Here is a 72089-nt window from a genome sequence, read left to right on the forward strand (position 1 = left end):
AAGCTTAATGATCTTATCATTCATCTTACCTAATATTCGCGGAAATTATCCAGGTAGCAAGGAAAGCATGTTATATTATATACGTGAACTGAATAATACTAGTTGGCAAGTTAGAGATGGTCCTGACTGTCATCAGTGCACCAACGTTTTGCCTAGCGAACCGAACCGAAGCTCATAGGCTAACAAGACATCCACATGAATTGTTAACGTTAGCCTATGTAAACCACACAATACGGCATGTTTCTGATAGGCCTAGGAAGAGGAAGCATATTAACAGAGAGGTTTTATTTTGAATTGTCAAAAGTAGTTAATAAACTTAATTTATCAGCATCAATTCGGTTAATAATATGGTTAAGGTAGAGTCAGATGTCCCTTAGGTTTTTCCCCTTAGTTAGACTACTAAGGTCGTTTGTGCAACAGTTTAAGGGATTTCTTACAAGAAAAGGACAAACCCTTAAATACTAAGGGAAAATGTTAAGGAAACCTTAAGGAGAAAACTTAAGGGTGTTTGTGCAACCGTTTTTATTTTAAGGGACCCTTAAATCAGATTTTAAAGGGAAAAACTTAACTTAAGGTGCTTTGTGCAACCGGCCACTGATCACTATGAAAGTGGGGGAAGGAGCGGTGGCATAACATAGTTGTGCTAGGACCCAGCACAAGCACCACCCTACCCCCACACAACCACCCCCTACCCCCCCTTAGTACTGAAGTCGACACACTTCCACCAAATGAAAGAAATGATTGGAAATGAATTTACTGGAGCACATTGTGTTGCCTTTAATTCAAACACCAGTGCTTTCATGTTTAACTCTTCTTTAGCACCCATAGATGAAATACCCCTCATCTCAGTCTGTTTCTCTTTGTGTTCTCAGGTCTTGTTTATCCTTAATGCTCATCTTTTAACACACCACACCCATAATACCCATCATAGGCCCGACAGTTCAGCAGGACTACAGCATGCATAAGGAATGAGTGACTACAGTGAAGGGAACAGCTAAATTTCCACTGAGTAAAAATGGCATGCTAATGGCTCATCGATTTAGTAACACAATAACATCAAGTTCTAACAAGGTTTTGTCAGAAGATTACAAAATCAATCGCAAGATAACAATATATGCTTCAAATGTTTATTAAGAGTTAACACCTAGGCAATTGCATGACCACACCCATTACAGTTATTAAGGTATTTTTGTACACAGATCACCATATTTATACCACGCTGAAAAAAGAATGTCCAGTTTCCTATAGATGAATTGAGTCCCACACTCAGCTTGTCTTCTTGGGGATTTTCATTTATTTCAGTCTAGGATCAGGCTTAAAGGAGCTATGTGTTAGGGTACGATCAGCCAGGAGGGATGCACTTTGGCGCTTGTAAAAAGTGAGGTGCACTCTGTTTTCATAAAAATGTGAATGACGTTGGCCGCTTTTCCACTTTGAGTTGAAACTCAGACCGCCTTTGTAAAAACACGAGGCAGGAGCAGGCGCACAAAACGTGAGGCGCATTGCTCACTGCCAAAAGAAAACAATAGAAAAAAGACGGCACTCAGTGCATCGTCCTGTCTGCTCGCCACCTTATTCTGTAGGATTTCAGTTGTCTTTAACACAGGTAAATGCCATTCTTCCGTTGACTTGCATTGCATTCAGTACAGCGGCACATGTACTGTGGTACAACGTGATATTATAAGAAAATCAGTTCAAAGGTAGCTAGATTAACAATTGTTAATTGTGGGTAATGGACCAGAATCCCACTTCACGCTTTATCAAAACCTCCAAAAAGATATCAGAAAGAGAGAGAGAGAGAGAGAGATGGAATAATCCACACACTCAAGTATCACATCACTTCTAAACAAAGAGGCTCTTACACGGATTTCTAAGCCACATGCCTAATCTTCATAGCGATGAATTTCAGTGAATAATGGTACCCTTTAAAGGCGTGCCAATTCACAGAAATAGCGTAATGATCTGTAGGGCCCCACAAGTAAGCACCATTGGGATTGGAAACATGGCAAGTATCATACCAGTACCCTCCAAGATATTCGCTAGCACAGTTATTCTCATAATTGTCTTGGTCCATGTCAAATGTACTAAATTTCTTCCCATTGTGGAGAGTCAAAGAGTCTCCTGTAAAATGAAATTAGCTATGTTATCTATGCGTACAAAACAAAACAAGAGAACATTGTAACATATTCATTTTACATCAATATATAACACTTGTAGACTGGAATGCCTACTTATATCAAATATTGTAGTCGGAAGAATGTGTATGTGAATCCCTGATCAATTTGATTGATTAGGCTGAACCAATGATTTCAAAGTTAATGCAAAGTCTACACCCCTCACCATGCTAGCATTGGAAACGTACCCCAATCGTGAGTCCCCATTCACTTTTGCATTAAGTGAATTAGTCTGGTTCTAAAGCAACACCAAAGAACTTTTCCTCTGTCACACGCACCATTTGTTTATCCAGCACCGCCTTTGCAAATAACAATGTCCACAGACAAGGTAGAACATGTTGCATGATTTTATGAAAGTATGATGTACTGCGACATCAGATGCAAGTCAAATTTTAGTTTCTTATGCAGTGGTCCCCAAACTTTTTCAGCCGAGGGCCAGCCGGCTCTAAGAGAGGGCCAGAGACTCAGAGTATATCAGTAACCATAAATAGCTTAGTGCTGTGAACAACAGCAGTCTACCTTAGTTGAATATTCCATTACATTTAAACTAGACTATTGCAATTTAATACCATTGTTAGCTGTGTTTATATTTCCATCATGCCATATCAGTGTAAAATGTAGCTCAAATGAAATAATACTAATAAAAAGACTTTAGCATTCCCAAAAGTATTAACAGGGAGTCCCAAAAGTATATTTTGAACTAAAAGTTCTCAAACTATGAGAGTTTTATGAAGTGGTGGCAGAAACATCTGAAATGACCACCATTCTAACTTTCACTCACCTGATGAGAACTTTGTGAACTCTGTGAACATTTAAACGAGTGAATAAAAAATATAAATAATTATACCAGAAAGTTCCAGAAATAAGACTTGAATAGAAGTTAGTTAGTTATTAACAATTAATTGATAAACTTTTAGAATACTTTGAGCACTGATGCAGTCAGCATAGGCTTTTTACATTGTTTGCAGGTAGACCTAGCCTGGCTAGCGCCACCACTTCTCAATGAGACGTGGTCTGGGAACCAAACGTTCATTTTCTCGTATTTGAAAAAAATGCCCAGATCCGTTTATTGGGTGCCACGGATGTCTATCAAATGCGTCTGTGCATAGCTCATCATCGTCTTGCTCATCATCTCAGGCGAAAATTTGCTCCATGGTCTCCAGGCTGCCTTAGCAGCGTGAATCAAATCGCGCGCAAGGCAGCATGGGAACACCCAGGTTAAGGTAGACCTACATTTCATTCTGTTTTCAATGGCAAATGTGAAACAGCGCCACAACAACCACCAGTGGACAAAAAGAGTATTACATGTGTACTGTTAAGACTTAATGAATGGGGGAAATTACGGAGGTTATAGTTTGACGATGTCGTACTCCCGTGCGGGCCGGATGCTATATACCACGGACATGTTTTGGAGGGCCACCCAAAATGAGGTGGCGAGCCGTATCCGGCCCGCGGCCCGTAGTTTGGGGACCACTGTTCTTATGTCTCATTCCATCGAGCTACAGACCCGCTACCCGATCCGGCAAACTTACATAGTACGGTTATAGTCGATAGAGGGCTGCGAAGCAAATGCAGAAAGTGCCGTTCACCCTGTTATGAGTTGATGAACCACTGAAACGATTTTGGAAACATTATTTTAAGGTACAAAAAACTCTTTGGTATTGCTTTAACCAGGATAATATTTAAGGTCTCATTTCCCAAACTCACCAGCGCCTCCATTGGTGAAGCCACTCACAGTCAGCTTGTATCCCTCTTCCTCTGATGCGACAGAGAAGGAGGAGTACCTGGCAAAAACCCTGTTGCCCTCAAAGTCTTCCATGTCCACTCTCAGCTCGTGTGTCTTATTTCTGGTGAGTTGGTGAAGTGACTGTAATCCTGCAAGAAAAAAAAATGTAACACTTTACTTGACAGTATCGAGATAAGAGTGACATGACACTGTCATGAACACATGACACTGTCATGACACAAACCCTAATCCTAACCTTTAACCATAACCCTGACTCACTGAAGCACACAGACAGCTCAACAACACCCAGTTTTATACACCCATAGCACAGTCCACCCAACCCGCAGCACAGTCTGAAATCCGCCGGTTAGTCACCTCACTTTATCAACAACACTTCATTAACCATAAACAAAGTATATTTTTACAAGGACCGACCACCCCGACCACGACAATTTTATCTCCTCCCCAAAATTCACAAACCCCCACACACTTGGACAGTTCCCTCTCAGGTTCCTCCTGGTCGTCCCATTGTGTCAGATTGCAACAGCACCACATACAACATTTCCATCTATATTGACTCCTATCTTAACCCCCTTTCCAACAGACACCCTTCCTACCTCAAGGATACATACCACTTCCTCACTAGGCTTCGACCCATGGCAGTCCCACACCACACTCACCTCTTCACTTTAGACGTAGATAGCCTTTACACCAATATCAACACCCCCGCCGGATTACAAGCAGTTCAAAACACTTTCCAAAAATACCCAGACCCTCACAGACCGGACACCATCCTCCTGCAACTTTTAGAAATCTGTCTCACTCATAATGATTTTAACTTTGACAAGAAACTTTACCTACAAGTACACGGGACTGCCATGGGTCAACGCTTTGCACCTTCCTACGCCAACATCTACATGAGTGAGTGGGGCAGCAGGCCCTAGCCAAGTGCCCCTTCAACCCACTTTTTTACTTTTCGGTATCTGGATGACATCATTGGAGCTTGGCCACACCCCCTACAGGATTTCAACACTTTTTTAGACACCTTAAACTCACATCACCCATCCATCTCACTTAAGGCCACTATTGACCCTCACCAAATTAATTTTCTAGACACCACCATCTTTTTCACCCCTATTTCACCTACACATAAAACTTTTAGCTCCAAAGTTTATTTTAAACACGGACACTCACTCACTTTTGCACAAGCACAGCAATCACCCAAAACACACATTTAGATCCATAGTTAAATCACAAATAATCCGCTTTCATCGCATCTGCTCCTTTCCCACAGACCTTCACTGTGCCATACAACAACTCTTTCAAGCCCTCCGTAAGAGGCACTATTCTAAACGTTTCCTCCGCCACATTAAGCACTTGACTTTGGCCGGCCTTGCTCCCACTCACTCATACACCCCAAACACTTGCCCATCACCCACTCCCACACCAGACCTTCCTCTTAACCCCAACCCGGACCCCAACCCAGACCCAGATCCTAATCCTAACCCTTTTCCTAACCTTAACCCTGACTCTAACCCCTACCCCTTTCCTAACCTTCACCCCAACCCTTTTCCTAACCTTAACCCCAACCCTTTTCCTAACCTTAACCCCAACCCCAACCCTTTGCCTAACCCTAACCCCAACCCTTTTCCTAACCCTAACCCTCTTCCTAACCCCAACCCTGACCCACCCCATCTCCTGCCCCTTATTGGCACCTACTCACACGGCATACAACACCATCACCACACACTGAAACAACACTATACTGATTTCCAAACAACACACCCCACCTTCCAACACCACACACTCATCTCCGCATATAGACGCAATAAAAATCTCAAAGACCTCCTCATACGCACCACCTTCACCCGTCACTTACAACCACCACCCCCTAAAGAAAACTTACACTTCACCCCTCACCTATTCATCACCAATATTCATAGTCACTGTTCTGCACCCACCAATCCACTAAACTTAGACACTCCCAATTTAGTATATGTTATCACCTGCACTCACTGTCACATGTTGTACATCGGGGAAACTGGACATACACTTCGCATACGCCTCAAACAACATCTGCACAACATACATAAAAATACACTCAACACTTATCTCGTCACACATTTCCAGACGCACAACATCACACATTTGAGGGTCTGTGGCCTTGAAGGGAACCCAGGCTGGACAATTTTACAGAGGAAAAGAGCAGAGAGATTGTGGATTTTAAAACTTCAAACACTACACCCACAAGGTCTTAATGAAAAATTGAATTAAAGTTTTAAACCACTCTGTGTCTTTTTTACAAGCTCCTCTCTCTTTTTTTATTTTTTTTTTATTTTATTTCCTTTTAACTTTTATTTTATTCTGTTTTATTTATTTTATTTGACTTTTAGATGGGATTAGTGGGGCGGGACAACTGGCCAGTGCATAATGGTCCAAACAACCACTCACCAAAGCAAATTTTAATTCTAATTTTCTAACCCTTACCCTTCTCTATATTCTAATCCTAACCCTAACTCCCCCCTCCCCCTAAACAGGACTTGGGAGTTACCAGAAATCCAATACCATTACCTACCCCCATCTATCCCACCACCTTCCACGTTTATTGACCTACATAAACTGACCTTCACTATCCACACACCTGACCTCACTGATGCACTCTCTGACACTGAAGATCAACGACACCCATCCACCACTACTGATACCCCCAAGAACACACAATACCACACCACATATCACCCCACTGACCCTACACCCACTGATACCCCTCCTATGGCAAGCCGATTGAGCATTTATTCTGATATCTTGATATCAGGCATAATTGTCATGTACATGTAAGCCATTTTTGTCAACTAGTTAACTAGTGAGCCATGTTTCTGTGAACTAGTTAACTAGTGAGGGCCAAAATATGCACACTAGTTAACTAGTGGGAGCCAAAAGGCTCACTAGTTAACTAGTGAACACATTTTAGCTTCACTAGTTAACTAGTGAGAGCCAGAAATGTCTACTAGTTAACTAGTAAAGGCCAAAATGCATACCAGTCAGCTAGTTGAAGGCTTTTGGGTCTCACTAGTTAACTAGTGAAAGCCAAAAATGTGCAGGCCAAATTACATAGAAGTTAACAAGTGGGAATTTGACATTCAGTAGTCAGCTAGTAAACATTTTTGTACTAGTTGACTAGTAAAATATAGAAGTCTTTAAACTAGTTAACTAGTGCACATTTCAGTGTCCACTAGTTAACTAGTGACCATGCTGAGCATTACTAATTAACTAGTAAGATATGAAACATATGAACTAGTTAACTAGAGAGAATTTGGGCCTTACTAGTTAACTAGTGAGCATTTTGGCTGTCACTAGTTAACTAGTTCACACAGAAATGGCTCACTAGTTAACTAGTGGACAGAAATGGCTTGCATGTACATGACAATTATGCCTGATATCAAGATATCTGAATAAATGCTTAATCGGCTTGCCATACCCTCCAAGTGACATTTCCTTAGTCCCTTCACTCAACACAACTACATCTGCCCCTCCAGGAGCACACATCCTACACAGGGCAACTCTCTTAACACTACCCTACTGGATCCCCCCCACCTTATCTCCTACCCTTACACCACCCCATAGAAGACCGACCATAAGGGTGGAAGCTCAGTTCATCCACACCCTCAACAGTCAGCCTTCCACCACCCAACACCTAAACAAGGTCACTACGAACACTACCCAGGCTACCCACCTGACTTACATTTTCCCACTTGAGATAACACCATCTCTCTCCCCCCCCAGGTCCCATCCAGGTGGGAGGGACAGACCCAGGACAGTCCAAACCGTCGAGGGTGATGATGAGCAAAGGAAACCAAAGAGCTAACCAGCTTAAAACTCCTACTATGAGCCCTCCACCTTTACCTCTGCGGGGAGAGAACTGTCCGGGGTCTCCACTCCCTCCCACTCACCCCTACACAAACCTTCACCCACAACACATCCTACACAGCCCCTGTCCTCTTCTCCAGACTCCTCTCTCCCCCTTTATTTTCCCACATACCACAAATGGTTTAATAATAGACTCCAGGAGTGGCACATTAGACCCACTAAACCCATACTTTTCATAGACTCCAATCTGGCCTGTATCCCCCCTCATCCATACCCCAACATACAAATAGACAGTTATCCAGGTGCCACAGTCAATCACATGACTTGATTATTAGAAAAAACCTCCCCAAAGGAAGCCGTTGAGCTGTTGGTCCTGTCGGTGGGCACACAACACAATGCCAAGGCCACCACCAATAAACAGTTACATAGAATGTCTAAATTGGCTACTAAGATCTTTCCAAATGCTACCATCTATGTTCCCCTTCTCAATTTCTCCACTTCTCTCCACCCACACTATAAACACAACCTCACGGAGATCAATCACTACATTGCCACTCACCTCCCCCACCTCCAACCACTCCCCGCAGACCAATTTACCACTATTCATGACAACATTCACTGGCCCCCAGAAATTTGTAAACGAATCCTGCACTCTTGGTGTTTGCAGCTAAATTTAAGCCTCCCTAGACCCTAAACCAGGATACACTCTCACACACTTCCAATCTCACTGACTCACTACATACAGGCTCCCTTATCCTTAACCTTTCTAAATCCCTTATTCTCACCCCTGCACAATGCTCGCTTTTAGAAAAAGGTCTTTCCTTCATCCCAACACCAGCCAGGACCAGGAGGGACTCCGGGGGGACGTCCACAGCTATCACAGGCGACTCAAACTACAGGATCATTTTAAGGACAACCCCCATCATGACCCCGTCCCCTTCACTCTCCCCTCCACCTGGAAACCAGCCGGTTCTCAGGTGGATGGAAGACTACAGACCGTCATTAACCAAAACCTCCATTCCCTCTCCACCTATCTTTGTCGCCCTTTTGACTCTAGCCACATTTCTTTAGAAGAAAAAAGAGCAATAACCCAACTTAGCAATAATCCCAATATCATTATTAAACCAGCGGATAAAGGCTCAAAAATGGTCCTTTTAGATCAGAGGTCGTCAAATGGACCGCGGTCCGAGTCCGGACCCTGACGTGATCCTATCCGGACCCGGACCATAAAAATTTAGATTTTCACGGGAGATTTCAAAGCTGCGCTAAATGTTTCGTAGGTTAGGATAACAGCTTTATAGCTTTACAGATTTACAGCTTCAGGAACCATCATCTCGCTTGCTGCTATTCAGCCAGTGAAATCTGTGCATTCTGATAAAGTCGAGTCAGTGAGTAGGCCTAAAGTTTCTATGGTTAAGAGACTCACTGATAGCCTGACAGGGAAAACGAGCGAGGAGAGGAGACAAAACGAGAGACAATCGGATGGATATGTAAGTTAGCAGTAAGTTATTTTCAAATCATGGATTGCTCAAAGAGGAGAAAGCTAGACAGTGAGAACAGAGCTTTATATAAGGGGTCAATACCACGCAAAACTGTCACGTCCATAACGTCAACTAAATACCATAGCATTGTGTTGACATTATGGGTGTGACAGTTTTGCACGGAATTGCACTGGACCGACTCTTATACATATTCTGAGACAGGCGATTTTTAAAAGTGCCAATTTGAAGCACCTAGCGCCAATTTGAAGCTAGGCCTACCCATTCAACAGTGAACTGAGACCACAGAATATTTACGATTTAATTTAGAGGGCAATATGATTGATCCACCACAATCTTAACAGTTAACACGTCCATTCACTGCCCAACAACGTGATGTTCCTTAAAGGTTTCCAGGATTTTGGGTCAACATTAAAAATTAAAAAAATATAATTAAACTTGCTGATTGATGGGTTCAAGGAACCAGCTGTGGAATATCCATCCTTGTCTCAGCTCAAATCTTATTTTAAGTTCACGTTAAGATCTTAAAAATAGCCAAGGCTACTCCGTTTCTCTCCCCAATTACTCTATCTTGCCTTATTTCTCCTCATTTCGAATGCTACTTATTTTAATTTCACATTAAACATTAGGCCTAGGCCTACAACTAGGCTCCATCTATCCATCATCTATCCATCCAAATATATATACTGTATATATCTAGCCTATACACGCATGTTAAACATTATGATGCTCCGGACCTTTGCTTGAGGACATTTTCTGTAACTGGACCTCGCTGAAGTTTAGTTGAATATCCCTGTTTTAGATACTCGACAATACCTCCTGGAAGCCAACAGCACAGGAAAAGGTTCGCAATCTGGTTCTATCACTAAATACAAATCATTTCATATCCAAAAAACAATTTGATTTTCTGATTGGACCAGACCAGCCTAGACCCCGTGCCTTCTATCTCCTCCCCAAGATCCACAAGCCACCTGGGACCTGGATAGTTCCCTTCAGAGTCCCTCCTGGTAGACCAATAGTCTCTGATTGCAGCTCCACAACCTATAACATCTCCTATTTCATAGATCACTTCCTTAACCCCCTCTCCACTAAACACCCTAGCTACATTCAGGACACTTACCATTTCATACTTAAGATCCGGCCCATGGCAGTTCCCAACCATACTTACCTCTTCACCATTGATGTAGAAAGCCTCTATACAAACATTGATACCATCACAGGCATCCAAGCAGTACGCAACAAATTCAACCAATTTTCAGATTCCACATGCCCTTACAGCATCTTGCTTCAACTCCTGGAAATTGGCTTAACACATAATGATTTTGAATTTGATGACCGACTGTTTTTACAAATCCATGGAACTGCCATGGGCCAGAGATTCGCCCCCGCCTATGCCAACATCTTCATGAGCGACTGGGAGCAAGAGGCACTAGCCAAATGCCCCTTGAGGCCACTATTTTTCTATCGCTTCCTGGACGATATTATCGGCGCCTGGACTCATACACTCGACCAAGTTACTGATTTTCTGAACATTCTTAATTCGCACCACACAACAATTATAAGTATAAGTATAAATACTTTTTTGATCCCGTGAGGGAAATTTGGTCTCTGCATTTATCCCAATCCGTGAATTACACTGCACACAGTGAGGTGAAGCACACACTAATCCCAGCGCAGTGAGGTAGTGAGCTGCCTGCAACAACAGCGGCGCTCGGGGAACAGTGAGGGGGTGATACTAATACACTCCTACACAAAACCAGCTACCACCCCAAACATACATTCTGAGATATAATTAAATCACAAATTATTTAATTCAGAAAGTCTGAGGTATAATTAAATCACAAATTATTCGAACAGAGAGTCAAAAGTCATCTGATACCACGGAGGAATATGATGCCGACCAGCTGAACCAACTGTTGAGGGCTTTTTATCCATCTGTGCGGAACAGTGCTGGCAATGGTTATTCTGTTGCGAGCTACTCCGTAGTGGAATAAATCGCTTTTATGCTTAGTCCGAAAGGTATGGTTTGACGTCCAGTTGCACCTTGCACGAAGAGGCAGGGAGGGTAACCGGGATCTGACCAGGGATTTGTTTACCATCAAACGGGACGAAAATGGCAAAGAGTATATCACTCTATCGTTTAATGCCGAAAAAATCACAAAGACCCAAGGGACGCTATGCAACATAACTATCGCGGGTGCATTTTTTCTGAACCGGGAAACCCAAATTGCCCTGTGGCAACTTTTAAGAAATATCTTTCACATTGCCCACCTGATGCAAAGAGGTTCTACCTCCATCCTCTAAGGCAAGAACAATCTGTCCTCGACCAGCAGAAGATCTGGTATTCCAGGGAACCCATGGGGAACAATCCACTTGGATGCATGATGGCCAACATCAGCCAAGCAGCTGCATTGTCCAGACGGTACACAAATCACAGTCTGAGAAGTACTGCCGTGCAGCTGTTTTCAACAGCGGGGATGCCCGCAAGGGAAATAATGACGGTCACCGGGCACAGATGCGAGACCAGTCTGAAAAGCTACTGGGCTCCGACAACCTCTGACAGGGGGAAATGGAGCCAGATCCTTTCAGGTGAGTTGCTACCACAATAGCTGCTACAAGTTGGCCATCATATTTTTTCCAATGTCGACACTGCAGTCAACGTTGCTCAGCCAAATGCCTTCCTGTTACGTCCTGTTATCACGGAGTTACAGATGATAAATGATTTTTTAATGGTCACAAGTTTACTTCATTAGCAGTTTAAGTCAAACCTTTAAATGAAAAACACTCTTTAATAATCAAAAAAATAAACCGCTAATCAAGTAAACTTGTGACCATCAAAAATCGTTTATCGCCTGTAACTCCGTGATAACAGGACGTAACAGGAAGGCATTTGTCTGAGCAACGGAGGTTAATATGCTCTATATTTTGTCCAAATGATGTCTGTCTATCATCGTTGCACTCGGAGAAAACTTCTACGGCTGCAAACGGGATTCACTCGCAGTTAACCAAATATTTCTTTATTAGGGCAGGGCAGGCATATTTCTGGCTATTAAATTATTTCTAAACCAGTCTGCTAAAGTCTGTAGTGAAGTCTGTGTAGGGTTTTCCAGGCTCCATTTCTTTTTACGAGACACCCTGCTCACTTGAGCCATCTACCGGTTGTTTGGGTTGTTGCAGCGTCACACTGGGAAAATACAAATTAAAGTCGCGTGATACCGCGTGATCCCACGCGCGGACCGCGAGTGAAGCTGGCCAAGTCGAAGCACTGCCCACTGTAGCCTTTTTAGGGCTGTGTAAAGTTGACCAAATTACTGTAATATAGGCTGTTAGGCGTGAATAAAGTAGGCTACTTTGTTGCTACAACCCTTCCGACATTAATGGGGACGATGTTGACATTTTCCCGTATTTTGGGTGAGAAACCCGGGGCATCTCCCTTATTTTCAATGTTCAATGTTGACAGCTATGGAACGAAAGAGAACGTAATATGGCGTCAGAAATCACATTCCCTCTAGAACAGTGGACCTCAAACTTTTTCTTCCGAGGGCCAGCTCACTATGCCTGGCTCTAAGAGAGGGCCAGAGACTCTGAGTATATCAGTAACCATAAATAGTTTAGCGCTGTGAACAAAGGCAGTCTACCTTAGTTGAATATTCCATTACATTTAATCTATAGGCTATTGCAATTTAATACCATTGTTATCTGTGTTTATATTGCCATCATGCCATATCAGTGTAAAATGTAGCTCAAACGAAATAATAATAATAGCACTCAAAACTATAAGCAGGGAGTCCCAAAAGTATATTTGGAACTCTGAACTTTGCATAGGCTACACAGCTGAAGTTGTGAACAAGCAATATCCTACAAATAATTTAAAGTTCTCAAACTATGAGTTTTATGAAGTGGTGGCAGAAACATCTGAAATGACCACCATTCTAACTTTCACTCACCTGATTAACTTTATGAACTCTGTATGCACATTTCCAGTTCCAGAAAGTTCCAGAATTATGATTTTAATAGAAGTTAGTTAGTTATAAACAATTAATTGATACATTTTTAGAATACTTTGAGCACTGATGCAGTCAGCAGAGGCCTCTTACATTGTTTGCAGGTAGGCCTACTATACATTTCATTCCGTTTTTCGATGGCAAAGCGAAACAGCACCAAAACAACCACCAGTGGACAAAAAGAGTATTACATGTGTACTGTTAAGACCCGCCATAGAGAATGAATGGGGGAAATTACGGAGGTTATAGTTTGACGATGTCGTACTCCCGTGCGGGCCGGATCCTATATACCACGGACATGTTTTGGGGGGCCACCTAAAATGAGGTGGCGGGCCGTATCCGGCCCGCGGGCCGTAGTTTGGGGACCACTGCTCTAGAATCTTTGCTAGTGCCTATCCCTCTGTCTCCATTGAGTCTCTACGAAAGCCGCAGCGCGAGGCCTTTATCTTGCTACTCTGCAAGAAAGAAGGAAATGAGGGGTAAACGTGGTGTGCAGAGAGGGGTGCCCGAAGTGTGAAGACTGAGACTGAGAGCTACATGGAAAAATATGCACCTAGGCCACTTTGAAATGTTGCTGTTTTCATGATTACAAAATTTGGGTGACCCCCCCTCCTACACTAAAAAAAGTTGGGTGACCCTCCCCTCAACAAAGAATAAAATGACCCTCCCCTATTTTCCTCCGGTGGTCCATTCCATAAATACCAAACGGTCCCCTATCTAAAATAACACATACTTGAAGTACCATTCATGATATGTTCAAATATTGAAGTCGTAGTTTACATAATACGATGTCTTTGTCATGGGGAAGTGTTTTTCCCCATGCATTTATTCTAGGCTACTGTCAGTGACTGCCGCAAGAGAAGCGGGTTCTGTGTTGCGTTCATTTCAGTGACTGACACGAGAGAAGAGGGGTCTGTGTTGTGTTGCATTGCGTTAATTTATTTTCATTGGGCATGCCCTGCCGTGCCATCCACAGCTCTTCAGTTCCGACAAAGCCGAAATTACTCCTTTTAAAACAATGAGTGCAGGCCGCGCGTTTGTATGGTTATATTGCTTGACGGGGGAGATCCCAAGCAGCTTTCAGCCATACTGTAAGGCTACTTTGAGAACATTTCCTAATTCACCCGACACTAATATTCAAAATGTTGAAAACTATTTCGGCATAGCCTATTAACTGACCACCCGATTCACGTTGACTGGGGGGCAGGGGGGGGGGGTCATCAGACATTTGTGCCCAGTTAATCCGGCCCTGCCCCCAACAAATCACACCTTCCCACCAGCTGTGACAGCTTAAAAGAAGTCGAGAGGACTCCTAACTCACAGACCTATTCACAAACCGGTTTTTGTGACTTTTCGCCATGTTTTGAAATCCTATGCGGCTACAGGAGCTTCCAATCGTGAGGAAGCAATTTTGCATTGTAGGCATAACTAACATGCAATAACGCCACCAACAACAACCAAAACTAGGCTACTCATTGTCAACATGTAAATTAAATGTAACATAATTGTGAATCAAATTAAAATGTTCTCTTTTGCAAACGTAGACATAGGCATAGTAACAGATTAATTTAATAATGTTACAAAGATACTACATCAATCTGTATGTTTCATTAGGCTACTAGGCTATTTGTTTGGCCTTACTCTTGATTCATTTAGACGTAATAGAGGTGTTTGGAATCATTCCTGCGTTACAATTATCAGCCAATCACGTGGTCACTTCAGTCAAGCTTGTGCATGAGTAATAACATCATCCATAGCAACGAAGACTCACTCACTCTTAGTCAAAGATTCTAGAGCGCTCTGCTCCAGAATTTTTGCTCTTAGTTTAGGAGTTGTCATTTTTTCTTACTAAGAGTAGGTCTGAAAGGCTTTGTGAATAACTTAAGAGAAACTCCTAGCTAAAATATTTGGGAACACTTTACTTGATGATTCATAGCAGATGATTCATAGCAGATTCATAAACTGCACATAAAGCATTCATGACTATTTCATGAGACATCACTCAACATTCATACCAAACCTTTTATGAATGTGGAAGACAGAACAATGACAACTTGTCAAAATAAAAGTCCAACAATCGTAAAAAGCAGCATTGCCGTTTTTCTCTCCAGCCTTTGTAAATATTTCATGAATATCTTATTAAGTCTACATCGAATGTCACTTTACTATACAAGTTGTGAAGTATTCATAATCACTGAATTTAACACTGGGAAGTAAACTAGCCTACATTCAGCTGACCCATATTTGTGTAACCTGGAACGGTTGGACATTCCCAGTAGCAAAAGATGAGAAATCATCTGCTAAGGTATCATAAAACAAATACATTTTTATGAAACAAAAATGATTTCCTTGACCATGTTCTGTCTTTTTGGCACTGTAGTAGCCCATTGACTCAGATGTGACGTGATCAGGTAAGAGGTTTGGAACAAAAACGGCAATGCTGCTTTGCAATAGTTGGACTTTTATTTTGACACATTTTTGTCGTTCTGTCTTCCACATTCATGAAAGGTTTGGTATGAATGTTGAGTCATGTCTCATGAAACAGTCATGAATGCTTTATGGGCAGTTTATGACAGCTGCTATGAATGTGTTATGAACTCACCCGTCAAGTAAAGTGTTACCAAATATTGTATTGCTATTTAGGAGTAGCCTACTCCTAGTGGTAAGATAAAAGGCTTTGTGAATATGGCCCCTGGTGTCTAACCCATGCATAGCCCATTTACACAAAATAATGGTTGAATATTACTGATGATCATTGTTATTTAAGAACATGCAGTGCGTGTAGGGCACCAAAAACATCTTGCTCGTAAAAAATCATCATACCGCACATTGTGGCGGGTCTGTTATTTAACCTAGGCTACTTACTGTAGGCTGCGCAAACCACATTTTTTATTTTGCCTCTGGTGTGGTACCATCCAGCTTCAAAATGGCAGCAGTCATCCCCACTCTCAAAAAGCCAGGCTCAGACCCTGACGACCCTAACAACTATCGTCCGATCTCCAACCTCCCCTTCATCAGCAAAATCCTGGAAAGAGCAGTGGCTGCCCAGCTTCAACATCACATGTCCCACCATGAGCTCTATGAACCTCTCCAATCTGGCCATCCAACCATAGCACTGAGACCACCCTCATAAAAATCACCAATGACCTCCTGCTTGCTGCCGACAATGGCCTCATCACCATCCTCATCCTCCTTGACCTTTCTGCAGCTTTTGATACAGTTTCCCACACCATCCTCCTCCGTCGCCTCTCTGAGCTCATCGGCCTCAGTGGCACAGTACTGTCCTGGTTCCGGTCCTACCTTACAGACCAGAAACAGTTCATCACCTTTAATGGCTCCAACTCTGATCCAGCACTCGTCAGCCATGGCGTGCCCCAGGGCTCTGTGCTTGGTCCTCTGCTGTTCACCATCTACATGTTACCCCTGGGTCACATTATCCGTAAACATGGACTCAACTTCCACTGCTATGCCGATGACACTCAGCTTTATATCAGTACAAATCCCTCCTCCCATCTCCCACCCATACAACTTGTCAACTGTCTGCAGGAACTCAAATCATGGATGACCACAAACCCTCTCAAACTCAACAGTAATAAGACAGAGCTCATGGTGGTGGCCCCTGCACCACTGCTCAGGAAAATTGGAGACCTGGCCCTGGTTGTGGATGGCTGCTCCATTTCCCCATCTACTGAGGTGCGCAACCTGGGTGTTATTCTGGACTCCACTCTCTCCTTCCGGTCTCACATCAACAATGTCACCAAGTCTGCCTTCTACCACCTCAGAAGCATCTCACGACTCCGGCCTTCACTCACACCTTCAGTAACTGAGACACTCATCCACGCCTTCATCACCTCCCGTTTGGACAACTGCAATGGTGTCCTGTCTGGACTGCCCACCAGATAGATTACATTAGTCCAACAGTACAAGAGTAAGGTCTAGAGACCAGCATAAATAATATAGACAAATAGTAGAGAAAAGTATAATGTAGACAAGGTAGAATAAAAAACTATTTCAGTGCAAGAACAGGTTGAGGTAATAGGGTTATAGCCATTCATTCATTCAGTATTGTATCAGAAGCCTGACCGCAGCCACTGATCATGTGTGCTAATATAGCATGAAAAAACAGTGTATCAGTGAAACAGTAGTGAAAACATTAGGCTGTGTACATTAGTAAAACAGTAGTGGGCAGTCAGTACTCAAAAAACATGGACATGGAGAGGGTGGAGAGGCAGACAGACTAAGCAGAGAAGTCTATCTCTCCTCTTCCCTTTAGTGGGGCATTGAACAGTTCAATGGCCCTAGGAACAAATTACTTCCTCAGCCTTTCAGTTGTGCATGGCAGTGAGTGAAGTCTCCAGCTGATCAAGCTCTTTTGGTTTTTGAAAGTGCTGAAGAGCGGATGACATTCATTGTCCAAGATGTTGATCAGTTTGTTTAGGGTCCTTTTGTCAGATATTGAAGTGATGCACTCCAGTTCAGCTCCCACTACAGAGCCAGACTTCCTTACCAGCCTGTCAAGGCCCTTAGCAGACTCCAGTATGTCCAGAACTCAGCTTCCAGGGTTTTAACCCACACAAAGCCCTGGCAGCATATCACTCCCATTCTCCAACAGCTCCACTGGTTGCCAGTCAAGTCACGCATCGCCTACAAGATCCTCCTGCTCACCTACAAATCTCTCCATGGACTCTCACCACAATACCTCACAGATCGCTCCCTGTGGTCCAATGACAAGGACCTGCTGGCCACCCCCCGCAACAGGTTGCGGACTTTTTGGGGGCAGGGCTTTCTCTGCCAACGCTCCCACACTCTGGAACAGTCTACCACTCCATGTCCGCTCTGCCCAGTCCCTGCCCATGTTCAAAAAGCACCTCAAAACATTTCTTTTCACCAAGTCCTTTGACCCCTAACCCCCATTGTTAAGCGACCTTGGGTACCATGAAAGGCGCTATATAAGTCCAAGTTATTATTATTATTATTATTATTATTATTATTTTGGGCTTTATTATTTTTTGCGTTCAGTGTGGGGTATAAACAAGCTGAGAATTTAGCGGTGTCACGTCTGCCTGTCACAGACGTGGGGAGCTCTTTGAAGCTTCTTATGGAATATTTTTTTTTTTCACTTTTATAAAGGCTTTGTTTGAATGCTGTTGGAACAAATAGTTGTTGATTATAAAGGCCACTTTCTGTTGCAATATTCTGTGTGTTCTGGACTGCAGGTAACTTGTTAAGCCAGTGGTTCTCAAACTTTTTCTTTCATTCCTCACTTTGATCAAGGGGGCATTGACTGATGATAGTGGAGATAACGTGTTATCCCGAGGCCTTTGCAAGTCAGCATCTCCGACGGTAGTCTACCCTATTAAAAATATAAGTTTTCGATGTCCCAAACGGAGAGCCATACGTTATTGTTTTTAACGATCTCTTTGCTACTCACCAAAATGTAGGCATGGGAACATGATTAAGTATCCAACTGTCGTGTGTTAAATTATTGTGATTACGAGCCAGTGGTTTTCAAACATTATGCGTGACTCGGACATCTAACAAAATGCAACAGGCTTATATCGTCCTCGCATTCGCAAAATGAGGACATAGGCTACAGACTGCTCAGATAACAGGTGTAGCTACCTCCAGTTTTGCACGGTTTTAGTCAAGTTATAGGTCATAAGCCTCTATTGTGTAGCCTGTTAAAAACGTCGCTAGATAGTATTAAATCGCCAACAACATTGTTTTCTGCAGTAAGCCTACCCAAGGCTACAGATTAATTCTGAACAGTTATTTCTCTACTGGCTCATTATCACACAAGACACTGTTTTGATTTGCGTAGTTGCGTTACCCCCAACACTGACAAAAAAACGTAGATGTACAGTGGCAGCGCGACGCATAGTGGCTGAAAGTGGTACTAAAGTTTCACGCAGCTTCACGCCTCGTGATGCGCGACTGAAGTGGCCATTTGAAAGCAACGCCCACTGTACTTATCCTGGCCTTAGTCTTATTCCCCATCCTCAGCCCTTAGTCCCTTGAATTTAATTTCTTTTTATTCTTACATTTTTACATTAGCCCCAGCGCCTACCCTTAGCCTAACCCCAACCCCAGCCCCTTAACCTAACCCAAACCCCAACTATAGCCCCCCACCTAACCCCAGCCCCACAGTCTAACCCCAGCTCCATCCCCTTAGCGTAACCCCAACCCCATAGCATAACCCCAGCCCCAGTGCATAATCCCAGCCCCTTAACCAAACCCCAGCCCTATCCCCTTAGCCCAACCCTAGCCCCAGCCCCTTAGGCTAGCCCCAGCCCCAGCCTCTAAGTCTTACCCCAGCCCCTAAGGCTAACCCCAGCCCCTTAGCCTAACCCCTGCTCCCTAGCATAAACTCAGCCCCCTATCCCAACCCCTTAACCTAAACCTAACCCAGCCCCTTAAACCCTAGCCCCTTAGCCTTAGCTCAGCCCTCTAAAGCTCAGCCCCCTAACCTCTGATCCCCAACTCAGCACCCTTAGCCTCAACCTTTCTTAACCCCTGAGCCTAAGCCTAGCCCCAACCCCTAGTTCCCCAGCCCCCTAACTTAAGTCCAACCCTCACCTAATCCTGACCCCAACCCAAGTTCCTACCCCCACCTGGCTTTTTAGCCTCACTTCCAGTTCCCTAGCCCTTAGTTTCTTTTAATTTTATTTTCTATTATGATTATTTTATTACACAAATATTTATTATGTATAATTTTGATTTTAGACAGTTACCTCACTTTCCCCATCCCTAATTGGTGTGGTCAGATCCAATTGGCCAGTTTACCCAGTCACCCACTCCACAAAACTCATGTTCCCCTAATCTAACCTTAACCCTAACCCTAACTTTTTATGACAAAAACTGAATGTCACTTAATATTCATGTCATTGTTTTTATATTATTTATTGGACATTATTGTTTTATTATTGCCTTTCCCCTCATTTTCATTGCTTATTTGTATTAGGCTATTGATTGAATTGATATTATTGTTTATTATAACTATTCTCCTTATTATATTTGACCAACATTCTAATCTGTTCCCTGTTCAATTTTAAATATTATTATGTTGCTTTGTATTTATGTGTCGCTTTGGACAAAGGCGTCTGCTAAATCCATAATCATAACCATAATAACAGAATAACAGACTTGTTTACAACATGTTCATGACAGTGTCATGTCAATCTTATGTCGATACTGTCAAGTAAAGTGTAACCAAAAAAAATATTGATAAAGTAAACTCGGTCAATTGACATCCCAAGGGGTGTAATATAGTAACTGATTTGGCCATTTTCACTTCCAAAACTCCCATAATCTGAAAACTGGCATGGAAAAGTGCTGCCATTTTTTTCCACGGTTTGTTATACAAGGATACAAGGATACAAGGAAGTTTATTGTCACATGCATATAGTTACTGGAAGTAAGAAATGCAGTGAAATTATGTCTGGTGTCAGCCTATTTTTTATTGACTGTCTATGCACAATTTCAACCAAATTTTGCTGCTCTTATTTTTTCATTATTATATGTGCCCTCTTATTTACTTATTTACTTACTTTTTTGTTTACTTGAATGTTATGTTTGTCTGTGGACCTAAATTGGCAAAATATGTCTTGTCTTCACCGTGGGATAGTGAAGAAACGTAATTTCGATCTCTTTGTATGTCTGGAACATGTGAAGAAATTGACAATAAAGCTGACTTTGACTTTGACTTTGACTATTTGTGCAAAGTGGGCTAACCCAACAAGGGGCTAACCCAACTGCCAGGGGTCTTGGTGTGGGGGGATGACAGGGGAGATGGGATAGTGTGCTGTGTATGTGGGGAGAGGGCAGTGTGCAATATGTGTGTTGGAGAAGCTTCCTCATGAGACAATGTGCTGTGTATGGGGGGACAGTGTGCTGTAAGTATGTTGGGGATGTGTGTTGAGAAGCTTCCTGATGAAATAATGTGCTGTGTATGTAGGGGAGGGGGGGCAGTGTACTGCAAGTATGGTGAAGGGACTTACTATTGCAAGCAGAGTACTGTATGTATGATGTATGTGAGTGATTAAGATGTGTGTGTGGGCGGGAGGGGAGTGTAGCAGTGACTGTGTGTGTAGTGTGTGTGTGGGTAGGTGGGGGCAGTGTGCTGTAAGTATGTAGAGGATGTGTGTTGAAGAAGATCCTGAAGACAATGTGCTGTGTATGTAGGGAGGGGGGGGGGGGTCAGTGTGCAGCAAGTAGAGGAGGCTTACTGTAGCAAACAGTGTGCTGTATGTATGTGAGGTGATGACAGTGATGATGTAAGTGTGTGTGTTTTTTGTGTGTGTGTGTTGGGGATGGGGGTGGGGGGGCAGAAAGGCTAGGCAATCAAGGACATGGGTAGATGGAGGAGAAATCAAAAATAATAAATACAAAGTTCTATGGAGATGTGCAAAAGTTGAAGTCAGATATGTGTGTGTGCGTGTGTGTGTGTGTATGTGTGTGTTTTGACGTGTGATGAAAAATAAATAAAAGGTCTGTAGCATAGGGTGAGGGATGTAAAAGTGCTAAAAGTCTTGTAGGTGTGTGTGTATGGGGGGGTCATGAGTGCTGAGGAGTGAATGAGTACAAAGTCAGTATAGTGTGAGTTCAGAGTTGGGAAATGTTTGAGAGTGCTGAGGAGTGAATGTGTGCAAAGTCAGTATAGTGTGAGTTCAGAGTTCGGATGGCCTGGGGATGAAAACTTCTCCTGAGTCTCTCAGTTCTGGCTTTGTGACTACATAGGCGTCTTCTTGATTTCAGCGGTAGGGATAATCCATTGTTAGGATGAGAAGAGTCCTTCAGAATCTTTTGGGCTCTTAGGAGTACTCTTCTGGAATAGATATCTTGTAGAGCAGGGAGTTGAGTTCTTATAGTAACGTTCAGCTGAGCCACTACTCTCTGCAGAGTACTACAATCTCTAACTGTGGAGTTCCCATACCAGGTGATGATGCTACCAGTTAGAACACTCTCAACCGCTGAAGTGTAGAAGGCCTTCATGATGGATGTAGAAACTTTGAATTTCCTTAGCTGACGAAGTAAGTAGAGTCGTTGTCTGGACTTCTTCAGAACATATTGAGTGTTAACAGTCCATGTTAGGTCTTCAGTAATGTGGACACCAAGGTATTTAAAACTTGTGACTATCTCTACAGGTTGCCCACTGATCATTAGTGGGGTGTAACTGTAGTTCTGCTGCTGCCTTCTGTAATCCACTACCATTCCTTTCCTTCAGTGTCAAGCTGTTAGATTGACACCACTGTGCCACCTCATCAACCTGATCCAAGTAGAGCTGTTCATTGTTGTTACTAATCAGGCCCAAGATCACTGTGTCAATCTGCAAATATGTTATGGGAGTCACTCTGTTTTCTCTGCTGCTCTGGCTACATTTTGCCTTGGAATGGTCTGCACTCCCTAAGCCTTTTAGTTATAAAACGTCTAAATGTCATGTCAGCGACACATGGAAAATGTGCTAGCTTACGTGTTCTTTTTTCCCTCAGTCCTATCCGTAGACAGTAAAAGAAATGGACACAGCAACCCCATATGACTTAAATAGAGATGTGAAGAAAAGTGAAGCCAATTTGAACCTGTTTCCTGTAATTAGGTGTGATCGGCAAAGGTAAAAAAAGCAGGAAAATATACGTAGTGCACACGGAGTGACCATACCATCTATAGGAATTGCGTGGGTCTCATTTTCAGGTCTGAAAATCCGTATTAATCCAGAAGAATCACACCCCTGGGTTGAAGAGGTCTCTGCGCATCCTCAGGCCCAAGGAGTGACAAACATGTGACGTTAAATAGGCCTAAACTAAATATCTTACCCATGCGTGGACTTTCCTTTGAGACTGCCTTCGAGTTGTTTATCCAGATAATGTGGTTACTACTCTCCTGTGCGGCGCATGCTTATAGAATCATTTTAGCATTCTTTTCGGAAAAAAGTTTATTACAGTGTTTATTAAAGTCAGCTCTGAGGTTATGACGCCAGTTGAATTACGCTGCAGATGTAACATTATTTGCTAAAATGACAGAGGTCAATGGAATGCTAACTCCAAGTGGTCAATATCTGGGGGGCCATAGCGGGTACACTTTCTGAACGTTCGCTTTCCTCCGTGGTCATATCGCTGTTGCAAGCAGTGATATGCATAATAAAAGAAAGTGATAAATAAACTCTGCCCTCAGAAACAACTGTTAGGTAGCTCCTACAAAATAGCCCAATGAGAGGCCAATCACTATGCATTGCCTGACATTCTCTCTTGTCACTTTCTTTCTCTCTCTGGGAAATTGAGCCAAGGTATTTCCTTGATGCAGTCATACATGATCACTGCATGAAACACTGCAGACATGAGCTACACTTAGGCTTTAAGATCTTACCCAGCCAGTACTCGCCCGAGGTATTCCCAAACCCTTCCTTATACTGGTTCCATGGCCTGTAGAAGTTCACTGAACTATCCATTCTTCTCTGAAACACCTGCAAACAGATGACATCTCAGGCAAGAGACAAGAATTGAAAGCTAACAACCTAGCAACCTAACATTTTAACCTCTGCCAGGTGTTCTCACCTGTCTGTTACGGTTGGCATTGGCGGAGCGAGGGGGTGGCTTCGGGGGCTCAAGCCCCGAATCTTTTTTCAAAAGCCCCGAATCTTTTTTTTTGTATGTGTTTTCAATTTCCAACGATTCTAATTTCTAATTTAACTTCCCCTCGGTTTCTCTATAAATGTTACAAAATGTAATCTACTATTACTGAGCAAATATCCCTTATTTTCAAAGCCCAATACTGACAGATAAGCCAATCTGATTTCCCACACGATCAGTTTAGGCAATGCCAGAGCCGAGATGTATCGGTTTACGTCATAAACCTGGCAGGAAAGTTCAGAGCGGCGCAGTCAGTTTTCAGCAAGCCGGTAAGAAGAACTATTGTCAAGACATTAGGCAATTAGGCTTCTGTACCCCGGGATACAAAAATAAACTTCAGAAAGACAGACAGCTTGTTGTACTGTATTCATAGAGTCTCAATGACCGAATCAGTAGATTTACCTGTTGTCAGTTGAGTTCGTTCAATTCATTTATTGTAGGCTAGTAGCCTAGGCAAATATGAAACGGAGATGTAATGTGGCTACCCACAAGATTTTGAACTTGCAAGTTTCATGCATTTTAGGGCAAAAAATACCATGGGATTGATGTGTTCTCCATTTGAGAAACGTAATCAATTGCGGACGTGCACAGACAGCTCAGACACAAAGCGCATATAGGCCTAGGTTAGGCTACTTTCACTTTCTAGAGTGCACATTCATTACGTAGAAGATGCTTCATACCAAAACAACGATCAAACATCAAATGTGTCATGACGTGTTGTCACAAAGACTTACTCCAATTAGAAAATCGAAACCAAAATCACGTAAGTGTAAGTGTTCTCTCATTGACGCCTGTAGGCCTATAAGGAAAATGCGTTTGTAAAATGTACCCCCCAACTGAATTAGTCCCCCTATGTGAGGCACTGAAGGGGGGCATTCCCCATCATTTTGAAAAATGAATTTTGAGTCAAGGATTAAACTTAGCTTCATGTGTTCCACTGAACATTATAATGAGTGGGTACACAATGTGTGGGGCTGTGCTAAACCTGACCATAAGGCTACTTTGGCTTTGGCTTGAGTTCAAAGTAAAAATGTATTGAGACAAGGTAGCATCCCATCAGGGTTATCTCAGCATAGTATACTAGCCTTTATTATACGGCTCTTCACAATGCTAGTAGAACGCTCCATTGACTTGAATGGGATTTCCCAAAGTTCTAGCGGTAAGATATATTCATGTAATTACCGCTGCAAACATATAATTACCGCTGTCAATGGCAACGGGTTTTGTGCTTCTGATACGTCTTTCATATCACTACGTAAGGACTGGAACTTGGAAGTGCCAGTCAGATATACCGTCTCACATTTTTAAAATCTCAATGTGTCCATTAGTTTACACAGAATTCATTAGAAGTCATTATTTAAGGGGTTATTTTTAAAATATTTCTGCCGGGGGGGGCATGCCCCCGGACCCCCCTAGCCCTCCTGTGTGTGACACTGGGCTAAGCCCCCAATGTATCAAATGTCTGGCTCCGCCCCTGATGGTTGGTTAGTTGGCACATTGATAACATGATTTTTTGTGAGCAGGACTGCAATACAAACAGTTACACTTTACTTGACAGTGTCGATATAAGAGTGACATGACACTGTCATGAACGTGTCATAAACAACTCATAAACGTTTATGACATAACGATTCTGTTATTAAGTGACATTCGTTTTTTGTCATAACAAGTTAAGGTTAGAGTTAGGGTTAGGGTTAGAGGTTAGGGTTAGGTTTCATGTGTCATGACAGTGTCAAGTACTGTCAAGTAAAGTGTTACCCATACATACCATAGAATTTGCTGGAAACAAGCAGACCTAACTGAGATGCCTACATGCTTACATTTTCACTTTTCTGAGACATTATTTTGAGATTATGATGCTGGAAAGACAACCATACAGTATATGTTCACACATATTTGCAATAGTTATGAAACAAATAGAATATCTTAGTTTACTGTTGATTACAATGACTCTGTGCACTAATGTTGTAAAGACCTTTTTGTCTAGAAGTCACATACAATAACTGTAATAGGCTCTGTGCACTACTGTAGTGAAGAACTTCGGTTTTGTCTAAAAGTCAGCATACCCATTTCCTTTCAATCTGTCTATGCTGTCAACCTGAAGATGAGTGCTTCATCTGTACCAAAACATAAAAAAATACAATGTGCGTGAGTCTTTTAAGTTTCTGAAAACCATGGGCCGCTCTAAGGAGCACTGCTGTGTTTGGCTTCAAGTCGATATAACAAAAAATTGTGCTTCCTATAAATACCAGCCTTCGTGTGCAGTGACTGCACAAAATAATGAGGGCCAGGATTTTCCGCGACTGAGCACACGTTTTGGTACAACACTTGTAGTCAGATGATTGTTGACAGCTAACAGGAAACGAGAATGCTCACTTCTAGACAACAGAAGTACTACAGTGGGCAGTGCTTCGACTTGGCAAGCTTCACTCGCGGTCCGCGTGTGGGATCACACGGTATCACGGGACTTTAATTTGTATTTTCCCAGTGAGACGCTGCAACAACCCAAACAACCGGTAGATGGCTCAAGTGAGCAGGGTGTCTCGTAAAAAGAAATGGAGCCCTGAAAACCCTACACAGACTTCACTACAGACTTTAGCAGACTGGTTTAGAAATAATTTAATAGCCAGAAATATGCCTGCCCTGCCCTAATAAAGAAATATTTTATTATAATAATAATATTTTATTGATAAACGATTTTTGATGGTCACAAGTTTACTTCATTAGCGGTTTATTTTTTTGATTATTAAAGAGTGTTTTTAATTTAAAGGTTTGACTTTGTGCTTATTCAGTAGAGCATTTAGTGTTCTTCCCAATCTCAGACGTTCACATTGCATGTTTGTTTGTAATGGATGCAACCGCGAGATAGGCTACGCGTTTGACCAGTTGTTAACAGACATGAACCAAGACATATAGCCCAGCAGCAATCTAGGGACTGTTCGTTATTTATTGAAGGGGCCACCGGAGGAATTTTGAGTGCTTCAGTCAAAAGTTGCATGACCCTCCCTTGCCTGCTAGAAATTGTTCAATGACCCTCCGACAGAATTGTTAAAAAAGACATGACCCTCCCCTGCCAATTGTCGCTGTCTTCCGCCCGCGCTGCTTTCTGTGATAACATTCTTAAATCAATCTTTCCCGTGAGCTTGCATGCTACCAGTCCTTCCTTTTCAAATGTGTTGCGCCTGTTTGCACAATTTCACAAATAATCATATGTGATTAATAATATGACAAATAATCCCTGTGCACGGGGACCGAAACAATGCATGCCAACTTTTTCCGTGTTTCTCATTTTAACTTCCCCCCGTGTCTTGCCGTTTTAATGTTTTCCCGTAGAATATCCCATATTTTAATACTCTCATAACAGCCCTGCCATCGGGCCTGTCTCTGTGTTGCCCTTTTGCTACCCCTTGCCCGTCCAACGAAACAAATGTCTTCAAATCATCGTTTTCCTTGCTTGAAGGCGAACTTAGTGTGATGTTAACCTATTTAAGTTCAACGGCGTGATTGTCGTGAGAGCATGATTCATTGGCGCTTGCATGTTCGGCCTTATGTCTACGTGTGCACCTGAGGCTACTCAGCTACTAGAGAAGTACTAGAGAAGTTCCCCTGTTTGTATGTTCACTCCAAGTTGGCCTACCATAATTTACCAACTCTGCGCTGTAGCCCCTAACTGGCTATTTTTATATTTTTCTGTGAAATAAGCAAATGTATTTGTTCAACTTTATGAAGCAGAATTACGCACTATAGGCTACTTGGAACATAACACATTTGACAAAGGACAGATGTATGTTATAGTGACAAAATATTAACTTTCAGTGTTTTACGATGTCTTTGTCATGGGGACGTGTTTTTCCCCATGCATTTATTTTAGGCTACTGTCAGTGACTGGCGTGAGAGAAGCGGGTTCTGTGTTTCGTTCATGTCAGTGACTGACGCGAGAGAAGCGGGTCTGTGTTGCGCTATGCTAATTTATTTTCAATTGGCATGCCGCGTCGCGGTCGCCCACAGCTCAGTTCTGACAAAGCCGAATTTACTCCTTTTGAAACAATGAGTGCTGCTTTTGTATGGTTATATTGCTTGACAGGGGGATCCCAAGCAGCTTTCAGCCATAAGGGCTACTTTGAGAACATTTCCTAATTCACCCGACACTAATATTCAAAATGTTGAAAACTATTTCGGCATAGCCTATTAACTGACCACCCGATTCACGTTGACTGGGGGGCAGGGGGGCCCCAACAAATCACACCTTCCCACCAGCTGTGACAGCTTAAAAGAAGTCAAGAGGACTCCTAACACACAGACCTATTCACAAACCGGTTTTGTGGCATTTCGCCTGTTTTGAAATCCTATATGCTAGGAGCTTCCAATCGTGGAGGAAGCAATTTTGCATTGTAGGCATAACTAACATGCAATAACGCCACCAACAACAACCAAAACTAGGCTACTCATTGTCAACATGTAAATAAAATGTAACATTATTGTGAATCAAATTAAAATGTTCTCTTTTGCAAACGTAGGCACAGGCATAGTAACAGATTGATTTAATAATGTTACAAAGATACTACATCAATCCAGTATGTTTCATTAGGCTACTAGGCTATATAGGGACTATGTGTACTTGTTTATTTTTTACGTAGCCTACAATGGCCAGTTCAGACAAAGCCGAAATTACTCATTTTGAAACATTTGTATGGTTATATTGCTTGACTTAAATCCCAGAGAGTAGGCTAGGCTACCGCGACCTCACAGTGATGGGGCCTAGCGGTCTTACGCTGCTCAGTATGGGGTATAAACAAGCTGAGAATTTAGGGTCGATCTGCCTGTCACAGACGGGGGAGCTGAAGCTTGGGATACAGTTACTACAGTAACAGTATTTTATTTTACTTTATGGAATATATATTTTTTCACTTTTATAAAGGCTTTGTTTGAATGCTGTTGGAACAAATAGTAGTTGATTATAAAGGCAACTTTCTGTTGCAATATTCTGTGTGTTCTGGACTGCAGGTAACTTGCTAAGCCAGTGGTTCTCAAACTTTTTCTTTCATTCCCCACTTTGATCAAGGAGGCATTGACTGATGATAGTGGAGATAACATGTTATCCCGAGGCCTTTGCAAGTCAGCATCTCCACGGTAGTCTATTAAAAATATAAGTTTTCATGTCCCAAACGGAGAGCCATACTTTATTGTTTTAACGATCTCTATGCTACTCACCAAAATGTAGGCATGGGAACATGATGAAGTATCCAACTGTCGGTGTTAAATTATTGTGATTACGAGCCAGTGGTTTTCAAACATTATGCGCGGACTCAGACATCTATGCAACAGACTCATATCGCCCTCGATTGCAAAATGAGGACATACAGACTGCCCAGATAACAGGTGTACCTCCAGTTATGCACGGTTTTAGTCAAGTCATTTAAATGTGCTGGTGAAACAGTTGTGTACTCTGGGCACAGTTCTTCCAGAGCTTCGCGCCAAGTAATAAGCTTGAGTCGAGATGTTTGTGTGAATGAAACGGTTGACAGGGCCATAGTGTGACATGCGAAACCAATGGTGTAGAGATGACGACACAGGGTTTAAGGCCTTTTCACAGAGATCCCGCTAAATTTAGGGAAGAGGAGACGCCTTTTGCCGCGTTTTTTGTGTCTGAAAGCCGGTGATGAAAATTTACCAGCCTGCTGATCTGTTCACATGATGGCATTTTAGGAGCCAGGATCAGCTATAGTAAATAAAATTGTGACGTGCAACAGGGGACGGTAGAGTGATAGTCGAGGGCCTTATTATGCGCGGCGTGGGGCTTCAGATACAGCAGGTGTGTGATTTCAAAAAAACATGGCGGAGAACCGACTGCACTTTTTAGTTAGCTTGCATTTGCTTTGCTGTTGCTGTTAGAATGTTAGATTCTTGCCATAGATGTCTTTAGACGAAAAAAAAGTAATTTGAAGGGAAATTGAAGAGAAGAGTTGCCCCTTTGTCGGCCGTGATTCCCCTTTGAAAATCAGAGGTTCACAGGCTACTGTGGCCTTGGTCAGTGGCGCCAGTCAGAATCCTGCACGCGACTGTGCGCATAATTTATTCCTGAAATCATTCAATATTACAACAATAAAAAATAGCTTGTGTATTGTCTTAATTAAAACATGCTTCGCGCACAAATGATAGCCTAGGGCAAAGACTATGGACATCTCAACATAAGGATACATTAGAAGATGATGATTGGTGTAAACTTTGTCACACGACGTGATAAGCAGTTCTGGCTTTAAAAAACGAACGCTCCATTCAGTCATATATCATTTAAGCGTAGGCCTAGTGCTCGTCATGAAAAGAAAACAGCAGCTTAATATTTTTCAGGTGTTTAACAGTAGGCCTAGGCGCACTGTAGCTCACTCTGTAGGTCACTCTGTTTGGAACATCGCAGTTCGGGTTGATAAGATTCAGTTAATGCGAGTATGGATCGTCTCAAAGTTTGGGACAAACAAACAGCAGTGTAGGCAAAGCAAATCCTAATTGTTAGGTTACCATAGTTGTCTTTTCTCTAGGCCTGGGCCTATCGGAAATCGCGACATAAGCACATTGGTTTCTTATTTTTTCTGTCCATCGATATCATGGGCCCACTGCCAGTCACAGAGCAGGGAAATCGCTACGTGCTCGTAGCTATGGACTATTTCACTAATAGGCCGGAGGCGTATGCAGTGCCAGATCAGAGCGCCCAGACGACAGCGACAGACTGGTCACTGAGATGTTCTGGCCGGTTCGAGCAACCGAAGAGCTCCACAGCTTACTCAAGGGCGAATTTCGAGGCGGAGGTGTTTGCTGAGGTTTGCCAGCGCATGGGCATCCGGAAAACAGAACGACACCTCTGCATCCACAAAGCAACGGGCTAGTGGAACGGTTTAATCGGACGCTAGCAGTGCAGCTGGCCATATTGGCCGACCGCCGAATAAAAGGACTGGGACTTACACTTGCCCCTGGTGCTCTGGGCATATCGCACAGCGGTGCAACAGTCAACTTAAATGCACACCGGCAGCTCTGATGTTCGGGCGAGAGCTACGACGCCGTGAACTTGGTGTTCGGTTCGCCTCTGGAAGCGGAGATTGGAGGTAAGCCAGGGCTGGAATACTACAAGCAGCTACGCCGAGACTGAAGGAGTACACGAAGTTGGCCCGCAGGCTATGAGTGAAGCTGGAATACGCCAAAAGCGAAGCACGATATGCACTGTCGCGCCAGGAGTTCCAAACGGGCCATAAAGTTTGGGTGTACTGCCCGAGAGAAAGAAAGGCATTTCCCGAAACTCACTAGCCAGTGGGTCGGGCCGTGGCGATGTCTTAGAGAAGCTGTCTGACGTGGTCTATCGCGGAGACTGATTAAGCGCCGGAGAGTTGTGGCTCTCCACCGCGGATCGACTGGCCCCGTGATCGACCCCCTGGCCTCAGCTGAGAGTCGTGGGAGACTTGGACAATGATTCTGTGGAGCTTGGTGACAATGGAGCTGTGGCTCTAACACCGTCACCGTGCAGCCGCCCCTCGAAGTCACCGCTAGCGACAGCGGGCTTCATTAACGCCAGCCGCCGCCCCAGCCAGGCTCATGGACTGACGTAGGGTAAGACTTAAGTCAAAGGGACATAGACTAAGTCTCGGGGGGCTGTGTAGTGAACTGAGCCTAGCTGGTTCATGACTGAACTCCCATAATGCTGTGCAGTGTATGTGTGTGTGTGTAATGTTGATGTTGGTTTTAGTATGAGTAATTGCGTTTACCTTGTCATGTATGTGTTAGCTGGTATAGTCTTTCTTTATGTTGTACCTCATGTGTTTACCCCGTGTATTGTATGTGACTACCCTGTTTGTGTATCGTGCTTGTTTAATTGACCTCCTTTGTGTTGCCTGTGTAAGGACGTTCGTGTGTTTTGGTGCGTAACCAATAAAACCATTCTGAGACAACTTTGCAGTTTGTTACAATATCTTTGCCTGAGGTTCCTAATTCAAGTCCAGTGCATAAATGAACAAGATAATCATAAAACTGTATTTTGAAGTTCCTATGTGACAAACTTGATGTGCATAACCTCAACCTCAAGCTGCTAATGAGGAAATTTAATTTATTTCCTCATTCTCCCTTCTGTGGAATTTCTCCCCACTGTGGAATGTGGAAGTGCCAGTTACAAGAAATGGAATTCATATACGAGAATTTACCATGACGTTACAATAATAATATAAATTCTTCCAGGTAGCAAAAGCTGGCATAGAGACAATAGGACTGATTGCTGATTGGTCAGTGACATTGCACAGGCAAACTTGCTTGTTACCTGCGTTCGCCACACAAGGAGGGTTTCATACAGTATATGGGCTGAGGCTTCGGCAATAGCCTTCACTGAAATACTATCAAATGATCAATTGTTATGACAATTTGAGCTTAACCAATCCGCTATGATGGGTCAATTAAGCAATAAGCCCCGAGAGGCCGTAGGTTACGCTGATTCTACAACAGCTAAGGGGCGTTGTTAGGCACGACACGCTAGTGGATAGATTTTTTTTTTAATACCAATGAAGGGGGAAATGGACTTTATACCTGCCAACATATGGATGAGACTCAAATTTGAATAAATAAATAGACAAACAAACAAATAAATATAAACTCACAGTCCATCCTCCCTCATCTGTTGTGACAGCACTCTCCTCGCTGTTGTGACAGCCCATGTCACAGTAAACTCCAACAGCAGAGTTAACACCATCAGGATAGATGGTGTAAACCCCACTGACCACCCCACTAGCATGCAGCTCTGCACAGTTCATGGGATAATGGAGATCACACTGGCCCAGCAAGGGCAGCAGGAGAAGAATAACATGCTGAATCTGCACAGAGAAAGGAAGGAAAAAAGTTTGGCTTTTCACAATAATACAATGATATATATATATATATAGATAGATAGATAGATAGATAGATATATTAGGCTGTCAATGGATTAAAAAATGTAATCGAATTAATTACATACTCTGTGATTAATTAATCTAAATTAATCGCATATATATTTTTTTGCTGTGAAAGTATTTTAAATATTTAAATTCAAATGAATCATTGAATAATCAGCATTAGTGACATTAAAGTTCAACAACTCTTTTATTATTATTTTCACTCTTCAAATAATGGCCATAATAATTTATGATATGACCTAATATGCTGAGGAAATAAATTCAAAAGTGCTTCGGGAAGAAGTTTATTTTTTCACATACAAGGCATTTCAGGTCACAGATATAAACTAGGGGACACAATGAAAGTAAATTAACACTCCCCTCAATGTTTAACACTATTTCGTTGCATTGATTTGCGACTTTACAGTTGACGAACTTCGGTGATATGCAAATTCCTTGCTGCAGACATTGCAAAGGACTTTATTTTAATCGACATTATATTTTTATCAACACCATCAGACCGTTTTTTAAAAGTAAATGTTCCAATCAATGATCTAGGCAGCACATTTTCTTCTCTCTCCTTCATTTTACAATCTAATGGTTACTGACTAGAACGGCTCGGGGTCAAAGGTCATACGGAATCGATTAATCTGCGCTATTTTTTTAATCAGTTATTTTTTCTCAAATTAATGAATCGAAATGAATGTTATTTTGACAGTCCTATATATATATATATATATATATATATATATAAGGGATAATTGACAACATGGCATTCGGTTCACAGAAAGGTTCAAGGTATTACAACGACTTGACAGTGGAGGTGGTAATGCACCGCGAAAGTGCATTTCTTTCTGTGAACTGAACGCTGTGAAGTCCATTATTCCGGTTATTCCACTGTTGCCACTTGCGTTGTGTTAATTTACTGTTATAATTAACAGTGTTAAAATTAACATTTTAATAACTAAAACTATCTTGTTTGCAGAACTACTTCTTTCCGCCACATATTTTCTCATTTCTCAACTTGCAGGACAAACTGCCGTTACTATGTATACTGTATATAAATATACACAAACATTATATCATTTTGAAGTCCCACCTTCATTTCCTGCAACAAAATCCACTTTTGGAGTGACAAGAAAAAGCTGACCAATGGGGGACTCTAGAATCATTCAACAGAGAATGTTTTCAGTGGAAATGATTTCACTCCTGCTGTCTTTCTCTCAGACACACACATACAAGAGTGCACATACAGAAAGTGTTAAAAAAAGACCATGTATGGTCCTGCACAAAACAAGTCACACTTAGTGCAATACGAGACAGGAATAGCATTGACTGTTGAGCTAAAACATGAAAATTTTAGCAGATTTGTGTACTGCATAATTAACTCTGTAAATTAAGGAAGCACCAAAATCTCGACGTGTTAAAGCAAACTTACCAAATGACTTGCTCTCAAAACTTGTCTGTGATGAATGAAACAGAACAGGTAAATCACTGATGTTTACTTGCAACCTGGTTTGGAAAAAACCTCCCAATTCAAATACCTATCTGAACATGGAAATGTGCCAATTTCCTTATAGGTAGGGCAGGCGCGCGGGAATCTGTTTTTGACCAGGGGTGCTGAATAACAAAAATAATGGATGTCCGACGATTTCTCCCCTCCTGGACATGTTTCGGATTTTGACTGCTAAATAGCCTACATCATTTTAGTGCGGTGTGCGGGTGATAGAGAGAAGTTTTAGAAACGTCCTGGGCAGCCACAAATTCCAATGTTCCGCGACAGCAATCCGACTCCACTGCACCCACCCTAACCCCACAGAACCGCACTTGACATCATTAGCCTATTTCAGTATAGCTAAGGAAAATTACTTTTCTGATCGTCAAAACCACACCAGAGATGTTTGGCTTTAAATATAGGCTAATAATCAGGCTGCAATGATCTCGCAAATAATTCCTGAATAGCCTAAAGTGTGTCGTCTCCACAGCAAGAATGTGTCCTAATAATATCTATCTTAGCGACTAGTGAAATTATTTCACTAGCTATAATTTATTAGTTTTGCAAAACTGTACAACACAATTAAAGTTTCTTTCAGCTTATCCCTGCTTTTTTGAACGTGTAAATCGCATAGAATATATAGGTCTATATCAACCGTAGGCCTACACACTTGATCGCTATCACATAGCTGAAACCACGTTACGGTTCTTACAGTAGCCTAACTGACTCATGTTCACGTTGATCTCAACTGTTAATTTTTAGGAGCCTATATTCGAACCAATCCATAACCCTTTTTTGCTATTTGACTCATCATTTCACATACAAAAATAATGTCAGACAGCGAATTAGTAATTATTTAAAAATATATATAACAAATCTTGAAAATCTATCTCCTGCCAGCAGGGGGTGCTGCAGCACCCTCAGCACCCCCCTTCCCGCGCCCTTGAGGTAGGGTTGTCACAATAACAAATATCTATCTATTATGCAAGAAGCGTCTGTGTGTCTGTCTGTCTGTCTGTCTGTCTGTGGCACGCATATCTCGCTGACCGTTTGTCAGACCGAAACTTGGCAGGTGTCTTGCTATGGGTATGAGTAAGTGCAGTGCCAAATTTGACGTTGTTTGGATAAGAAATGTAAAAAATATTGTTAAATATATCGGGAAAAGAAGCACATTGGCTTTCGCCGCTAGCCACTCCCCCTCCCACACACCACTGTAGCCTACTGTACTGTAAGCTACAAGTGAGGATAGAAGCAGGGCTTTGGCAAAGCTGGATCAGTGTAGGTTACACGGGTAAAAACTTAACATGTTCGACCTCAACAATAAAGTGAACTTCGCGGATTTTGCAACAACACGCCAAGACACACAGGTATGCAGTGGCTCTTCAAAATGACATAAAAAAGATGTGCAATAAACGGACACTTCGAATAGCCCAGGCTACTTTGGACTGTCTTTAAACTGTGAATAAGCAAATGACATTATTTTCCAACTGCAAGGTCTTTAATTGAAACGAGCGATAATGGTCCCGAATTAAAGAACGTCTCAGAATGCCACACATGCAAAGTGTAAGCGGGTGTGTTACGACAATAGTTGCTGTGGATGAGGGCATGGTCCAGTCCTGTGAGTTGGGGTGGATGCAGCAGCACACCTGTGCTGCATTTGTTAATGAGGGATGGGATAAATGGCTAATGTTTAGTTGAACAAGGAAGAGGGACAGCGGACTGCTGAGTTCAGAACCAACGGCTGCCGTGCTGGGACGTGGGCAATCCTTTCAGTGTCGGTGTGGTTGACAAATCATTCGGGGTAAGTGCCATTAGGCCTAAATTAGGGAGTTTGTGCCCTGCTAGTGCGATCGCGTTTCTGTTTTATCTCGTTCGATGAACCCCACGTCCGGCAGCAGTGGTGACGGAGTCAGCAGTCATTTGGTGGTGTGATGTACTAACTCTGTGTTCTTTGTGTATTTTTTTTCCGGGGAAGTTTAGGCCTACTCCCCGGCAGGTATATGTGTGTGAGAGAGGGTGGAGAGAAACTGGTGCTGAATCACTTAATCTGAGCCTCAGCTGTGGCCGGTGTTGTACGGTAACTGGCTTTCATGTTAACTGGCTGAGTTACGCCACTGATTGACTTATCATGACGTAGTGTGCCTCCTGTTGTTGCAGATGTGACCAACAACAGATCCCCCGACCGCAGATTCGTCACTCCACTTGAGTTCAATTGCAATGCTTGTGCTGCTAAGCTATAGGAATCTTATTAGTGAGGGGCCTTAAGCACATTTTCGCGCAAATTCTTCTAAAAGCGCCTAATTTGGCACAAATGTAGCTTAGGTCATACTGAAATGATTTAACTAGGGCGCCGGAGTCAATGACCCTTGGGGCCAAGATGGCGGCCAAATCCAATATGGCTGCTGCCCGAAAAGGCTATAACTTTTGAACCACATGAGTTACAAATGTAAACTTGATATCTTTTTCAGCTTAATTGATCATGGGAAACACATAGCAATGTTAATATTTATGACCCAGTACATCTGGACCCCTTATTCCTTTAATTCCAATATGGCCACTGTCCAAAAAAGCAGTAGTTGGGGGCCTTACACCCCATTGTTCGTGCAAATTCATCTACAAACACGAAATTGACACAGATGTAGCTGAGGGCATAATGAAATGATTTATCCAGGGCATCCAAGCGACCAAGATGGCGGCCGCCTGAAAGGGATTTAGCTATACATAGCTTTTGAGCCAGATGAGATACAAATACAAACTTGATGTCTATTTTAATTTTTTGACCATGGAAAACCCATAGGAATACTTACATTTATGATTGAGTATATCAGGACCCCCCAAATTCCTTAAATTCAATTCGGCCCCTGTCCAAAAAAGTGTTTTGGCTACAAATTTTGAACCAAATGCGCTACAAATGAGGATGTGGTGTCTATTTTATGTTTATTGACCACAAGAAGTCCATGGCATATTTATATTTATGCTTAGGTCTGGAATCTGTATTCTTTTTAAGACTGTGGTTGAAAATATTTTTTTACCACAACTTTAAAGGTTTTTCTCAATGTTGATTAATTTCCTTATAAAAGTGAAATGCTTTCAGTGCACCACAGATGAATACATTTCAAAGTGTAATCATATAAGAAAGAATAAGACACAATTATTATTGCAAGGCAATATTTATATTATGGCAAATTGTTAAAAGAACAATATAGTCGATTTGTCCAAAACTCTGCTTCACAACTGCATAACAAAAAAAAGCAATAACATAAAAACAACAGTGAATTCTCATTATCACTCACGATCACCAGATCACTCATCGTCTCCACCATCATTGTTTGTACAAGCACCCTCACATGCATATAGAAGTGCAACGAACTCCAGCTTTACAGCACTTGCAGTGCTCTCTATTTTCAATTTCAATTTAATTGTGCTTATAGAGCGCCAAAACATTACACATGTATCATGGCGCTTTACAAAGTGTAGACAATAAGAGAAAGGAAAGAAAAGAAAGAGAGAGGCCCATGGGTAACAGGGGCGACAGGGGCAGTAGAACGCAATAGTGAGGCCCATGGGTAACAGGGGCGACAGGGGCAGTAGAATGCAATAGAGAGGCCCATGGGTAACAGGGGCGACAGGGGCAGTAGAATGCAATAGTGAGGCCCATGGGTAACAGGGGCGACAGGGGCAGTAGAATGCAATAGAGAGGCCCATGGGTAACAGGGGCAGGGGCAGTAGAATGCAATAGTGAGGCCCATGGGTAACAGGGGGGGAAAACTCCCTAGAATTGGAGATACATATAGGAAGAAACCTCGAGCAGATCCATGAATCAAAGGCCTGACCCATCTGTACCAGGCTGTCAGTGAACAACAGACGGCACACCCAGACGGTTTCACCATCTTCACTGGAGATTTTAACCATGCTTATCTTAAAACTGTACTTCCAAAGCTACACCAGCATGTTGATTTTCCAACAAGAGGAGATAACATCCTGGACCTGGTCTACACTACACACAAAGGAGCATACAAAGCCACCCCCCTCCCCCACATTGGACTTTCAGACCATATCACTGTTATGCTAATGCCCCGCGATACAGACAAAGGGTAAAAGTTTAACAAACCGGTTTCGTAAGCAGGTAAAAGTGTGGCCTGAGGGAGCCTCCGATGCTCTTCAAGACTGCTTTGACACAACAGACTGGGAAATGTTTAAGCAGGCAGCCACTTACAACAACCGGACAGACATAGAGGAGTATACAGACACTGTAACCTCTTACATCACCAAGTGCATCGATGATGTGACCCACACAAAAGACATCATCACTCGGGCTAACTGGAAGCCATGGCTGACAGGGGATGTCCTCAGGCTGCTGAGGGCCAGAGACAAAGCCTACAGAGCTGGGGATGAAGCCGGCATGAGAACAGCGAGAGCCAACCTGTCCCATGGCATCAAGGAAGCAAAAAGGGAATACACTCACAAGATAACCACCCACTTCAAAGACAGCAGGAACGCACAAAGCCTATGGCAGGGCATTCAGGCCCTCACGGACTACAAGCCCGCACCACAGAGCTGTGAGAGCAACATCCCTCTGCTCAACAACCTGAACCGCTTCTTTGCTCGCTTTGAAGCACAAAACAGCACCTGCCCACAGAAGACCCATCCCCTCTACATGAGCAGCCCCTGTGCCTCTCTGCCGACAGCGTGAAGAGGACACTTGCTGCTATCAACACCGTAAGGCAACAGGTCCAGACAACATCCCAGGTCGTGGGGCGCTGAAGGACTGCGCAGGGGAGCTTAAGGATGTCTTCACAGACATCTTTAACACTTCCCTGAAGCAAGCCATCGTCCCCATCATGTTTCAAAGCTGCCACCATCATACCTGTGCCGAAGAAAACTGCTCCATCCTGCTTCAATGACTACCGCCCTGTGGCACTGACACCCATCATCATGAAGTGCTTTGAGCGGCTTGTCATGTCACATATCAAATCCATTCTCCCCCACCCTGGACCCCTTCCAGTTTGCATACCGAGCCAAGCGGTCTACAGAGGATGCAATCTGCTCTGCCCTCCACCCAGCCCTCACCCACCTGGAAAAAAAGAGACTAATATGTGAGATTGCTGTTTATAGACTTCAGTTCTGCATTCAACACCATAATACCACAACAACTCATCTGCAAACTTGACAAACTGGGACTCAGTACCTACCTCCCAACTGGCTACTGGACTTCCTCTGTCAGAGGCCTCAAGTAGAATGTGTTGGCAACAATACCTCAAGCAGCATCACACTGAGCACAGGGGCCCCCCCCAAGGCCTGCGTGCTCAGTCCGCTGCTCTTCACCCCCTGCTGGACGATGACTGCACTGCAACCTACAGCAACAATCACATAGTGAAATTTGCTGACGACACAACTCTGGTGGGTCTCATCACCAAGGGCGGCGAGACTCAATACAGGTTGGAGGTCGACCATCTGACCACGTGGTGCAGGGACAACAACCTCCTGCTGAACGTCAGCAAGACCAAAGAGATTGTTGTTGACTTCGGAGAGGTCACACCCAACACCTGCCACTGACCATCGACGGTGCTGTGGTGGAGAGCAAGCAGCACCAAATTCCTGGGGTGCACATCAGCGAAGACCTCTCCTGGACCACCAACACTGCATCACTGGCGAAGAGAGCTCAGCGCCGCCTGTACTTCCTCATGCGGAAACTCAGGCGAGCAAGTGCTCCACCAGCCATCATGACCACATTCTACCGAGGCACCATTGAGAGCATCCTCTCCAGCTGTATCGCTGTGTGGGGGCGGAAGCTGCACTGAATACAACAGGGAAGCCCTGCAGCATAGTGAACACAGCTGGAAGGATTATTGGTGCTTCACTCCCCTCTCTGAAGGACATTTACACCACCCACCTCACCCCCAAGGCGACCAAAATTGTGAGTGATGCAAGTCACCCCGCTCACAATCTGTTTGATCTACTGCCCTCTGGGAAGAGGTACAGAAGCCTAGGCCAAGACTACCAGACTCACCAACAGCTTCATACACCAAGCTGTAAGGATGCTGAACTCTCTCCCTCCCTCTCCCCCTCCACCCTCAGCTACATAACATCCTGGACATTGGACCCACAATGGCCGCCTGCACTACTCCACTTGCACACTTGTACACTTTTACAACTTGTTGTTGTTGTCCTGAAAACACAACACTTCTGCTGCTCTTACATAACTTGCACCACTATGCCACTTTCTTTCTTACTTAGGTCAAACAGAACTACCCAAGCCTTTTATTGGCCTGACTTTGCACTAGTATTTTATTGACTGTCTATGCACAATTTCAACCAAATTTTGCTGCTCTTTTTTTTTCATTATTATATGTGCCCTCTTATTTACTTATTTACTTTTTTTTTTGTTTACTTGAATGTTATGTTTGTCTGTGGACTTAAATTGGTAAAATATGTCTTGTCTTCACCGTGGGATAGTGAGAAACGTAATTTCGATCTCTTTGTATGTCTGGAACATGTGAAGAAATTGACAATAAAGCTGACTTTGACTTTGACTTTGATCTGCCTAGGGTCAAATACAGGACAGTAAGGTCTGTATACATGACAAGTGCATATGATAGGCAGGTGTAGAGAATAGGACATGGTGTTTAAAGCCACCTGAGGTGAAAGTTACAAGAGTTGGGATGATTACATATCCGGTATGATAATGCATTAATCCTAATTTAATGTCAGAAAGTTCAAATAGTCCAGCGTTGGAATTGTCCAGGGGGAAAGGAGTTGTCAAGGCATGTGGTGGGTCGGCAGTATGGGCCAGGAATCTAGGCAGAGTTGTCATAGGTGGGTGATGGGTCGCTACATGTAGGCTGTACGGGCCAGGACAGGGCTGTACAGGGCCTCTCTACATGCTATCTTGCAACCACAGTGGAGGAGAATGGTGCAGGCTTTACTGGCATCTCCGAGATTAGTTCTGTAAGGTTCCCAAGTCTTGCTCATAGAGTCCCGATACCATCCCCATGCATTGGACTCTGGGATGTCTTGCGGGACAGTGGTTGCCTGATTCCAGTAAAAGCTCGCCTGCAGCAGTGCTCTTTTGATGTGCTGAATCAGTGCAGCATGGGTGGGAGGCAGGTTCTCGAGAGACTTGGTACCATTCGAGAAAAGGTGATGTCTAGCTTCATCTAAGCCACTGGAATCACAGTTCTTGCTGTACATGATGACGACCATACGCTCCAGTTTTTGGACATGGACGTTATTGTTGATCTGTTCAGGGTCCCAGGTAAGGGTAACCAGGGATTCTGTGAGATCTGGTGTTGCCTCCCAAGCTGCCCAGGCACTCGTTTTCTCATGGCCCAGGAAGGCTGAGGTTGTGTCACAGCCTGTTAAAGCGTTCTCCCATCTACTTTATTTCTTGATCCGGTTCCTCTGCGTTGGTGAGTTTGTGCTTTGAGGTTCTCCTCTGGATATGTATCAAACACAATATCCAGTCGCGTGACAGATTCATAGCTCATGTGTGACCGCACAAACCCATCAGGCCTGGACTGAAGTGAAAGGAACAGTTGTGTGATGAGTGTCATGTTTTGCTTCTAAATACCATTAGTTGTTTTGTGCTTGGCTTTTGTGTCAGGTCAGTTGGCAAATGTCAGTATGTTTGCCCGAGGAATCATATCAGTATAAGTATATACTCTTTTGAAATTTGGTCTCTGCATTTATCCCAATCCGTGAATTAGTGAAACACACTCAGCACACAGTGAACACACAGTGAGGTGAAGCACACACTAATCCCGGCGCAGTGAGCTGCCTGCAACAGCGGCGCTCGGGGAGCAGTGAGGGGTTAGGTGCCTTGCTCAAGGGCACTTCAGCGGTGCCTACTGGTCGGGGTTCGAACCGACAACCCTCTTACAACTTACAAGTCTGAAGCGCTAACCAGTAGGCCACGGCTGCCCTAAAACTCTGATACAGGCTTGGTGACCTTGTCAAGTCGCTGCTCTACATTGGCAGTAGGGCTACACCAACTTTGTGAGCAGTAGTGAGCGAATCAGCCACTTCTCTTTCCATAATATCTTGAGTGTCAAGTGCTATGAGGTCATGATTCGTTGATAAGAAGGGATTTCCAAGGGTTTCCGGTAAAATTTAACGCATTTGGTTCAAAGGTTGTAGTCAAAAACCCTTTTTTGGAAAGTAGCCATATTGGATTTGGGGACTTTGAGGATCCACATATACACAATCATAAATATAAATATTTAGAGATTGGTATGGTGTGTGTTTTTTGTTAGCCTATTAGCTGGTTTGCATCGAACTCAATGAGCATCAAACCAGCTAATAGGCTAACTGAAAAACACACCATGCCAATCTCTAGGTATGGTGAAGGGTATGTGATTATGTGGGGATATTTTAATTCCAAAAGCCAAGGGAACTTTATCAAGATGCACAGTATCCTGGATCCATGAAATAAGTGGCCTTTAAAAATAAAAAATCTGACTGCCTCTATGGGAATTTAACATAGGGGTCAAATACTTATTGCCCCTGTAATTTAAGGGAAAAAAAATATTTATTTACGATACATTTTTCATTCACTAAGAAAATTGGTGTCTTTAAAGGTTGGATTTTTACTTACTTTTTAATTAAGGCATTAAGATAAATTTTTAGTCAACTTTAGCATGGGTTCAAATACTTATTCTCCCCACTGTATCAATTATACATTTGTATCTCATCTGGTTCAAAATATGCAGCCAAATCCCTTTTCAGGTGGCGGATTTGGCTGCCATCTTGGTCTAAGAGATCACTAACTCGGGCGCCCTGGCTAAATCATTTCAGTATGCCATCAGCTGTATCCGTGCCAAATTTGGTGCTTGTAGATAAATTGGCGCAAACAATGGGGTGTAACTACAGTCAAAACTGCTTTTTTGGACAGCGGCCATATTGGAATTGGAGGATTAAGTGGTCCAGATATACTGGGTCATAAATATAAACATTCCTATGTGTTTCCCATGATCAATTAAGTTGAAAAAGACATCAAGTTTGTATTTGTAGCTCATGTGGTTCAAAAGTTATAGAAACCTTTTCAGGTAGCGGCCATATTGGATTTGGCCGCCATCTTGGCCCTGAGGGTCTCTGGCTCCGGCGCCCTAGCTAAATCATTTCAGTATAACTTGAGCTACATCTGTGCCAAATTTGGCGCTTTTAGAAGAATTTGCGCGAAATGACCTATTTATGTGCTTAAGGCCCCCCACTAATTGTACTCATGTATGACATATGAAATAGGCAATATTTCCAAAAGACAAACGCTGCCTCTACGTGGACCCTTTTGGTGCCCAGTCTGATGCTGTAGGAAAATGCATTGACGTGACCAGGTGAATATTTTATTGATTCATTTTTAACTACAGTTCTAAGTATGTGTTTATTTGTATGTAATGACAATATAACGATTGTGCTTGGTAATATAGAGCCGTCATGAGGCGAAGGGGGCTGCACCACACCCGTTGGTCTGGTGACACGCTGAACCATCCACAGCAACAGGAGGGCTCTTCATGTGGAGTCATTGTGTGCAAAGTAAGTAACTTCCTTTTTTCAGAAATGTGTTTCTAAACAACATGCATGTCCTAAACTGTGTTTATTGTGGAAAAGCTTGCCGAGTTTATTTTAATGAAGAAAAGTCCCGACTTCCGAGTTGATGCAGAGGGCATTACATGCTTGAGAAGGGATATTGCCAATGAGCTCTTCAGGGGAACAGGTTGGTATTTGAAGTTTAACAGGCTATTACAATATTGGCTGTGTTGAATGTGAAAATTGCATATAGCTTAATGCTTTAATTTCCACAGATGACCTCTCTGAACTGTGCTGCATGTGTGGAGCAGCAGACACTCATGGGCTGTGGGTAAGTGAAATACATTGCGATGGTTGGTTTGTCTGCCAGATTAAATGCACTGTCTGCAAAGGCTGGTACCACTTGCAGTGTGTTAAAGAGCCTCCAATGGACAATGATTTCTGTTGCCCTGCCTGTGCATAACCTTACAAAGACATTCAATGTCAATTTTGTACTTATTATTTTTATTTCAAGGGATTAGACAGCCTACAGTGAATGTACAGTGGGCAGTGCTTCGACTTGGCCAGCTTCCCTCGCGGTCCGCGCGCAGGATCACAAGACTTTAATTTGTATTTTTCCAGTGACGCTGCAACAACCGGCAGAGGTCTCAAGTGAGCAGGGTGTCTCGTAAAAAGAAATGGAGCTGGAAAACCCTACACAGACTTCACTACAGACTTTAGCAGACTGGTTTAGAAATAATTTAATAGCCGGAAATATGCCTGCCCTGCCCTCATAAAGAAATATTTGGTTAACGGCGAGTGAATCCCGTTTGCAGCCGTAGAAGAAACGCAGGACAAATTAAACATTCTGGTTTTCTCCGAGTGCAACGATGATAGACAGACATCATTTGGACAAAATAGAGAGCATATTAACCTCCGTTGCTCAGACAAATGCCTTCCTGTTACGTCCTGTTATCACAGAGTTACAGGCGATAAACGATTTTTGATGGTCACAAGTTTACTTCATTAGCGTTTATTTTTTTGATTATTAAAAGTGTTTTTCATTTAAAGGCATGACTTTGTGCTTATTCAAAAGAGCATTTAGTGCTCTCCCCAATCCCAGACGTTCACATTGCATGTTTGTTTGTAATGGATGCAACCGCGAGATGCTTGTCATAGGCGCCGATACCGTGGGTGCTCCGTCTCTCGGGCACCCACTGAAAACATCGAGCACCCACGTGTGCCAGTTTACAGTTCCGGCTAAATTTATATTCATTTAAAATCAAACATCGCAGTTTATGTTAAATTCAGCATCTCTCATAATGTGATTGGATATGTTGCTGTCAATTCCCTACTCCATATACTAACCACCAATGAGAGCGTCTCGTATGAAAATTCCTGACACTTCCATCTGAAGAATTAACACAAGGCTTTGTCGGGTCTTCAGCCCCGAATGTTTAAAATTTATATAGCCCTGAATATCATTTTAAAAGTAGTCTGACAAAGCTTATTGTTTTGTGACACAGCTAAACACTGGTACCTCATAGAACGTCTATGACATAGCCTAGGTGGTCGCAACTCACAAAACTAAAGCAGATAGAAAGAACTCACGCAAATCTAGCCTACAACACACAGACAGCTTCAAGATTTCTTTTATTACATCTCATTATAGGTTTATAATAGAGTAAAATTTGTTGTATTTTTTCTCCTCAAAAAATAAATAAATGAAAGGGTGTGTGTGTGTGTGTTTGTAAAAAAAAAAAGGGGGGGGGAAGAAAAAAAAAAGTGCCTTGTTGTCTTCAGCGTGAGTTCAGCAATCTAACTGCTTGGTGAAAGAAACTTCTTCGGAGTCTGGTGGTACGAGCTTTCAAGCTTCTATATCGTTTGCCAGATGGTAATAGCTCAAATAGTTCATGGTTGGGATGACTAGGATCATTCAAGATTTTTTTTGCCTTCCTAATGCATCTTCCCTCAAATAACTCCAGTATGGAGGGTAGGTCACAGCCGCATATGGTCTGTGCTGTACGCACAACTCTCTGAAGTGCTTTTCTATTTTATTGAGAGCAGTTCCCATACCATGCGATTATTAGCCTGGCTAGCGCCACCACTTCTCAATGAGACGTGGTCTGGGAACCAAACGTTAATTTTCTCGTATTTGAAAAAAAATGCCCAGATCCGTTTATTGGGTGCCACGGATGTCTATCAAATGCGTCTGTGCATAGCTCATCATCGTCTTGCTTTCCCCCTTGTTCTGTGATTGGTCCCGTATCTCAGGCGAAAATTTGCTCCATGGTCTCCAGGCTGCCTTAGCAGCGTGAATCAAATTGCGCGCAAGGCAGCATGGGAACACCCAGGCTATGCGATTATGGTCCCAGTCAAGATGCTCTCAATGGTGCCTCTGTAAAAAGACCTGCGCAGGGGAGAGAGCGCGCGCGCACAGGTGCTTTATGATTGTTGGCGGTCTGGTGCGCTATCAGTGGTTTGGTCACAAGTGGTCCGACCCGCTTATTTACAAAATGTGTGCTTTTGGTTATAGCCTGCATGCAGTGTGACAGTAGGCCATTTCTGTAAAACAAACTAATTTATTTGCGAAACTTTATGCAGTAGAACTACACGCAGTAGGCATGCAGGACATAATGTTTGCGCAGGAGAGAGTATGAGAATAAGAGCGCAAGCACGCAACCACCAAGGATTAGAACACTAGGATAAGATTTGAAGGCCATGGACATACATCTTTCTTTCGAAAACAGAAATGGTGAGGCAAGGTATAGGCAAGAGAGATACATTGCTGGTCAAAACGTTAGCTTAAGAACTGGTTTATAATGCTGAATGAAGCACAAAGCACATTTACTAAAGCACATCCACTGTTTAAAGTCATAAACACAACGAACTAAGGTAACTTTTATGCATGCGCGAACCTATACATACCGGTAGATATGGCTGTGTAGTCTGTGCCATAACATTTAGGCCTATTCCTGCAGGCTGCCCGTTTTGGCTGTCATACTTTTAAATGGCTTCTCAAGAAGTAGGCCTACATAGACCAAAACTTGTACTACTGTCATCTTCTTTAAGAACTTTTCCCAATATTTCCCATAGCCTATATCGCTTTTCCTGTAGGGGTGTCTTTATTATTTTAACTCGCGTCTTCAGCTTCTTTACTGTTGACTTTACTGTATTGATGCTTTACTGTTACTTTACTGTTACTTTACTGCTAGCCTTCTCGTGATATTTTAAGTAGGCCTATTTGTAGAAAATATATATTTAATTAATTTTAACTGACCCGCCCGCAAATGACCCGAATATCATAAAAATATTTTGTTTATGACTTGTGACCGCGGTCATCCGCGGGCGACCGCTTAATTTCGGGAAGACCGCGCAAAACTGTGCGCTATGTAGATCGTTTATTGTACCATTTAATTTCTCAGAATTTAGGTCTACTAGGCCTATAATAATGTCATCACCAAATACATCTTTTATTTTTAGTTGATCAACCACAAAGAGTAGCATAGGCCTACTGTGCACAGTGCACTGACGACTGTAGCAGCCCAAGGTAACCAGTTGTTGTAGATGAGAGGCAACCCCTTGTTTCAGATAGCCTGGACAACATGTTACCTGGGTGTTGCCTACGTTATTAATTAATGGTAGCCTACAATAGTTAATTGATTCGCGTAACATATTAGTTGGCTCAAAGAGTAGGGAATCAGGATGGAGAGAGACACACGTGTGTTGCTTTTGCGGGATCGAATCCAGTTTAATGCTAGTTTTCAAAACATATATTTTTTTACATGTCTTTTGTCCGAGTGGCTGTAATGTAGCCGAGCGCTCATGGCGTATGAAAAGCGACTTCAAACCGCCTAAAACAACTTGTTTGTGAATGTCTGACAACTGCTGCAGCACATGCACGTGCAAGGAAACCAGTTGGTGGAGAAACCAGAAGGCATACAACACCGGAACGATTTTAAGGCTATTTCGCATATAGGCTACTCAATGGTGCTATTTCACACGCATTATAGCGACCCCCACTCACCGGGGTTAGGTGGAAGGTGTTAACCCATTTCACCCCATCGGTTACAATTGTGACCGAAAAAAGCCTCTAAAACTGTAACTGGGGAATATCCCAATACTCTTTCAGTAAATATTGAAACAATAGAGTGTTTCAATGAAATGTGTGCAGTGTCAAATGTTTTGAGTAAATTGTCACATGACCAGAGCTGTTTACTTCTTGGTTGCACCTTGAGACGAGGATGACGGCCTCACAGCTCCCAAATAAAAGGTTTTTAAAGTATGTTAACATAAACATAGGACAAATATTTTTTGTACACATGGTCTTAAAGGTGTCTAGTTATGATATATACATTTATAATTATTCAAATGTCTTTGGTGTGTTTGCAGAATGAGTAAACATGTTAACAGTCACAATAGTGACCGGTGGGATAGAATGTTGTATCTAGATGCACACATACTTCTACACCTACAAACACACACACATACACATACTCATAAATACACACATACAGAGACATACACACACACATACACACACAGATATACACACTCACACACACAGACATACACTCACACACATACACATATTCACACACACAGACATACACACACACACACACATACACATACTCATACTCATACATACACACATACAGAGACATACACACATACATACACACACTCACACAAAGATACACACACACACAGACATACACTCACACACATATTCACACACACACACACATATTCTCACACACACATTCACACACACACATACTCATACATACACACATACAGAGACATACACACACACACACACACTCACACACAGATACACATACATACTCACACACACATACACACAGATATACACACTCACACACACACTCACACACACAGACATACACTCACACACATACACATGTTCACACACACAGACATACACACACACACACACATATTCTCACACACACACACACATTCACACACACTCACACACACAAATATACACACAGATACACACACACACACAGACATACACACTCACACATACACACACACACACAGATATACACACTCAGACACACACAGACAGACATACACACTCACAGACACAAACACTCACACAGACATACACACTCAAGGGGACTTCACATTGCACACAACAACCCACCTGCAGATCCACACACACACACATTGTGTGTGTATGTGTGAGTGTGTATGTCTGAGTGTGTATATCTGTGTGTGTGAGTGTATATCTGTGTGTGTGTGTGTGTGTGTGTGTATTTGTATGTGTGTGAGTGTGTATCTGTGTGTGTGAGTGTGTATATCTGTGTGAGTGTGTGTGTTTGTGTGTTGTTTATTTACCAGGAGCTTCGGCTCGTTAAAATAGAACCCTGAATGTGTATGTCTATGCGTGCGTGTGTGTCTGCATGTAGTTGTAAGAGTTAGTGTATATGGTCTGTGTATGTGTGTGTGTGCGCGCGTATATATATATATATATATATATATATATATATATATATGCATGCACACTAACTCTCACACCCCATGCAGATACACACACACAGACCATATACACTAACTCTCACACCCCATGCAGATACACGCACGCACAGACATACACATTCAGGGTTCTATTTTAACAGGCCGAAGCTCCTGGTAAATAAACAATATCAGTTTGAAAAGTCCTGTCAGAATACCTTTATTTTAACAAAAAAGCAATTTAAGCAACCTTTAATTGAGTACGCACAATTGTGACCGGTAATAAAATTCACTTTTTTATCTACTTTTCTGCATTTTAAAAAAAAAAAAATGACGTTTGAATATCCCCTCTAAAATAAACACATGTATTCGAATATATTGGAATATCTAGGCTATATTATTTTGCGCATTATGTCAGTGACGCCGCATCATGTCATCTGTTTTTAACTTTTTGTATGGTTATTGCTTTGACGGGGGGATCCCAAGCAGCTTTCAGCCATAAGGCATTTCCTAATTCACCCGACACTGATATTCAAAATGTTGAAACTATTTCGGCATAGCCTATAAGCAGTTTAATTAAATGTAGGGCCTAATGTTAGTTGTAAACGAACGGGCTACTTGGTGAGGCTTGGCCTCACAGATAGGCCTATTAACTGACCGCCCGATTCACGTTGGCTGGGGGGCAGGGGGGGCCATCAGACATTTGTTCCCAAGGGTCTATGAATTGTTAATCCGGCCCTGCCCTCAACGAACGCAACTTTCCACCTCTGAGACAGCTTAAAAGAAGTCTAGAGGACTCCTAACTCACTGACCTACTTACTGTAGGCTGCGCAAACCACAGGCCTTTTTTCTGGGCAAGCCTGCATTCGAGGCAGGCCTTCTGTTGAAGAATTTTATATAAATCCTGCGCTAACAGTAATCCTCCTACCCCCCGCTACCACTGCTGTGGATAGTGTGGCATGCTCACGCTTTATGTCTCCTTCTTGCAAACTAGGCCTATAGCCCAACCATTTACGTCTTCAAAAAATAACAACTTGCCAGATATGCCTTCATATCTTTGGGCTTCATTCAGCATTTTGTTCTTCCACTGGAAATGACTCTTCTATATTTGCTGCCTGCTGCATCCTTTCTGTTTGTATTGTATAGAAAAGGTTTGACGTCTTGAGTTCATTTGAGTTTGCTGGTAACCAGCCACAAATAGCCTACAAATTCTTGCGTGCGTACATTCTCACTCCATATTCACTCCAAAATGTGCCCGTTCTATAGGCTGGCCAAGTGCGTAATTCTGCGGCATACAGCAGATGTATTTGTTTATTGTACAGAAAAATAAAAATAACCTGTCAAGCAGTCAATTGACTACATTGCAGTCAATAAGTAGTACACCTAATTATTGACCTAACTAATAGGCCGCCGTTGCACAGCAGTTATCAGTCCCCTGTCCAAGAGTTCGAATCTGGGTTAAGATTTTGACAACAATATTGACATCGTTGTTTACCTAAGTTTATCTTTTGTGCAGATCATATTATCAAAATCAGAATCAGCCTTCTTGGCTTGGTTTTGCGTAAACTAACAAGGACCCCCCTCCATGAAAATCAAAGGCTACATATTCTCAGCTGACTCGTCAAAAGTCGCACCACCTTATTATCTGCAGGTGTGTGACTTTTTACTTTACGTGCATATGGCTGCAAATTGACTTTTAATTTATGTATTTTCTGCCTTGAGCATTTTAAAATATGGATGTATGGTGGTTAGAAGTGTAAATATCAATTAGAAACCTAAATATATTTATAATTATTAATTTGCAAACAAATAACTGGCGTCAGTGATGTCTTTGACATGAAGATCCCTAGAACTATGCCTCTACTAGCATTCTACCACAGGTCGAGAGGTGTAGTTGTAACTACACAACTTTACGATAGTGGTTGCGAACGTTCGTTGCTACTATGGTTTTGGGAAACACTAACGTAGTGTAACGATGCATTGGACTAGGCCTATGTAAATTGCAAATATGAATGTAATTCTGCGGCATAAAGCAGATGTATTTGTTTATTGTACAGAAAAATAAAAATGACATGTCAAGCAGTCAATTGACTACATTGCAGTCAAGAAGTAGGGCAAATTAATTTACGAAACCAAAACGTGGGTCATAGTTGTCTAAGCCTCTATAGCGTAGCCTGTTAAAAACGTCGCAGAAGCCTATCCAAGGCTACAGATTAATTCTGAACATTTATTCAACAAGATGTAGAGATGCTAATCCATGCCTTTATACTAGTAGGTTAGACTAAGGCAATGCCCTTTTAACTAGTGTCCCCAAAAAAGCATAAAGACATTGCAACAGTTTTAGTGGGGCCAAGAACAGAGAGCACATCACCCCTGTTTTACTGCACTGGCTCCCTGGTTCCAATATAACTGTTACGGTTTTGTTGATCTTGCCATAGCACCTTCATATGTCAGAGCTTTAATATGTTATCAACCACAATGGAATCTTAGATCTTCCAATGTTAATGATTTCATTGTGCCCAAAGTGCTCCACAAACATAGTGGAGAAGGTGCTTTTATCCATTATTCACAGAAGCTGGAACACCCTGCCTATGTACATGAAACAGGCAAATTTTGTGAAGACCTGAACACATGCATAGGCTATGACAGCTTTTAGTTATTGTTTGTATGCATCTAATCTAGGCCTATCTTATGTTCAATCAAATTGGCTTGGCCCACCTGTTTTTTTTTTCTGTGCCCACCCATTTGAACATTTCTGGCTATGCCACTGGTGCTCAGACATACATGCACCACTCTCTCTCTCCCCTGTCGTGTGCACGCTACACTCAGATGCACACACGCGATTTGAAGTCTCGGTCTCGCATGCACGCTCTTGATCACTCGCTCTAGATTCCAGGAGATTTTATCTACTTTGTGGGCACCAAGGAGCCGCTATCAATATGCGGGAGACTCACAGAACTTCCGGGAGACTTGGGATGTCTGGTGTTCACAAATGTGTGTGTGTGTGCGCAAACTGTACTGTCCTGTACTGTACTGTACTAGCATTACTAAGCACTATTTGTACATAGACAGACACAGAGAGAGAAAAACATTATTTGGCTGAAAGGCAACAGCAGGTCCCATCCAAACACAGCAGTCTAATACACATACCACCAACCAATAACCCACTAGAACATATACAAAGATGTTTTAGCAGAACATTTCCAAAGGTTGTGTGTATGTGTGTGTGTGTGTGTGTGAGTGTGTGAGTGTGAGTGTGAGTGTGTGTGAGAGAGAGAGAGAGAAGCAATGCAGCTGTTGCCTTTCCAAACTTTCAAACCTTTCTAATACCAACACACACAGAGAGAGGGGGGGGGGGAGATATGTCATAACTTCTGTGTCACTCACTTTCTCTGACACACATACTTAGGGCATGAACTGAACTACTAAATCTCTATACCTCTCTCAAATAAAAACATTAAATATCATACATATTCTGACATAACTGAAATATTGCCTGAAATATTTTCCTGTTCTGACATTTCTAAACAAAACTGCTTTATTCACATGTGACCCATGTGCTGGACTGGGCGGCGGTCATATTTTGTACCGCTCTGCGGTACATCTAGTTTACATGTGACCCATGTCATGACCATAATAATCCTCAGCTCTCTAAACCCTGCTGTGTGAGACAGGTGTTGCCTATTTTATTCTCTTGTCCATTCATTCTATTCTATTCTATTATCCACACTGATGGACTAATGGCTTTTGGTATGGTCTTTTAAATCCATAATGACATTGATATATTCATATTTGCCTTTACTGTAAATGGATTGATCTCTCTCTCATTAATCTATTTTAATCCTATATGTATTTATTTATTTTCTTATCAATAGATTAAACTCAATTAGAAAGCACTTTGGCTCAACTCACACTCACACATTTTTAAATGTGCCATACAAATGCATGTGACCTGGACTTATGCCAATGCTGACTGGACTCTCAATGCTGCTGGTGGTCAGAGTGACACCTAGGGGCCTTGTTACAGCCTGGGCTCATAGCCACCACTCCACCTGTGCACACCTCCATTAGTTCCAGTGGACAAGAGGAGAACAGGAGTTCACTTCAGGACACCACCACACTTGTAGGAGTGAGAGATGAGTGCAGACATTCCCAAGTCTCCCGGATGTTCCGGGAGTCTCCTGTATATTGATAGCTGCTGCCCTGGCAGCACAACATGTCTTAAAATGTCACAACATGAGGGACATGGTATAGAAAAAAACCCCCAAAAAAACAAAGACCTGTCTGTGTTAACAGACACATACATGTTCCTGTGCATAAATATATACTTATACATATATATGTACTCACGGACCCACGCGTGCGTACACACACACACACACACACTCACTTACTCACTCATATGCTATTGTTGATTCTGTGTTCACATGTTTACCTGCATTGCTGTATGTCTATTTTCTTTCTTTTGTGACACTACTGTGTTATCTGTGACACTAGCTTTGGCAACACTGTATACAAACAGTCATGCTAATAAAGCTCCTTTGAATTTGAATTTGATAGCGCCTCGCTGGCGCCCGCAAACTAGATAAAATCTTCTGGAATCTAGAACAAGGAAGCAAGAACACGCACGCGAGACCAAAATTTTAAATGGCGTGTGCATCTGAGTGTAGTGCACAGATGATGGAAAGGGGGAGAGAGGGGTGGTGCGTATGTGCTTGACCAATCAGTTTTCAGTGGTGCGTATGTGCTTGACCAATCAGTTTTCAGTGTAGGCAGGATTTTATCTCTTTTATCCCGAACTAAATCAATCATTTCAGTGTATCTAGGAACAAGAGCCAGTGCCCCACAAAAAGGAACATTTAAGACCCATTTCACATCAGACTGCACAAAAGTGTACCCTTGTCTTATAAGAGTAAAACATAATGATAGTCTTGCACGCTGCACTGTTTGTAACAGTGCATTGCCCATGGTGGGTTAAATGATTGCAAAAGACATGTTGAGGTGAGTTTAACAAGTGTCATTTATTATGAGCCTAAGAGTGTGCCTCATCTGTAATGTTCTAGATAGAATTGTCTGTCCAGACAATGTCATACAGTAGTAGGACAGTGGAAAAGGACACTATTATGAGTCAACTCAGTGTAATACAAATTGTGATGCAATGTAAACTATTTGAACTGACCCATGCATTACCAAATCAATCTGCTAGCAATTGCTCACATGAGAGTGAGGTATTTCTAAAATGTTTTATTGTCAGTGCTGTTCCTTGGCACTCACTCATAGTGCAGTGCAAAGCCTAAGTGTCTGGTTTGGCAAAAAGCCAACTTGGTTAAACACAACTCAGAGATAAATGGACACCACTCTGAACCGGTTGGACTGAGCACAGATGTCTGGGTCCCATGGCCACTGTTTGAAAATCGATTGCCTCATGTCTCGGGGTCTAATCTGCTATAAAAGTGGAGACCGAGGCGAGAAGTAGCTCATATTTTGCAAAGAGGACAAAAACACACTCACCCAGCACTAACATGATGGTAAGTGGATTTTAAAGTCTCTTTCTCCCTCCCTCTCTTCTCTCTCTAACAGAAGTTATCGTTCACCAAGGATATGATTTTACACCAGTTTCATAGTGTATGTGTATTTGTGTATGTCTGTGTGCATGTGAGTTTGTTCATCTCCAACTCACAATCTGTCTGTCTGTCTGTCTCTGTGTGTGAGGTGTGTGTGTGTGTGTGTGTGTGTGCATGTGTGTGTTTACCTACTTTTTTCTCAGGTTTTGTTTATCCTACTCACGCTCGTTCCGAGTTGTCTATGTTTTACGTCGCTGCTTCCTCTGGACTGTTCGGAGATCCACTCCCAGGATCCCACCAAGCCCAGTGGGGTGTACACCATCTTCCCTGGGGGGCCCGTCTCCCCCCTGCAGGTCTACTGTGACATGGAGACCGATGGGGGAGGATGGACGGTGAGTGCCACACTGAGTAAGGGCTTATTCAGACTGCCGACATAGCATGTGGATTGATTGTCTGTTCTGTGGCTGCTGTGTCGTGTTTTATATGTGCATTCATACCAGAAATGTATCTGATGCGCTGCTGCTGCGGCCTGTATGCCTATTAAAACGTCTTAAAAATTCTAACTTAAAACATCTAAAATAATAGCCTGGCCACACTCACCTAGATCTCCTTTCAGGGAGATAAGGTCTGGAACACCATAGTTTCGAAATCAAAAGTGGCTGTGGTAAACGGTAGTAACCATGGCCGCAAACATCAAAAATTGCAGTCGGAAGAATGTATACATTTATTTACACCAAAGGTAAACCCATTTATGTTGTTTCACAACTGCCAATGCTTATTATTGTCAGGCTGTAAAGTTTAGGTGAAGTATAAAGTAACGTTATAAATCCCTGATCAATGCGATTTGTTAGGCTGGACAAATGATTTTCAAAGTTAGCGGAAAGTCTATACCCGTCACAAAGAAAGTGTTGGATAGGTTTCCCAGTCATGAGTGACCAGACTCTATTCACCTTGTGAATTAGTTTGGTTTACTTTGTAACTAAAATAGGGCCTAGTTGAAAAATACGAATTCTAAAACTGATAGTTCTGGTCCTTGATTGTGATTGGCTGAATCACGTTCAATGGCGTTGTAAAATCCAGCATAAACATACACCTTGACCGCATTTCGTTCTATATTACTGCGCTACCACAACTTGATACAAAAGTCAAAGTAGCTGCGTCTCGACGTTGCTTGGCAACCATTCAGATAGAGGAAATACATTTCTTGGCGGAAGAATGATTATCTAGGAATATCTCATTATATTTCTAGTTGCTGTACCTTTTACTTTATGAAACTTTGCCAGGTATTTATAGTAACAGTTTTAGAAAAGCAATAAGCCACTCGAGTCCGTAGGTTACACTGATTCTACAACAGCTAAGGGGGTTATATTCCCCTCCACTAGCGCGTCATGCCTAACAACGCCCCCTAGCTGTTTTAGAATCCGTGTAACCTACAGCCTCTCGGGGCTTATTGCTTAAATTCTTCATTTTATTCTGACTATGCCTTCATTTCAAACAGTTTGTGTCATAGTATTCAAATGTTAATTCCAAGAGTAATATACTCTGGCCAATGCTATGTATAAGGTGTTCCAGAGAAGACTGGATGGTTCTGTGAACTTCAACAGACCCTGGGATCACTACAAGAACGGCTTCGGGAACAAGGATGGGGAGTATTGGCTGGGTACGTATGGACACACACACACAAGCTCACACGTGTGCACACACCCACACACAGTCACACACACTCATCTGTGTCTGTCATGTGTGAATGTTCAGGACTAGAGTGGCTCCACAAGGATGGGGAGTACTGGCTGGCAGGGCCGCCACTACTGATAATAGGGGCCCAAGGGGAGAGAGGGCCCTTGAAAAGTCTGGAATATATTTTACTGTACCTGGGTTGAGGAACATGAGGGCCCATCAGGACTGCCTATGCAGGGGCCCAGGACCTTGTGCTACGCCCCTGCTGGCTGGGTATGTCCCACAGCAGCCACTATACCCCTTGGCCTCCTTAGTCTCTCTCCCTCTCTATGTCGTCATCGCTGTCAAAAAGCAGCTGAAGATGAGCGCTTCACTTGTACCAAAAACTTGTTTTCTAAAAACGCCAGCAAAATGAGGGCAGGATTTTCTGTGCCTGAGCACCCATTTTTGTACAACTAAAGCCCTCATCTTCAGGTGAGTTTTAAAAATACCTAAAATATGTAAATGAGGTGATAGTAAAACCCAGATTTTGTTGAATGTACACATTGTGAGAGGCAAGTTCAGCTGTAGCTGCAATCATTATTATTTATTTTTTTTCAAAGTTCAAAGTCTTTAAAATAAAATGACTGAGGAATCATATCAATACATATCGATTTATTTCCAAACAATTTCAAGTTTACATTAAAAAAAAAAAAAACAAGACAAATACCCTACCCTATCCCACCCACCCTGAGAATTCCTGTTATGTAACAGGATTGATATAGAAAAACCTACTCTGTCAAGATATTGGGGAAGGGAAGACCAGATCTTATTACAGTGGGGAAGGGGAGACCAGATCTTATTATCAGGAGGAATTTAACCATTTCTTCTAACCACATTTTAACAGATGGCATCGCAGTTTTCTTCCAAAACTGCAAACATTTCTTTTCTTTTACAACCAGAGCATATGCCCACAGTTTTTTGTTGACATGTTGATTGCACGTAAAATGTATCCAAATTATAGAAAATCCAAAAAATGTACTCCAAGCACCATCAGGAGTGGGTCAGGATCGAGTCTTGTGTCATTATTCAAATTTAACAAAGTAATCTTCCCCTGGTCTGTGTTCTGACCTGTCTGCAGGGCTGGACAACATTGTGCTGCTGACCATGAGGAAGAGGAATGAGCTGAGGGTGGACATGGAGGACTGGGACGGGGGAAAGGTCTACGCTCAGTACACGTCCTTCTCTGTGGACCCAGAGACCTTCGGCTACACACTGCGAGTGGGCAGCTATGTTGATGGTGGTGCAGGTGAGTGGACAATTCAAGGTCAAATGCACAATTCAAAGTCAAATGGCTTTACGTAGCTGGCCCATCTAGTGGGGGGAGGTGATAGTAAAACAATGTGTTCTTATCACATATGTTTTTCATATTTTATCATTTTCTTGCTAGAATATATATCTCTTAACTTAGTTCTCAGACGTGCCATAAGTGGAACAACATTCTAAGTTATTTTTATACATCATATTGTTATGTTGCATAGTCATATTATACACCATTTGAAGACTTGGGCTCTTGGGAATCAATACATGACAACATTTTTCATGTAAAACATGTGTCGTGCTTTACATGATCAAATTTATCTTACTATGTCTCAATTAAAAATGGCCGACGGCCCCCCTCGCCCCCCTTCATGCTTTCCTACCCTCTATCCTTTGTATATCATTAGGAATATGGAGATGTAGCATATTGGGTCTTGAAATGTCCACATTAATCCATAGAAATAGAATATCTATGTTGTTTCATCCAATATAAGTTGTGTAGATGTATAGTCCATCTTATACACACCGATTGAACCAACAGAAAATTGCAAAAATAGATATGTGTGTGTGTAATTATTCCCTATTTAGTGTAGTCATTCCATATCAGAACCTGCTGACATACAATCCAAATAGAAGCATGAAACTTCATAGTGTTACTTTTCATTTGAGACCAAGATTATGCTTCTACACAAAGGGTTTCATATGCAGTAACCCTTTTTTTGTCAGTATGCATTTTGGGTAACCAAAGGCATTTTACAACGCATGGGCATACCTTTGTAAATAATTGGCTTACATGTAAGTACTAATCTTTTTTCTATGTTAATCTACTTTTACACCCAGCTTCACAAGATCTGGTGCTAGGGCTCAGTTGTGTTTTCTAAATCATATCAAGTGACCTAGAGGGCTGAAATGTGGTCAGTTCAGAGATGCTTGTAATCCGGCAGAAGTAAAAAAGAAAAACAATACTCCAGCCTCTGTAACTCGGTGTCAGTACTTCACACCATAATTCTGATTCCCAAGAAACTACAGCTTTCCAAAGAGGACGTATTTGATTATAGGCCAAACTAAGTGGGAACAGTGGCCTCTGAAGTAGGCTGAAATAGATATTGAGAATTAAGTTGTTAAGTGCATTTTGATGGTGAACAAATTTGTAATGGGGAGAATCACATAGCATAGCTGGTAGCATCTCACAGGCAGAAAACCACCCTTGCTATTTGGCTGACGACGACTCAGAGACATCTTGCGAGAATTGTGAAACATTACTTGGTCAGTAGCTCTTTGGAGATCGTCTGTGAGATGCTACCAGCTGTGCTATGTGCAAGATTCTCCCCATTACAAGCTCATCATTCGGCTCAAAAAACAAATGTGATGTGATGTCAAGCTATTGATAGATGTATTTACAATGGCAAAGTTAAATATAAATATTCTGCAACTCCAGAAGGAGCTATACCTAAAATACCTGAAACTACAGCACTGTAAAAACAAACTGTTTGCACACAGAAATTGCTTGCTTACTGAAATATTCATATACTATATATCCATTTCTTTGAAGATTTGTATTCCAAAAACTGTACCTTAAAATACACTTCTTCAGCATTTAAAAGACAGATGAGAAAGTGTCTAATATAAGCTGATGTTTGAATATGTACACAGATTCACACTATCAGACAGAGAGAAAGATTGTGTGTGTGTCCAATTGAAATCTAACAAAAATGTGAGAAAACATTTGGACACAATAGAGCAATATAATACTGAGCATCTCCCTCTAGGTGACGATTTGACGTATCACAACGGCATGAAGTTCACCACTTATGACAAAGACCAGGACCTGCATGGGGACAATTGTGCCAAAATCCTTTTGGGGGCATTCTGGTATAATGCTTGTCACTATGCCAACCCAAATGGCCTTTATGCTGAAGAGTCAAGCTCTCCATTGTCAAAGAACATATTTGTTCATTGGTGGAATTGGAAAGGATATCCCTACTCCCTCAAGGGAATTTCCTTAAAGATGAGACCAGTTTAAAAAACACACTACAGAGGTGACAATGGCGAGTATGATGATTATTTTCCTGTCTTTGATGAAGATTCAGACATATAAATAAACATGAAATAAAAATAATACCTCATTCATTTTGATATGGTTTTTACTAGGGTTGTCAAGCGATTAAAAAAATAACTAATTAATTACATACTCTGTGATTGAATAATCAAAATAAATCACATGCAATTTTTGCTATGAACATATTTAAAAAATATTTCAAATCAAATTATGAAAAGAAACACCTCATGTCTCAGAGTCTGTTTTGCTATAAAAGTGGACACAGAGGCGAGAAGTAGCTCATATTTTGCAAAGAGGACAAAAACACACTCACCCAGCACTAATATGATGGTAAGTGGATTTTAAAGTCTCTTTCTTTCTCCTCTTTTTTAAAGTCTCTTCTGACTCTATCCCTCTCTCTTTAACATAAATGAGTGATCATTGATTTTACACCAGTGTCTGTCATAGTGTATTTATATGTGTTTCTGTATTTGCATTTGTAATGTTTGTGTGCATGTGAGTTTGTTATCTCCAACTCTCACAATCTCTGTGTGTGTGTGTGTGTTTGTGTGTGTGTGTGCATGTGTGTTTACCTACTTTTTTCTCAGGTTTTGTTTATCCTACTCACTCTCGTTCCGAGTTGTCTATGTTTTACGCCGCTGTTTCCTCTGGACTGTTCGGAGATCCACTCCCAGGATCCCACCAAGCCCAGTGGGGTGTACACCATCTTCCCCGGGGGGCTGTCTCCCCCCTGCAGGTCTACTTGACGTTCTCAACGGGCCTGAAAATTACAACCCGACCCGAACCGGCCCGTGGCTTTTAAAGCCCGGACCCGATGTAACCCGACACATCAACATGAATCATCTGCCCGAACCCGGCCCGCGGCCCAACGTAAAACATAAGCTTAGGCTACATTTTGACTGTTAAACCCTGACTTTATTTAGGTGAAGATTCAACACATTAGCGTGAATCACTTAAAATGGTGATTTTCTCCTCTTCTGGCATATCGTGATGGAAGAACCATGCCAACTTTGGATGCGGTTATCTTAGCGATACTTTTTGCAAGTTCTTTTATCGTTACAATACCCTTGATATACAGATCGTTGGAAAGCTTAGTTTATGGGCGTTCATATGAGTACAATAACTTAATTTTGTAAATTTTACCAAAGCGACTGGTTTCGCCTTGCAGGGTCACATATTTCATCAGCACCTTGCATTTTGAGCATTGCACATAACCTGAAGAATTTTCATCAGAATCCAGCACCACTCCAAACACTTTCCAGACCTCTGATTTTCCCACTCCTCATTCTTTTGATGCGTGTAGCTCATTTTTTGGATATTTTTACCTCAATTCTTACACATGACACCTTTAAGGCCTAGTGCCTAAAATTGTTAACATGCTCACCAATCGTATATCTGTAGTTTTCGTAGTGTGCCATGCCATGCTCTTCTATAGCTGATAAACTAGTTACTTGGTAATTTAATGGTGATACAAATTATTAATTAAATGGAGTCAGATTAAACGAGTTTGTAATAATAACATTACCATTTAACTCTTCACTCTATTTGTCTACACGTGATCATAAAGAGAATGGCCCACCATTCCTCATCCACGTGAGAAGCACTGTGGGCCTGCTCTCTCTTTCAAGTGAGGATAGCCCAGCATATCTCCATGTTTCCGAGGCTATTTCTCGCCTTACATGGTTGAAGAGGAAGAAACAGATTGATGCCACATCTACTGTACATGAATCCAAGTATTTGTTTACTCATATTAGGTATTAGGTATTAGAGTGGCAAGACATGGGAAAAACCACATTCTTCAACCACAACCAAGACATCTTTGTCTGAGGTTCCTAATTCAAGTCCAGTGCATAAATGAACAAGATAATCATAAAACTGTGTATTTTGAAGTTCCTGTATGTGACAAACTTGATGTGCCTAAATATCTTCAACCTCAAGTATGCTGCTAATGAGGAATATAATTTATTTGAACTTCTCCCCACTGTCGAATGTGGAAGTGCCAGTTACAAGAAATGGAATTCATATATGAGAATTTACCATGACGTCACAATAACAATATACATTCTTCCGGGTGGCAAAAGCTGAAGCATTCTCCGATGGCACTACTAGCAAACAACCCCTTTCATGTCATTTGACCAGGGCAGAGCGATCAAGAAAACAGAGTAAATGGCTTGAATTAATGATTTTCGTCTTGTGGGGTGCTACGGGACTTCTCATTCATATTCATATGGGTATGGGAAGTCTCATTAATATTCAATGAGTCATACGTGTCTCTTAAGCTAGCTTTACACAACAGCGATCTGAACACAATCCGCAAAAGTGGCGTTGCTTTCCCACTTTTTATTTTGTGTTTAGACAAGCGTCTTTGGGTGGAAATCTGCATGCACACGGTGACGCAAAAGTATATGTGTAAGTATATATACTCTTTTGATCCTGTGAGGGAAATTTGGTCTCTGCATTTATCCCAATCCGTGAATTAGTGAAACACACACAGTGTACACACAGTGAGGTGAAGCACACACTAATCCCGGCGCAGTGAGCTGCCTGCATCAACAGCGGCACTCGGGGAGCAGTGAGGGGTTAGGTGTCTTGCTCAATGGCACTTCAGCCGTGCCTACTGGTCGGGGTTCGAACCGGCAACCCTCCGGTTACAGATCCGAAGTGCTAACCAGTGGGCCACGGCTGCCCACGTCGCATCTATGAAACTCCTGCCCTGTGTCCTGATTGGCTCTACCATACAATCTTGTACTGAAATCACTCTCAATGGAACCGATCCCAGATGGATGTGAGTGGAGCTAGGCGGAACGAAATTCATCTGGCGAGAGTCAGGTTACCCCAAACCATCACTGACTGTGGAAACTTCACACTGGACTTCAAGCAACATGGATTCTGTGCCTCTCCTCTCTTCCTCCAGATTCTGGGACCTTGATTTCCAAAGTAAATGCAAAATTTACTTTCATCAGAGAACATAACTTTGGACCACTCAGCAGCAGTCCAGTCCTTTTTGTCTTTAGCCCAGGCGAGACGCTTCTGACGCTGTCTCTTGTTCAAGAGTGGCTTGACACAAGGAAAGTGACAGCTGAGCGTGCATACATCAGTGCATGGTGGTTCTCAAAGCACTGACTCCAGCTGCAGTCCACTCTTTTGTGAATCCCCTCACATTTGTTTCACAATCCTTTCCAGTATAGGGTTTTTTTTTCCTGCCATTAATAAAATTAAAATGAAAACAGTGAAATTAAAATGAAAAACTTGTTTTGCCATTTAATTTTCAAAGTGTAAGTGCAATTATCCTGCCAAATTTAAAAATAAATTTAAATTTGTTTAAATTTAAAGTTTGTATTTTCATTTTCCAACTAACATTTTCATTTTTGGCAGTAATATACCAGGATGGTAATGAAAATGAAATGACAAATAGACGTTTTCAATTTATTTTTATTTTTGTCACAAATGTATCGTGTTTATCAGGAAAATTAAAAGCCAAATGTATATATTTCATTTTATTTTTAAATTTGGCAGGATAATTGCACAGACACTTTGAAAATTAAATGGCAAAAACGAGTTTTTCATTTTAATTTTATTAATGGCAGGAAACCCCCATATTCCAGGGTGCGGTTATCCCCAGAGCCATATAAAGGTAGAGTTGCGACAACTCCATTGACGCTAATGTTTTTTCAACAATGGCAGCTAATGGAAGCCTCAAATAGTTCCCGGAAGTTAACAATTAATAATAGCAGCAGTGCAGTTACAGCAGTATAGACTGTTTGTAGCCAACATTTCAGACTCAGATTTACATTCCTTTGCCTCATCCGAATAATAATAATAACAGTAATAGTAGTAAAGTAATAGTAGGCCATCAATAGCCTAATTATAATAATAAACGATTTATGTATCGACTATGACTTTTCTGTTGCTCAGTCAAATAAATTAAAAGAGGCTAAAAGCCCAATAAATGTGCCACACGTAATAGCCGAATAGATACCCCTTGCCTATCCCATTTCAATTAGGCAGCACTACACCACCACGAACAAGCTGTCATTAAGTTTTTGCGTTTAGTAGGCCTACAACTTTTATGACGTTACGTTTCTTGGGCATTTAGCTTCACCATCACGTCAAGTTGTAACATATGCGCAATGCTCATCTAGGCTATGGATTTAAGTGGCTAAAGTGGGATATAGTGTAACTGCTTCCCCAAAACAATTCCTCCATAACTGTGTATTTAATCGTTTGATATGTGGATAACTTTCAGTGGACTAAACAAAAGGTAAATATTTTGTTATCACAAGGCTAGCTGGTTTGTTATATGGCGAAGCATATAGCCAACTTTGTTTGCAGCAGTGATGCTGAGTTTGTTGTTAACATTGTTGGTAACTGTCAGGGAATTTAACCCCAACATATAGATACAAGAACCAGGGTTTCCGTTGTCCGGTAATTACCGGACATTGGCCGGAAAAAAAATGAAATGTCCGACCAAATTAAATCTCTCCGGTCAAATTGTCCGATTGAAATTGCCTAATAATCCAGTCCCCCTAACGCAATCTTTGAATTTGAGAATAAGCCTTAAAATGTAAGCCTATATTAAAGCAATACGTCCTGGCAATGTTTTTAAATGTACAGGCTCTACCGTTTGAAAGCTATTAAACAACACGCATAGCCTATGCTGCATTTCAAATAGGAAACATTTCAAATAGGAAGCGCACGCGTAAAACGTCCATGTTAAACAACGAACAAATGAGTGAGGCGGTTCAAACATGGGGCCCAGGCAGACTAGCCTTAAAAGTTTTTTCAGAGGCCAGACGCGATGGATGATGATACATTGGTAACGTCTGAAGCCTCAGATGTCAGGTCAACTCCACCACCACCAGATAAAAAGCATAAGTGTCGGGCGTATCTATCGGAATCATGACGTTGGAAGTGGAGTTCCGGCCGCTCCAAGACAGTCATTCTCCGTGTACACTGGACATGCAACTGTATTCTGTACCCAAAGCATACAGCCAGTAGGCCTATGCTTTCTCTGTCTATGATCATTGAACCGCGGACCGAAAGAAAAAGAAACTATACATTTCCCAGAATAGGAAATATTTCTTAATTTATTGTTATCAAATAAAGAGACATAGCCTTAGGGGGTAGTGGTGTGAGCGCTCATTCTTGTGTGTGCGCATCTGTGCAAGTTAAACAGTGGAACAGCAACAAACAACGTAGCCTTTTTAAAACAATGAACGAAGCGGACTCTTGCTGTCCATGAAAACATAGATACTGGCTAGATCTTGTTAGGCATGTTTACTTAAGTTAGGCTAATGGACGTGTTGCATTCTATTCAGCCTGATTATGTCATTCTTTAAGCTACATAGCCTGTCTCCAGTTTTCCTCAACTTGACTAGGTAATTAAGAAGCGATAATAGGACATTTGACCGGCACCATTTTTTCCTAGCGGAAACTCAGACAAGAGCTTTAATTGCCCACAAACTCTGGTACCAAGAGGAGAGCCTGCTAATGTAAGGAAGAATTCCTCACACCATCAGTCTCTGACTGCAGCCCAAAAGCTGTGTATTTTATTGTACAGATGCACACAGAAAATAGGAAGCAAGACATAACGACTTCATTGTGACATACTCTTATCTCACCCACACACACAGACAGGGTGCAGTTCCTGTCTGTCTTGGTGCACACCTACAGTAACTTGTACTCTCTGTTCTTAGAACTCAGCACAACAATATTTCTGCTTACACAAATGGTTATTGTTGTATAAAAATGGTTATACAATGATAATAATTTCCTTACAGTAACGTAAACGTTTCTTCAGTTAGGAGCGGTAGTCTATTGTTTTTTTTTATGTTGCATTCATTTTCATTGGCAAAAGCTAGCCTAATATGCATGAGAACCTATATAGATTTGAGGGAGCTGCAGGTGTTAGCATCAGCACGGTCATATTAACACAGCAGGCACTAGCCCAGTGAAGGATCGTGTAAACCCCATCCTCAGAAACCAGTTTCAAACCAAGCTTGCGCTGATATGCATGATCATTGATCAAATTGTTATTTTCTGACAGGATGAGCACAACCATGCAGGTTCTCTGAATCTCAAGCTCTTTAGCCTAGCATCTTAATGCTGTATTCACAGCACGGTGAATGACAAACGGTGAGAAAATGCTGTTGTTTATGAGTTCATAGCCTGGTTATTTATCAAGGACTATATCACGTTTTATATGTTATTATGATCACTCGCATCGCATTACCATGGAGTTACTGTGTAGGTAATGCTACGGTTAACTTAACATGCAATTCAAAACCCAAATAAGGAAGCGGGTGCCGACTGCGCAGCCTGAGTCTCGTCGTAAGCAAGCGGGCTAGTTGAATGGATAAAAACATAGACATAATATACATAGACGCCGCATCGACCGCTACTCCTTACTAGCGCTGACGAGATTTGGAGCCGCCATCTTGGACCGGTCATCCACTCCACTCAGTGTAATCTGTTTGGCCGGTGAGATGAGCTGTCAGCGCAGTTAATTAATCATACCTCAGTGAATACCGAACAGATTCTCACGCGTTTTTTTTTGCTGCAAATGTCATACATGTAGCTATGATACAGGACACATGATTTAGCGTATTTTAATATTCATAGTGGGTTTAACAGTAATAGAATATTCTGATATATGATATAAAGTGACCTGACGTCCGATATTAAAACTGGGAACATAATCCATGTTTGACAGCATAGACAAAACTAGTTTGATACAAGTTTAATGAGTTAAATATAGTTCACAGTTGACAGAAAAGTTCCATCAACAGCATTATTCACAGTCCACAGAAAGGTTCCATAAACATTTAAGTGAGATCAGTGCCATTCAGACATCTGAGGGGTATTCCAAGTAGGCCTATGTGGTTTAGTGACAAACTTGGGTAAATTGACTCAGAATAAGTTGTAAACCTCCCAGTAGAAAAGCTGTATGATACAGGAAACATGGTTGTGTGTATTTTAATATTCATAGTGGGCTTAACAGTAATAGAATATTCTGATATATTATAAAGTGATGACATCCAATATAAAAACTGGGAACATAACTAATCCACTTTTGACAGCATAGACAAAAACTGGTTTGATACAAGTTTTAATGAGTTAAATTTACAAGAAAAAATCCATTAACATTTTCAGTTCAGTGCCATCAAAAATAAAGTGATGAACAGACATTGGTGTGGCATAAAGGAAATGGAGTAACTGGGTTCAATATCAACAGCATTTGTTAGACAAGTTCCATAAATATTGTAAAGTGCAAGTTTGTAGGTTTGTTTCTGATCCTTAAAAAACAGACATTGGTTTGGCATAGTAAGTGTAACAGTTCATCAATTCAAGACAAAAAGGTGACTTGTCACTTGTACAGTGTCAATGGGTTCATCAACAGCATCTGTTATTTACAGTTCACAGAAAGGTTCCAGCCCCAATGAAGAGATTAAATAAAAAGGAATTAAGAAACATTTTAGAAACTGCTAAGATCAACCCGTTCATTGCAATCAGTAAAGAACCGGGGAGTGTCTTCACAGGCTCAGTGAGACAGAGTTACCGTCATGCAGTTGGTTCTATGATTTTGACAACTGGTGCATGTCATTTTGTATGTTCCCACCTTGCTAAAATTGCTTGGGTACACTTTGGCTGAGAACAAAAGTGCTTCAGACAGCAGGTGGGCAAATAAGATGGCATAGTAAACTGGGTAAACTCCATAAAAGAGGACTGAGTCAACCAGACGATGGGAAAATTGGACACAGAGTGGCGAATGCAGGTGATGAAGGTGGAGCTCATAAATCAAACATTCAGTCACAGTGTAGCAGATGCCCTGCAGTACTGCAATGAAGAGCTGCACCTTCCTCAGTTCCAGGGGTGAGGAGACCGTTCAGTTCATTCACAGTCTTCTTGAACAAGGCAGTTGTTCTGGAGAGATACAAAATAATAAATAAATGAATGAAAAGGAATTTGAGAGGCATCTTATTCTTGTTAGGGTAAATGACATGTGAATAATACAGTGTTGGGCAAGCTACTTCGAAATTTTAGTGAGCTAAACTATCAGTTACTCTGCCATGAATAAAACACTACACAAAACTACCACCCAGTCAAATGTATTAGTAGCCTAACACAAACACAGCAGTAGGCTAGTTCACTACATAGGAAGCTACTTTAAATTGTGCTAATTTCACATGACAAGAACAGTGTAGCTTGTCTGGCTAAGCTACTTGATAAATAAAGAAGTTGAGCTATTGAAAAGTTACTTTATTCAGGAAATAGTGAGGCTACCACCAACACACTTAGGCTACAAGTAGCAGCTAGCGATTGCCCAATAGGCTAGTCTGTGCCACTTGTGTAAAATTCGCCCGACCAAATCTAGTATGATTTATTTCTACAATAGCCTTCTTGTGTCAGTTGTAATCTAAGTCAGTGTTATGGAATATGACTTATCAAGTCTCAGTTCATAGCCGGGTGAACACCAGTAAACATAGCCTAGCTAGATGGCTACGATTTTCATACAGTAATATCAAAGATTGCTCCTTCTCAGCTCTCTGGTAATATTCTATTCACAAAATACAACCAATAGTACGGTTATGTTAAATCTTACTTGTGAAAAGTAAATCCCCAGTATGGTCCGCCCGATTTGAGAAGGAACATGCTGCACAGTGCTGTCATCTTCTGTTGCAACGCAAGCGAGGAGTATGACCGGTCCAAGATGGTGACGCATTTCTTGTTTCCAGCAGCCAATGCGCGTCATGTATATTATGTCTATGGATAAAAAGCATAAGTGTCAGGGCGTATCTATCGGAATCATGACGTTGGAAGTGGAGTTCCGGCCGCTCCAAGACAGTCATTCTCCGTGTACACTGGACATGCAACTGTATTCTGTACCCAAAGCATACAGCCAGTAGGCCTATGCTTTCTCTGTCTATGATCATTGAACCCTTGGACCCGAAAGAAAAAAGAAACTATACATTTCCCAGAATAGGAAATATTTCTTAATTTATTGTTATCAAATAAAGAGGCATAGCCTTAGGGGTAGTGGTGCGCTCATTCTTGTAAAAAGCGCATCTGTGCAAGTTAAACAGTGGAACAGCAACAAACAACGTAGCCTTTTAAAACAATGAACAAGCGGACTCTTGCTGTCCATGAAAACATAGATACTGGCTAGATCTTGTTAGGCATGTTTACTTAAGTTAGGCTAATGGACGTGTTGCATTCTATTCAGCCTGATTATGTCATTCTTTAAGCTACATAGCCTGTCTCCAGTTTTCCTCAACTTGACTAGGTAATTAAGAAGCGATAATAGGACATTTGACCGGCATATCATCAAAATGTCCGGAAAACGAAACCTCTGCCGGTCACTTTGACCGGCACCATTTTTTCCTAGCGGAAACTCAGACATGAGCTTTAATTGCCCACAAACTCTGGTACCAAGAGGAGAGCCTGCTAATGTAAGGAAGAATTCCTCACACCATCAGTCTCTGACTGCAGCCCAAAAGCTGTGTCTTTTATTGTACAGATGCACACAGAAAATAGGAAGCAAGATATAACGACTTCATTGTGACATACTCTTATCTCACCCACACACACAGACAGGGTGCAGTTCCTGTCTGTCTGGGTGCACACCTACAGTAACTTGTACTCTCTGTTCTTAGAACTCAGCACAACAACATTTAACTTGAACTCTCTGTTCTTAGAACTCAGCACAACAATATTTCTGCTTACACAAATGGTTATTGTTGTATAAAAATGGTTATACAATGATAATAATTTCCTTACAGTAACGTAAACGTTTCTTCAGTTAGGAGCAGTAGTCTATTGGTTTTTTTTATGTTGCATTCATTTTCATTGGCAAAAGCTAGCCTAATATGCATGAGAACCTATATAGATTTGAGGGAGCTGCAGGTGTTAGCATCAGCACGGTCATATTAACACAGCAGGCACTAGCCCAGTGAAGGATCGTGTAAACCCCATCCTCAGAAACCAGTTTCAAACCAAGCTTGCGCTGATATGCATGATCAATGATCAAATTGTTATTTTCTGACAGGATGAGCACAACCATGCAGGTTCTCTGAATCTCAAGCTCTTTAGCCTAGCATCTTAATGCTGTATTCACAGCACGGTGAATGACAAAAGGTGAGAAAATGCTGTTGTTTATGAGTTTATGAGATGAAGGTAAAAGCAACAACCGAAATGCAGTGTTGAAACACGTGAATGAAACGTATTAAATATGCAAACACAGATCCGGTATAAACACTGACATCTTACACCCCCCCCAACAAAATCTCCCATTTTTGGAAAGCTAAATGTTGACAGGTATGACACCATTACACTGGAGAGATGTTAGAAAGCTTTTACACTTTTTTTCATTCTCCCGAGACGCTAGCTACTTAAGGTAGGTCGCTCATTGTCTCAGATCAGTGAAGAAATACCAGAGAAAACTTTGGGGAGAAAACCCAAACAAGTTAATGTTAGACTTAGACTAGCTGTGTTACAGTTTCTCATTGCAAAATTAAAATCTCCATGCGCTTTTGTAGGCTACACGCAGTCTCAAAAACACTGTTTACAGCTCTTGAGTCACGTAGCCTACTAGGTCATTTTTTTTATAACGATAATTTAGATAGGCCTAGGCTACACTTATGGGGTGGGTGCTATTGCGTTTTCTAAAGAATCTCTCGTCTTGGTTTTGTACAGAAATGAATAAGTGACACATAGGCTACGTAAAAGGGAGAGAAAAAGGTCACCTTCTGATATTTAGCAGGCTACGGTCTGGAATTTAATTTAATATTGTTGTAATGGTAGGATAACTACACAGTTTACACAATAATTACACTGTGTTATACATTTTGTATATCAATGCATTTATTGTCTGTCAATTACCCAACATTGTGCCTCTGTCTCTCATTGAACAGTAGCTTATTTAATGCATTCTAATCCATTGTCAATCACTTCCGGGAACTTTTTGAAGTTTACATGAACCACGTGACCTTAACGAATTTTGAACACCAATTGTCGCAACTCTACCTTTATATGGCTCTGGTTATCCCTATACTACTTGTACACTTTTTTTCTACATGTTTTCCTTCCCTTCGCCTCTTGTCGTGGAAAAAGTCCACGTCCGAATCCAATTTTCCAATTAACAATTACCACTTGACTATTTAGTAATTTAGCACTCTGGAACAAGGCGTCCAAAGGAGACAATGTAGACAGAAGACTTTCTGAAGACTGTTGATCTTTATTCTATATATTGCAATGATGGTACAGCCTAACCAAAGTCCAGACCAACCATCAAAGCAATAGGGAGGAGATGTCATCAGCTGGGGCCCCCGACGAAATCTGCCTACGGAGGGCTATACACTATATTTTATACCCCTTGGCCCTCAAGAAGTGCCACCCTCTCACGTCATCCCCAAAAACACCTTTCACCAATCAGCATTAAGCAGGGTCGCTTACATTGGTGGAAACCATCTTCCCATCATGCATAAAACTATATGCAAACCTGTCTAATGCATAGGAAACATATATAAAATAGAGGTTTTCTGGTTCTTTCCAGTTTGGGGAAATAGGGCCTTCTTATCTGATTCTCTTCCTAGCTGGACAGGCCCTAAACCATAAGACACAGCGGCCTCCTACTCCCTGTCCTGTCCGGTGCTCACCAGCTGGATAACACCCCCTTCCCTTGACCATGTAAGGAGGAGATGCTCTCATCCTGGTACCCCCCAGTACTTTTCCACTCACCCCACTCCTCTGATAGTTGGTCTGGCCTACACAAGATACAATGACCTCACCCTGCTCACAGCACATGCAGTGACATAAAAACTTATGACACTCATGACTACATTCTTATAAAACATGAAAACCCATGCAATATTATAAACCCTTATGAAACCCATGATTACATCCCTTTAAATCATGAAAATCCACCATACTCTCTATTAATGTGATTGGACACAGAGCTCTGTGAACGGCCAGCCTCTTTAGCAATGACCTTCTGTGTCTTGCCCTCCTTGTGCAAGGTGTCAATGGTCGTCTTTTGGACAACTGTCAAGTCAGCAGTCTTCCCCATGATTGTGTAGCCTATAGAACCAGTGTTGCCAACTATTTCAAATGTAAAGTCGCTCCAAAAGTCGCTAGATGACGTCACACACTATTTTGCATATCAATTACGTCATCAGGTCGTGACCCCCTTCTGTACATCTTGTCATAGTATACAC

The 72089-nt window shown here is 42.0% G+C and overlaps 2 protein-coding genes across 2 annotated transcripts; one reads left to right on the forward strand and one right to left on the reverse strand.

Annotated features, from left to right (window-relative positions):
- Positions 1 to 1113: 1113 nt before the first annotated feature.
- On the reverse strand, positions 1114 to 34372 carry LOC125298651 (microfibril-associated glycoprotein 4-like). The gene is made up of 6 exons (XM_048249491.1): positions 34231 to 34372; positions 33892 to 33954; positions 32523 to 32735; positions 23630 to 23726; positions 3882 to 4049; positions 1114 to 2121 (listed from the first exon to the last, which is right to left on the reverse strand). Exons 2-6 carry the CDS (start codon positions 33895 to 33897, stop codon positions 1871 to 1873), a joined length of 735 nt encoding a protein of 244 aa, XP_048105448.1. The 5' UTR covers positions 33898 to 33954; positions 34231 to 34372; the 3' UTR covers positions 1114 to 1870.
- A 20329-nt stretch (positions 34373 to 54701) lies between these two features.
- LOC125298653 (microfibril-associated glycoprotein 4-like) lies at positions 54702 to 59944 on the forward strand. The gene is made up of 5 exons (XM_048249494.1): positions 54702 to 54806; positions 55046 to 55234; positions 56406 to 56502; positions 57640 to 57807; positions 59588 to 59944. Exons 1-5 carry the CDS (start codon positions 54801 to 54803, stop codon positions 59839 to 59841), a joined length of 714 nt encoding a protein of 237 aa, XP_048105451.1. The 5' UTR covers positions 54702 to 54800; the 3' UTR covers positions 59842 to 59944.
- Positions 59945 to 72089: the final 12145 nt, after the last annotated feature.

The sequence above is a fragment of the Alosa alosa genome, chromosome 7, assembly GCF_017589495.1.
Source record: "Alosa alosa isolate M-15738 ecotype Scorff River chromosome 7, AALO_Geno_1.1, whole genome shotgun sequence".
NCBI lineage: Eukaryota > Metazoa > Chordata > Actinopteri > Clupeiformes > Clupeidae > Alosa > Alosa alosa.

What these genes read in the sequence shown, in the direction of transcription:
- LOC125298651 (XM_048249491.1), bottom strand. An exon ending in CTCGGGCGAGTACTGGCTGG is followed by an intron (nt 4,050 to 23,629) that starts GTAAGATCTTAA and finishes TTTTTCTTGCAG; the next exon opens with GATTACAGTCACTTCACCAA. An exon ending in CTTCACCAATGGAGGCGCTG is followed by an intron (nt 2,122 to 3,881) that starts GTGAGTTTGGGA and finishes TTCATTTTACAG; the next exon opens with GAGACTCTTTGACTCTCCAC.
- LOC125298653 (XM_048249494.1), top strand. An exon ending in CCGATGGGGGAGGATGGACG is followed by an intron (nt 55,235 to 56,405) that starts GTGAGTGCCACA and finishes GCTATGTATAAG; the next exon opens with GTGTTCCAGAGAAGACTGGA. An exon ending in CTATGTTGATGGTGGTGCAG is followed by an intron (nt 57,808 to 59,587) that starts GTGAGTGGACAA and finishes ATCTCCCTCTAG; the next exon opens with GTGACGATTTGACGTATCAC.